The sequence below is a fragment of the Ambystoma mexicanum genome, chromosome 6p, assembly GCF_040938575.1.
Source record: "Ambystoma mexicanum isolate Mex_15411 chromosome 6p, UKY_AmexF1_1, whole genome shotgun sequence".
Lineage (NCBI taxonomy): Eukaryota > Metazoa > Chordata > Amphibia > Caudata > Ambystomatidae > Ambystoma > Ambystoma mexicanum.
In genome coordinates, this window is record NC_090935.1 from 69728470 (window position 1) to 69800558 (window position 72089).

The window sequence follows — 72089 nt, forward strand, 5'->3', positions numbered from 1 at the left end:
ACTCTCCGGAGTGGGGTGCATAGACAAGTAGCACGGGTCGCCACTGGCTGGGCGGTATTTTTTCGGTAGCGACTTATTCACTGCCGGGAGACTCTCCAGAGCAGTCCAAGCCACCACCACCCTTCTTTGTAAGGCCATATGAAATGGCAGCACCGGGTCAGTGGGTGGACCTTGGTCCAATATATCTGTCAGGTCATCCTGCAGAAAATCCACAGGTGGAGCAGACCACCCGAAATACACAGTCACCATCGACACGCACGAGGATTCAGCATGAGTACCAGGCTCAGGCCTGCCAAACTCCACCTCCGGAGAGAGGCTAGGATTGACGCAGGTCTTCCATCTGGCTATGCCCCGACAACAGGTCATCAGGAACCTCAGGAGGTACAAACCCCTCCACATCTGACCCTTCTTCCACCTCTGAGATGTAATCCAAAGGCTGGAATAAATCCCTGGATGAAGGTACAGAAAAAGGCTCAAACACAGGCCTCACTGATTTACTCAGGGCCTTCCTCAGAGGTTCCATGGTCCTCCATGGTCCTCCGGGGCACCTCCGGTACAGCCTCTTCAAAAGGCGTCAAGGGCGTCGAGGGAATCGACGTCGAGCGAGGCGCTGATGGCTTCGACTATGGCTTTGATGGCGGAGCCCCGAGAGTGTCCTTCGAAGGCCTCGGCACCGATGGCGTTGACGGCTTCCTCGGAACCAGAGTCTTGAGAGAGAGTCTGTCGACGGACATGGCGCCGATGGCGTTGATGCCTCTTAGAAGGCCTCACAGGTTCCAACGGTCTCAAGGGCGTTGAGGACCAGGACCTGGACCTGGCAAGGCGATGGCGATCCGATCGTGACCTCGACAGCTCCCGATGATCGTGCCGACTGCCCGAGCCCAAAGGCGTGCAAAAGGTGGCCCTAGCACATTCCTTGCTGGCTTCTCTCGAAGGAGCGGACGGAACGGTGCCCTACGATTCGAAAATCGCCATCCTCTCCTTGTGAAATGCGTCCCATTCCACCGGTGATGAATGCTTGTTGGGACAAGCCACCCACCATCCGGCGGAGTCCTCGGACAAGGATGGGGAAGGCGTCCAGTGACAGCACTTCCAAGAGTGACGAGAAGAGGCAGAGGAATGGCAGGACCCACTCTGTGAACGAGACCCCCTGGACGTACGCTGACACAGAGAGTCGCTCCTCGAATCGTCGGTCGAAAGCCCAGCGGATTTCGACTTACGGGGCTTGGAAACCCTCACTACAGACAACTTCTTCCGCTCCCGAAAGGCCTTTGACATCAAGGACTGGCATTCAGCGCAGTCATCGGTGGCGTGTCTTTCGCCGAGGCACCAAAGGCAGACGTTGTGCGGGTCCATCAGGGACATCTTGGAACCGCAGTCCCGACACTTCTTGAAGCCCGACCGCGGAGTAGAAGAAGAAAAAGACATATTTTCCAATATACCAAGTTAGAAGAACCGATTCAACAGGAGAAGAACCGAGGCGCGCTGAGATGCCGAAGCGAACACGTTCGCAGAAAAAATGGAACTGAGGCTACGGGTGTCATGCGTCCTACATATAACATCCGGTGATGTCGGCGCTAGACGGAGGCACTTGAGGGACAGCGTATAGATGTCATTGATGCAGGACGCAAATGCCAAAATGTTTTCCGAAGCAGCACAGCTGTGGTGATTACTGTGGTGATTACTGTCACAGATGTTGAATACGTCAGAGGACACAATCCCCTCAAAATCAATTTCAGTTAGGCTCAGGCATCCTGGATTTTCCAACTTTATCTCATCTTTAACAATGTCTGGGTGGACTAATAATTTGGGGGCTTCTTTGATTCTGAAACAATGTTGTCTTAAACTCCTTTGTGTGGTTAGGTGATAAAATTAAAGATAATCTGAAAGTACAGATATCTACTGTGAATGCCAGTACTTCTAAATTATCTTTCTTGGAGAAGTTACTATTAACGTATACGAGCAGGAAATCATGTGAATCTGGGTTACTGCCCTCTGCTGAGCTTAAGAAGGCCTTACCATCCAACATGGACATTGCACCCATCTGGCTCAAATCATGAAGTACAATACATCGTTTTCTATCTTGCCAAAACCTGAGATGATGTGTTTGTTCCAAACAAAGAAACCAAAGATGTTATTAAGTCTAAAAGAATCTAAAAACATAAGCATTCTAATAGTAAACATAGTTCTAGTAAATTCTTATGATCATTGTTTAAGTATAAGCCCAAAGAGATAACACAAACTGTTACTTTCACAGATGAAGATATTGAAGCTATTTGTCCCATAAAGAACAAGAGCAACTTGACATGGTCAAGGAGGAAACTGAAATTGTATGTAAAAAAACTGAGCTCTTCTCAACTAGAGTTCTGCACTGGAGGGTGATATTCTCCGTTACCATAGATTTCTTCGAATACCATTTCACCTAATGAGATTTCACTGAATGTATTTCACCGAAAATGGTAGCGGAAATGGTATATACGTAATGCATAATAGGTGGGGTGTGGGGTAAGGGTATGAGTTAGGGTAGAGAGTGGAGAGGGGGGACAGCGTGGGGTCTCCCCCATAATAATAAGTACAAAGCGTAAAAAGTAGATTTTGTTTTTCGGTGAAATGCATTCAGTGAAATATTTTTGAAGAAAATACATACATCTGATATTCTCCCATTATGAAAAACAATTTTCCTAATTTTCTATTCTTCTTGAACAAAGCCAAGACTTGGATGTTGTTTTACTATTTCTTCAAATGCCACTTTAAAGGAATCTCATCTACCTGATGTGGCTACTCCTTCTGTGACTGATGTGGAGTCACCATTAGGAACTGATTCAACTTGGTATCCATTAGCCAGGGAGTCCACCTCAGTACAGATTCTTCCTGAAGTGCTAAATCTTCCTAGTGTATAGGTAATTTATTTTGAAAACTGATCAAGATATTATCCTTACTACATATTACAAATTATAAGATCTGGTTGCAATTTATGGAACCTCTAAAAGTATGCTCCCTATGATGGGTGATGAACTGTTTATACCAGATAATCGGGACACAAGAGATCCTTGTGCTAAAAATGCGTTGCAAAGTTGGTGTCCCAGGGAATTGGACAATCTGCATCACTAATAAACCTATTAATCAGCAACTTGTATTAGATGATTGACATGGTTACCATCAGTACATGCATCTGTGCAAGCTAGAGTTTAACACCTGAGTATTGAAACTTTGTTTTTTGAAATACTAGGGGTTTCTCCACATTTGCTGAGGAATGATAAGCACATTTTTTTTAAAGCTTTATTTACAATTTTCATAAATGCATTACAATCAATCATTAAAATCATTAAAATCAAAGAAGAAATTAGTACAATAAAAATATTCAAACTCAGATTCTTCAAAATATTACAAAACTATAAAGAACAACAAAACAACAAGACAAATCAAAACAAAGATAAGACAGAAAACACACACCCAAATCACCACAAAAAACACACGCACCTTGACAAATAATCATTCACTTCGATAAAATTCATTAAAAGGTCCCCAAACTCCCAAACTTCCTCATAAATTGTTCCTTTTTGATGTTTACAAAATAAGCACTTCTCAAATCTTGAAAGAATCTTCATATCACATAGCCAGTCCTCTAGAACAGGTTTCTTCCTCGTTTTCCACACCTTTAACACCTGTTTAACTTCTACCAATAATCCTTTATTAATCCAACTCCTAACCACATAAGCAATATTATGCCCGCATCTTGGAGACAGCAGAAGCACAGATAATGGGCTCCGTGGGATATGAATTGTCCAAATTGCATCAATCCTATCCAACACATCCTTCCAATAGTCTTTCACTCTATTACAGTACCACAACATATTGTCATGATTCCTGCCCCTTATGTCCTCAGTTCTCCAAAATGTCAGGCTGGAGCCAGGCCACGATCACCAACATGGCCCTCAAGGGCCTCTCCATCCCTCCAAAGACCCACTTGGAGTGAGACTTGGCGCTTGTGGCACCAGACTCACTCACTCCCATAGGATAACATTGGGGATTGGACTTGTAGTGCATTGATGGGGAAAAGATGGATGCCCGACATATTTCGGTTCCCAGAACTGCATGTGCAGTCTAGTCTTTTGGGTGTGGTTCAGCCCAGAGACACCTGGGATACCCATAGACTATTTAAGCCATGCCCAGGCTGAGAAACATGCTTTGTGTTTTCTGCACCTGCAGCGTGACACTCACCGTGTTCGGATCGGTCTCCGGTAGGCCTGCATCTTTCTTTGGTGCTCAGCTCCTGCAAGAACAAGAACACTGTTAGGAACAGCCTTACCTTGCGGCACTTCTGCCCATCATTCATCGCTTCTTCTGTTCTGCGGGCATCTTCGGCGGTGTCATTCCCATCCCGGTGCACCGCTTCCTAAGGAAAAGAACAGAAAAAAGGCATTATTAAGCATTCAGCAAATCTTCGCTTATTTTTAAAGACTGTACGAACTCCAAACGCTTACCTGAATCCCAGCCGCTCTGGGGGAACTCTGTCTCCGGAACTTCTTATCCATCTGCAAGAGGGAAAAGACACTCCAGGTTAGCGTGGAAACATCTAGAGGCGCCGCATACTGCGCTTACTCACTGCATTTCTTCTTCATAACCGCCATCCAAGCTGAAAACGTTGCAGCACCTAAAAGACACAGAAAAAGAACTCCGTTCAATACAAATACAAAAGGGTCGCATCGCGCTCTCGCTCACCTTCAGCGCTGCTCATCTCAGCAGCATGTCGCCATCCCCGGACGCCGGCCATCATCTCAGGAAGGAAAGGAACGAAGTTAGACAACTGTTCAAAAGACTCATTATACTTACCTGTCAGACTCTTGCCAGTGAAGTAACTAGGCAGCAATGAACCCGCATCAATCTACGCACCCCTGCGCTGAAAGCAGGATGGAGAGCACATTTTCCAAGAAAACAAGGTGAGCTGTGGATCAAATGGAAGGGTTGGACCCTGGGGAAGAAGTGGTTCAAGCACACAGAGACAATAGGGAGTTAAACTCTGCCAATCCTGTGTTTCAGGCCCAGTCTCCAGTCGAGTAGACTCCATGGAAGGGTTCGAGGTCGTAAGAGGGCAGAACAGGTTGAGTGACATCCCCATGGATGCCAGGTGAGCATTACACATATGCAACAGAGAGCCCTTCTCCTTCTGACACCCCCAACAAATATCATTGTCCAACAAACCAAGACTATACATACGCAGCAGAATCCAGTAAATATTACCCAATACCCTTTGATGAACATAACGTAAATTTAAGTCGATGTTTGCCCTAACCGGGACCTTCCAGATTAGTTCCCACTCCTCCATTGGAATGTCACATCTCAACTCTTCAGACCATTTCATTCTAAGTTTCTCCCATGAGACTAATGAAGCATTCTCCAAAGGAAGAAAGTTCATAATATTCAACACCTTCTGTTCCATTACATTTTTACAACATACATATCTCTGGCCTCTCTACAAATCCAGAGTTTAACATCTGTCGCTGTTCAGAAAGCACATCTTTCAGTATTCTATACCTTCCCAGTTCCCTCCTACTTAGTCCATATTTAAAACATAGATCATCAATGGAAATCATTTCATCAGTATCATTCCAAACATCCCCAATTTCCAGAACACCTCTATTACACCAACTCTTCCAATGCAACAGCATATTATTAACCTGAAAACCAGGAGCAGACCATAAAGAAGCTTCTCTATACATATGCAATCCCTGGCCATTAGTAGACACCAATGAGGTCAAAGTGTCCTTAGTAACAGCAATTGTGTTTAATTTGAAAGACTATCACATTATTTTATTCCAAATAGTTTGGCTAAGGAAGCATTGGTATTTAGATGGTTATTATTCCTTTCTTTAACCAGTCTAGAAAGGATTAAAAGGTAGACCTTTTGGGTAATTACTGGTAGCAGTCAGTTTCAATCCAAGTTCTTTCTAATAGTTTTCATGGTCTTTAGCATAAGAAATTAAGAGTACTAACATTTGCTGGTTGGATAATCTTCCAATTATAAATACTTATTGGAACCTGAATGCCTCAACAAACGCTAAACTCCTTGGTAAACTTAATGGCATTCTATTTGATTGGTTTTGCCATTAAAAACATGGGAAATGTTATTGAAGCAGAGGATTTGAATTGCTCTTTATTTGTTTAATCAGATGTATCTAACAAATGTAATGATATACATGATAGATATCCTTATGATTTCACTGATGGTGCTAGGGTTTTACAGTTGATGAAAGAATGGCATTGGGTTAGATTTAATGGAGACATTTAGGGTGATATCCCAGCTAGCTGCACTTGGAAGGAGGATGTCTCCTCTTTTATGTTTTCTCTTCGAGTTTAAATTTTGAGGTTCTGGAGACAGTGACACATCAAGGGCATTTGTCCTTTCTACCCAAGGGGGTGCCTTCCCGTGAGGCTATGGCGGTGAGCCAGCTCTGCGACACCCTCCATAGGTAAAGACTCTCCCTTAGTGGACAAGGACTCCCTTCAACTACATCTAACCAGGCCAGATCTGACAATGCAAGGGCATCCAACCCCTAGAGTACCATTGGGCAGAAGCATTGTTTATACCATTATTCCTTCCAAGGAGAGAAACCAGCTGTATCCCTTGCAAACTTCGGTATCACCTGGGTTGACCTTAAGGCTTTGGTCTTCTTTGCCTCCACCACTTGAATATATGATTTGCTGCTACTTATGTTTAAACCGAAGTATGGGTAGGTTGCAACATATTCTAGATTTCCCAGGCATGTGCTGAAAGTAGGTCTCTTGCCTTTTTTGAGGACACCACCAGAACTTTGGTTTTCCCCATATTTTATGCTTAATTTGTTCTCAGTCGCGTAACTACACAATGCTGTAAACATAGCTTTTGCCCCCGAGAAGGTGTAATTTAATAGAATAAGGATCAACCCCCAATCCCCAATCCATCTTTGAACTCGGGATGACGATGGACATTTCCGACGGGTATGACAATTATGACACTTTCGATGTCTATTCTAGTAACAACATGCAGTTTGGAAAGTGCGGAGGCATCTTTTAGTTGTTGAACAGAACACAGTGGTTCTGTTCTTGGAAGCAAGCTGCACACAGGGGAAGAGCCACATTCCATGCTTTGCTATCTATGAGGTACTATTCGTGGCCTGGGAGCCGACACGCTCTAAAGGGTTTTGCGAAGGGGGGGCCGTAGGAAGAGCATAATTCAAGCCTTAAGCTGTTTTATTCTAACATATTCTACCATCGTACGAGACTGGCTGGCAGCTGTGAAGTGATTAAATGCCCTGCAGCTCTCCCTCAAGGCTACAGAGAGGGAGCGTGGGCATTCCTTTCTAGGCTACTCATGAGGAGTTTTCAATGAACTCCTCAGTCCCGCGACCTTGCCCTTTTCATATTCAGACAACAATGTTAACAGTTGAGCAGAGTAAGCAGAAACCGCAAGAATTGCACTCTGCAAAGCAGTTTTAGACAGAAAGCAATGAGCAATGGTTAACAGGCAAAATGGCGATTCTGCCACGTTTAAAATGGCCGCTTGTTGGTCAAGCATAACAGTCTATATTTCTATAATTCGGTGCATAAGACGGTTGGCCTACGGCCATCAAGTTACGTCTGTCATTCAAATGAAGGGTATTCACTTTTCCAGATTGACAGGACAGCACCCCACCTCTGGGTTTAACCATTCTGGTAGGTCCAACATATAAAGGTTATCTAGTGTTGGGGCCAGGGTACAACCCTGTTTCACCCCTTTCTGAATATCTACCATTGCAGAGACCATACCATCTTCTCTAAGCCTAACTCCTGCCTGAGTATACTGGTGAAGGCCATTCAAAATATTTATAAGCTATGATGGGCACCCCCCACTGTTCATCTTCTGCCAAAGTCTTGACCGATCTACACAGTGAAACACTGCCGTAAAATCAACGAATATACCGTAACTCTGACTCCCAGTATCCAGAGTGCCTCGTATTAATGTGTCAAGCACCTTGAGATTATAGCTCGTACTAGAGCCAGCTCTGAAGTGTAATATCTTTGTTTCTTCTACCCAGGGCTGGCTTCCAATCAATGCCCGGCAGAGGTAGCAGGCCTCAGCCCAAAACCTGCCAACAGCACTACAGGGATTCACTTAACTTCAGATAACCCAAATTCCTCACAGGGCCTGCCCCGCAGCTCCACTCATTTAGTCACCAAGCATGAGACTCTACGCAGGCCACAGCTATCAGAAATGTCAACTCCAGGTGAACATCCACACGTGCCCCATGAGATGGCCCTAAACCGGTCAGAAGTGCACCTTTTTAAGGGTTAAAGACATGCAGCTGCCACACCCAACCCCTGCTGTTTCCTGGTCACAGAGGCACAATGCATCTACCCTGTTCCCCAACCCCCCATATTTCCTAACCCCGCTTTTTCCCTGCTTGATTTGCAGAAAAATACCCTCTGGCTTCCTGTGTCACTGTAGCAGAATCTAAAAATAGTCTGGGTCCCCCTGGGTTGCTTTCATATCACCCCATCATCAATCTATCATAAGCAGAAAATAGCCCTGCCATCCCTGCTGAGGTTTGCAGAAATACCCGTATGAATCATTGGAATTCCTGCCATTCCAGAGACCATGAGTCACTGTATTGTGTCAGATGATCCCAGAGATTAGCAGAGCCAAAAACCTCCTCACAGCAACCCCTGTTCCATTCACGCTTTCCCTGATGCAGGATGGGGCTTTCTCCCACCTCGTGGACTGGAGGTCATGGACCCATCTCTGCCACACCACGGATGTAAGGTAGGCCCTCTGGGTGAATGTCTGGCCTATCTGATACGCTTGTGGCGCCAACTTGAATTGTTCTTTATTACCCTGAGCATCTCTGCGTTTCACTTGAAACAATGGGTTTGATTCTTCCGGTGTTTACCTTTGTTGCTGCACACTGCAGCACTGCAGGAATGGTGTTCCGAACAACATCTCATTCACAATTCAGGCTTCCAACATGATGGCCGATGCCGTCTACTGCAGCACTGCTGTGCCAGCCCTGTTGCCTGCTCGCCTGATTGGTCCCTCATTCATTCCTATTGACCAATCAGGCGAGCTGACCGTGAATGCCGGCCCACCTCCAAAGCTCAAGAACTGAGGCCCCTGTCTGTCCCCTGCCGTTGCCTTCCTGGGTCTGGAGGGCCCCTCCTGCACCCCCCACCCCAACATCGCCCACGAGGCTGAGGTGAACTCAACATTTTCTGGTCATGTGATACCAATGGAGCAACTAACATTTTTCCTGGAAGTTAGGTCCCCTCAATCAACTCGACGACCCTCTCCCTTCACACATTGACTGTCTCACCACTCACCCTATTTCATCTGGACTCCTACTAAATTAGCTTTGCCCGGTTGCTGCATGTGTTTTCACCTGTCCAGCCAATAATAGAATTTGGATGCACCCAGTTGCTGTGTTTTTCACTTGTCCAGCCAAAATCGAATTCAGTTGGGCCATCTGCAGCCTTTACTCCCTGCCCCCCACTCACTTTACCCTATTTGTGTAAGGCACTTGGAAAAACGAAGGACTGTCGTCAGACATGAAAGAGTTATCTTCACTGATATACATACTATTTGCACTTATTTACCTACTTAACCTGCTCTGTGTAGGCATGTATCATTCTGAAAGTCAAGGGCTCTGAATGACTGTTGTTTTCTACCACTGTTCCCCTCCCGCCCTCCTTGAGCACTTTGAAACACTTCTCTGTGTATACGCGCTATACAAATAAACAATAAATAAAAAGATAAAATGTGCTTTGAGCTGCTTTGGCCGCATTGAAAAAGTATGGGGCTTCTGGTGGCTGTGGAGGACTGGTGTAGAATCATCAATTTATCCTAAAACAGGTCACTGGCCCTCATTACGACCCTGGCGGAAAGTGACTGACCGGACCGCCACAGCGTAAATAGCGTTTCCGCCATTGCACGATGGAGCAAAGTGCGGCCCATTCCGACCCATCGGGCACGAGCACCACGGCATGGCGGAAGTGCAAAGTCCGCGATGGCGGAAATGACCCCAAAACGGCCCACACCGCCGCCGTACGGCGCCCTAGGTGCAATACCGCCACCCATCCTAGCGGACACCGCAGTGAGCGCCAACCGGAAAGTACGGTGACCGGAAATATACGGAAACGGAAGTAAAAACATGGGCCCGGAACGTGAAACAACACGCCGTACACCTATAAAACCACAAAATCCACACAACCACTAAAAACACTACCCTGAGACACATCCCAACCCGTCATCCACCCTAGCGAAACCAAGAAAAATGGGAAAAGTAGCGAAGAAAGCGTGCGACCGCAAGCGGCAGGTCCACTTCTCCCGTGAGGAACTCACCGTGCTTACAGAGACCCTCCAGGAGAATGCCGCCGCCGTCTTCTCCACGCAAATGACCAGGACGGCACTTGCGAACAAGAAGGCCATATGGGCCCTGGTGGCACAGCGGGTAAGTGCGGTGGGGACCGCACCCCGCAACCCACAGCAATGCAGAAAGCGATGGGACGACCTGCGGATACGCGTCCGTAGCATACTTTCTGCCAAACGCAACATTGCCACAGCCACCGGGGGAGGATCGGAATCACCCATCAAGTTGACCCCCTGGGAAGAAATCTGTGCCTCCACCATTGGAATGGAGAGCATAGAGGGAGTCGGAGGGATGGAGAAAGGAGTGCAGACATCCGGAGAATCAGGTAGGTGGCCCAAATGAAACAATGCTAAATCCACAATGTCCAATCATGTGAAGTACCATGTGTCCACATAGTGCAACAGAAACACATGTCCAGGAGAACGTCCACACACATTGGCCTGATAGCGCACTTTAAAACTCACAATAAATACATAAATAATTAAAAACCCCAAAAACACCCACTACACGTGCAGCAGGCACACCCTAACTGCAGGCTGCCAAACAACTGCACCCTCACTCCACACACAAATGAAAGCACCTCCAAGGCCCCGACCCAAATCACCCTCAGGTACCACCCCAATGCATGTGATACATTGCCATTCCAATTCCCACAGACCCATTAATAACGCTCGCCCTCCTTTACTCCACCACAGGGTCCGATCCAAACGACGAGCTTCAGGACACCCCTACCAGCACACCTGCAAAGAGGGCCAAGACCAACGGCCAAAGACCCTCCACCTCAGCTGCACGCATCAAGACACGGCAGCAGCACAAATCAGGTGGCAGCACAGAGGAGGGAACATCAACAGGCACCCCAGCAGCCAGCATGCCCACAACAGCAGCACCACAGGTCCCCCCAATGGATGCCACAGAAGGCACTGCCTCTGGTGGCAGCAGCACCATAGGTGACACCCCATTAATGGCAGCATGCTCCGACACAGAAGACGGGGATGTCGAAGTCAGATCCATCCATGACCTGTCCCAATCCCCCTGTCTGTCCCATCCCGTACACCATGAGGATACCACGCAGGGGCACCCACAAGACGACGACTGGCCATCCCCCACAAGCCCTGTGGCAGGGCAACATGAGGCGAACAGCCACTCTGTGACACCACCGCAAATGGCCATGGCCCAGCAGAGGCAACAGTCCCTCGACCAGTTAATCGTGCAACAGCAGCAACTGGCCACGCTCCTCAAGGACCATGCCGATGAATGTGGGGGCACTAAGGCAGACATAGAAACATCAACTGAGACACTTAGGCCAGAAATGGAGAGAAGTACAGAGACACTAAGGGCACAAATGGAGAGTAGCACCGAGTGCCTGAGAGTCCAAATGGAGAGTAGCACCGAGAGCCTGAGAGTCCAAATGGAGAGTAGCACCGAGAGCCTGAGAGTCCAAATGGAGAGAAGCACCGAGAGCCTAAGGGGGGAACTGCATGCGACGTCCAAAGACGTATGTGCCGAACTTGCCGCAGTGCGCCGTGTGCTCACTGAGCTCTCACAAACCCTTAGGGACATGCATGGACGTGAGCTGGCAGAGACATCATCCGTTGCAAGTTCCGTCCAGGCAGCCCCCAACGTAGATCTGGGAGGAACCTGCGCTCCACAGGCAGGGGTGCCCCTGATACCCGCAGAGGGGGCTTGCAATAGCGACTGCCCACTGACAATGAGCATCTTTGGACACTGGTGTTCGGGGGGGAGGTAGGAGGGTGGAGGGGGTGTGTTGGGCTCACTTGGGTGGCGGGTCGATAGGGTGTTCAACATGATATCACATATGCCATAAACAATGCACGATCAACCAATGAGATGTGTGGACAATGATCTTTGTGTACTAGGCCATCATAGGCGTACAGTCCATATTGTGCATGTACCAGACACACACAGTGCCACGAGTCCCGTGTCCATGTATCAGCCACCAGGCGTGAGTGCTAGAAGCCTGCATCAATGAGATTCTGACGAATGTCACGGCCCTCCTGTGCCTCGCGGACTCCTTGAGGTGCTGCCACATCCCCACCCTCATCATGACCATCTTCAGGTGCTTGCAGTTCTGCGTCAGGGGGCATGGGCACATTTCTACGTACGCACATGTTGTGTAGCATGACACATGCCATCACCATCTTTGCAACCTTCTCATGGCGGTACAGGAGTGCCCCGCCAGACCTGCTGAGGCACCGGAAACGAGTCTTCAGTAGGCCGAATGCCTGTTCAATGACTACACGGGTACGTGAGTGGGCATGGTTGTAGTCCTCCTCATGCTGGTCCCGTGGGTTCCGGACTGGTGTGAGGAGCCATCTCTTCAGTGGATATCCGGCATCACCTGTATGTGGACGATAAACGTATTATGTGGAATGCCATTGCTACGTACGCACCCCCCCCGCCCCCTTCCTGCCAGGTCATTGCCGCATCACATACCCCACATCATCATGCATGAAATGAGACTCACCGAGTAGCCAGGATCTGTACCCTGCGTGTCGCTCCATGTAGCGTGGTATTGTTGAGTTCCTCAAGACCATAGAATCATGGGTTGATCCAGGGAATCGGGCACAACAATGTGTAATGATCCTGTTGGAGTCACACACCATTTGTACATTCAGAGAATGAAATTGTTTTTGGTTGCGGTACTGGGCCTCCATGGCATGTGGGACGACCAATTCCACATGGGTGCAGTCGATGGCACCAAGGCAACCCGGTATGCCGGCAAGTGCATGGAATCCCACTTTTGTGTTGGTAATTTCCTGCTCCGAGCGTGGTAGAGAGATGTAGTCGTCTGCGTGCTGCAGGAGGGCATCGAGCACTTGCAATAGTGTCCGTGAGAACAGTGGCTGAGAAATGCCATGCAACTGTCCGACTGTGTGCTGGTAGGTGCCTGTGGCCAGGAAGTGGAGTACAGACACCACCTTCAGTAGGGGTGGGATGGCGGTTGGGCTATCTATCATGCTGACAAGGTCAGCCTGTGTCATGTCCACAATGGCGGCTATGGTGTCCTGGTCCAAACGGTAGAGGGTGTGGATCTGCTCATCAGTGAGGTTGAACGGATGTGCTCGGAGGCGTGGGATTGCGGGCTGCCTGCGTGGTGGTAGTGGCTGTGCTGGCGGCCCTTGCTGGCCCTGCCTTGGCCTCCTCCTCCTCCTGCGTCTCCTCCGTGCGGCCGGTTGTAGTTGGTGTTCGTCTTCTTCTTGGAGTTGGAGTACTTGCAGTGCTATCAGGTCCCCCAGGGCCAACATCGCGAGTCCTGCCGGTAGCATTTCGGAGTGGGTGTGGTTGTGGGAGGAGACTGGGTGTGCAATTTATGTGTTTTCAGGCTGTATGGCCTCCACCTGTGGTGATTCATTCCACCTGTGCAAGCTGCTCTCCCCTTTGGCCGAGCACGTCCCGCACACAACGCTGCAATTCGAGGAATGGCATCTTGCTATTGCAATCATGTATTTGTACCCGATGGCCGTGTAACATTGGTTGATATGTTCATTCGGCTATGGTCCCATTGTTTCACATACAATCTTTGCAGTCGCGAACAGACTTGTGAAGGGTCAGTGGAACGTAGTACTCGAGTAACGGTGGACCCTCATGCATCACTGTACCGAGTTGCAACGACGACCGGGGCGTCCCATTTGTGAGTGAAGGCAGTTGCCATTTTCACACACAGCCGCACTAGATGGATTAATTTGTGATTTCAAGCGGCCACAGATGCCTTTTCGACGTGATGTTGCAAATGAGGAATTCGAAGGGCGGCGCTTTCGGTTATCAGCTAGCGGCGAGGAGATGCCCACAGGTCTGACTGCAAATATAACGTTCTATTGTTCAATGTCCTTGGGACAGGGGCCATGGCGAGGATGCATGATTGATTTGAATAGTTTGGGATGCGCAATAGCGAAGTGGACGATGAGGCCGGACGTTCCCAAATACATGTTACTTCACAACACTGGAATTACGGGCTGGGGCACAGTGGATTTTGCAGGCTGCATAACGCACAGACTCAATGGAATTCGCACATGTTATGTGAGTATGGAAACAGGCGTTTTCATTACGGGATGAGGGAATGATGAATGGATGCATGGGCAGATGATTTGATACAGTGTTTGCCATGTACAGGGCTTCTTGGAATCTGTCCGCCTCCCCTGCGCTATGTGATGCAGGGCTGCCATAGTGGGACCATCGTCTATCTGGCCTTGTTGAGCCCTCCCTGTCTCGACGCGCCCTCAGACACTTGTGTCCATGCACGTTACCAATCCCATCTGATGGATTCTGTTTTCACAGACGCATGCACAGGTACACTCGTTTGTGATGGTGTTTACACCTCGATATAGATAGTTATGAGTCACAAGTGGTTTTGGGGTGGTGATGATCCTTTGGAGTGGGCTAGCATGCATATGGCTGTGGATTTAGTGTGATCATTGAAGTGAGTTGTTCGAATGTAGTTCTGATGGCCATTCTGTTCTTTTTCTTTTCTTTTGGTTGACAGGTATCTCCTCCCCTTTTGCCACTGCCATCTGTATGCCACTCCTGCAGATGGCTTTTACTCCCGACACCTGCTGCTTCGTGTTAATCAGTGGAGCAGCATTACGATCTTATGGGACGATCGCCAATGGGCCACATGCCCTTACGCAGTACTAGTGGCTCGGAGCAACATTTCGGCCTTTCAGCTGGACTAGTGCCTCCCCATTGGGACGGCCCTGCGGTTCTGTGCGCCTCCATGTTGCCTTTTCGTACGAGAATGTGGCTCTGTGTACCATGAAGGAACAGGGCGTCACACAAGAAGTAGCTGGTCATTTCTTGCGGATGCAGCCCACAATGGTGAAATGTGTTTTGGAGTTCATGGCCTAATGGCTGTATGGGCTTGGTGAATTTGTTGTGCATTAAATTTCCATTCTGATATGGGCCGTGTAGCGTTCTTCTTTCCAAGTGATGTGGCATATTCCTATTTGGGGAGCGATGTATTGTGAGGAGATCTGCATTGGGTTCCAGCTTCGGAGTATAGTTGCGTGGTACTGTGCTGGGCGCGTTTGCCTACGAAGCCCAGTGAGGTCAGGGATGAGGGCTGCCAATATGACTGTTTGAATGATGTCATGCTCAGGGGCGGGGGATCAGGTTTTGTGTAACAGATGCCGGTCAGCCAGGTGGACTGGTGGAATGATGTGATTTTCGGAATATTGCTGGTCACAGGTGCCTGTGTTTGCGTGCGTTTCTTGGTGGGGGACTGTGGTCATGTCCATTGGAATGGCTTCTGTATTCGTGCCATCTGTGCCCTGCGGCTCCCATTGGCCCCTCTTGAGATTCTTTTGTTCGTTGGCATGCATGGGTGACTTGTACATTTCACTGGTTGCATTGTGACTTCATTGCACCTACGGGGAGTTGTACTATGTGGCCAGGGAGCGGTGTACAGGCACTCAGTGGGGCCGTTTACGGTTGATTCGCGATGCCGTACTTCTCACCATGGCGGAATGGTACTTTCCGCCGTGCTTGATGGCGTTAGGTACATGTCCGCTAGGGTCGGAATTCGCGTACCCTTGCGCCATGGTGGTATTTACGGTTTGGCATGGCGCGCGCGCGCGTACTTGGTGCAGTTAGCGTTGGCGTTCACTACGGTGTCGCTAATGGCATCGTACTTTGCGGTGACGGGTCATAGTCGCACCGAGCGCTATTCGATGGCGGTATTGCATTTCCGCCATCGTTTTTCGATTTCCGCCAGGGTCGTAATGAGGCCCACTGTCTCTACAACAGCCCTTTCCGACAAGGCTATGCATCGTGCTAATTTAAAAGAAAGAAGCATTGCCCAAGGCAGTAGTTTTGGTCTTTTGTAATGACACTGGGAAAACACACTTTGCCTATAAAGAAAATTCGAATAGGGTTATTTTGCCCGCCATCAAAAGGTTGTGGGTTGCATGCCGACACCTACTTATACTCTATATAAAAAGTATATCAAAGTTTGATGTTACTAGGTGAGGCAGCCAACAACACACTATTGGGTTATTTTTAGAGGCAGTCAGCAGTCTGGAAGGCCATGACATCATCTATGCAATATATAGATTTTATATCCAGTTAATATAGCATGTATACACATTTTATATAAAAATTATATAACAATGTTGGGGGTTGATTAACATTTTTGGGGGTCATTACATTGATATCGCAATTATATTGAATTTTATATCAAAATGTATATTCATTTTATATCAAAATGTATATAAAAATAGTATATTAAAATCTGATATATAAAAATCTATAAATAATGTATATCAAAATATATTTAACTTTTATATACAAAAAATATATTAAAATGTATATACATTTTATATGAAAGCATCAACAATTTTGGGGGCAATGAAAAATGTTGGGTTCTTATCATTTTGATATCAAATGTATATCACCTTACAGCTTGATATCAAAGGGGCAGGGTGCGGGAAAAGGGGTGGGGCTAAGACCGGAATTGGGTTGTGTGGCCACCTGTCCAAATGTAACATTAAAAGAACGGGTAGCCCCTAGTACTACTCATGAGGATCCATCTGACACAACCTTTTTTGCCATAGTCGTATTTCACGTCATTGAACTTCCCGTCAGACTCCATGGTGCTCTGGCTAACTTAAGAGAGTGTTCCACTCCATCAGGTGTTTAGTGTACTTTTTACATTATCAGCACATGTGAAATACCTATGTCCAGTGGTTTGAAGTATCTGCAAAGCCAGGCTCACAGCCAATCCCACTAAATGCCATGTCATCTCGTCGTTGGTTAGGTGGCTAGACTTGCAAGTCAGAAAAGGAAATATGCAGCCACCAGAGACCATGGTAAAGAGCAATGCTGGCATTCCTATTCCCAAGACTAACAGAGAGTTGCAAGCTTTTCAGCACTTGATGGCTACTATCCATGATTTGTACAAAACCTTTTGACCATTGCTGGCACGTTAACAGTTGCACTCAATGGATTAAAATTCAACAGGAACCAATCGTCTGAAAGTACTTAAGAATGCTTTAAGTCTGTTGAAGCACTCTTTTTCACCCACCCCTCCTAATTATGCCGTATTTCAGAGAACTGTTTATCCTTCAATCAGTTCCCGCAGGAGTCAGACTTGGTGCTGCACTTTCACAAGTGAGGGATGAGTTCAAACAACCAATAATGTGCCGAAATGCCAACCAAGATAGACAAGTTATGTGTCATTAATTCGGAAAGACAATTTACAATTTATCCTGGTAACTGACCCTGCCCACTTCCAAGTGTAAGCAGAAGCGCTAGGTGATGTTAACGTTCACAACGACCGGAGAAGGGGAGAGGATCAGTAACGCGGAAGTATTATAAAGTCACTATATGATGTGCAGCTTGATATGTGGGTAAATTATGTTGTTTTTAGGGAGAGGTCTTGTTCGTTTGTGGTATATGGCGCCAAACGATGAATGCCTGAATCATCTATAACCATCATGAGCCCAAGTGTTTATAATTTGTTCTTTAAATCGCAGCAGACAGCGTTAGGGTAATCCACACCTATGGACTATGTACAATGCTTGCACTCAAGGGCTCTCTGATGAGCATGCACTGTTGGACTGCTGAGGCAGTGCTTTCAGAGGCTCTTGAGAGCACTCTGTGAAGTCAACCCACCTGCCATCTTTGGATTCATCTGGTCCAAACTGGTTGACACAATGGAGCTTTATTCCCCAGCTGGCTAGCATCAGAAGGTGGTGGCTTGCTGCCCCTCACCTGAGGAAGTGGAACCCAGATGTCGTCAGACTGAGGCCGTTGATCGGGAAGAAGAACATCATGTGACTGCCCGTAATTAACTAATGATAGTGGAAAGACTTCTGTGTTATACAAAGATACCTATTGTTGCATTATGGAAGTGACCTGTCTGACTACGGGGGTGATCTAAGGCCAGGTGAACCTGAGGGCAGTTTGGGTTGGCTCGGGTGGTTGGGCTTGGGTAAATGCTGTCCATTTGTTGAAATACAAGCCTGACTGTTGGACAATGCTGCAAACCCCCAGATCCTGAAGACCTCCTCCTGGACAGCCCCATGAGCATTCAATACATAAAGTTAGAGGTCCTATGATGAAAAATCTACAAGGGGGGTTTCAGGAGGTATATACCTGGGCCGCTGAGCATGCATGCGAGGCAATTAAAGGAACCAAGTGTCCCATGTGGGACAAGGGGAAGGACAACTCAGTGTGGGATGTTATTAGGGGGGTACACTGACATGTGATGGATTTTTTGGGCTGGGTATCTGCCATGCGGTGTAACAGTTGCCTGTTTCATAACAGTGATTCCTTTAGTTTTGTCTTTCTTTTACCCTGGAGGCAGAAGGCACTAAGATATCAGCAATGCAGTGGGGAGCATTTGGCACATGGTTGGAGGAAGCAACGGCTAGGAGGAATGATGGTAAAATTAGATTATTGAGGGAGGTTAATGACTGACTCGGGATGGATAAAATGTCTGAGAAACAGAAGGAGAATGGGTAAGGCGGTTTGCGTGTGCACCCAGATAACTCACGAAGGGGTGGTGGACATAGAGAAGGAGGAAGTGGAATGAGAGGGTCAGGCTAGTGAAACACCAGTAGATATACCCACATTTGTCACTAGTATGAGACCACTCACGGGAGCGAGGCCGGATAGAGGACAAGCATAGGCACCCCTGATAGAGATGCAGTCTCTGGTTCCCTTTGTGCCTAGGACACCAGGACTGAGTGTCCAGGGATCTACCACAGCATAAGTACATATGGGGCTGCCTCCCTCATTTGCTCCCTCTACAACCAGTGGCAGTACAGTGTGCGGGTGGGATCATCAACATTTTCAGGCTCATCTCAGGTAGGAGCCATCTGGCCATGAGGACAGAGAGCAAAAACAGCTGAGCTTTGTCACTGTGCAGATCCCCTGGACACCTGTGGAACATAGGACATTAGCAAAGGAGTTCAGTAATTTCAGGAACGAGTCCCAATGATTTGTGGAGGAACCGCAGACATTCACACAATGTTATAACCTACTGTGGCAGATATTAACTAACTTATGGGAATTGTGATGCCACCGGAGGTGAGGCAGCTGTTGACAGAACAAGTGACGTGGCCAGTCGCTGACCAGGCACAGGCAAGGCTCTGGTGCAGGCAAGGGAGGGACTATTGATGGCAGTTGTATGGGTATGTCCTAGAAAGACGGAATGGGCCAATATATCAAATTATGAGCAGAATATGGGTGAATCTCCCGCTGATTATGTAGACAGGATGAATGTAGTATTTATGCAGCACTCTGGTATCACAAACCAGATTGGACCTCTCAGGAGGGCATAGCAAACTCGTTTGATTTTGGCCTCTTACCAAAGGTCCAGCCACAGCTTCAAAGTGTGTGCATAGGCTGGAAGACCAAGCCATTAGCTGAGCTGGTGGCAGTAGCGAATCATCGAGTCACTTGCCAGGAACAAAAGAAGGACACGTTTGAGAACAAACTTATATTATTACAAATGCATAGCCTTCAGGGACAGGTGTATGCTCCAGGGGATGGTACAATACACTGCCAACCATGCTCAAAGGGGGGAGGGGACAACCAAGGAGCATGGGCAGGGTTGGGGGACATATGGGGCAACAGGTACAGCAGAACCAGCAAGGAGGCTAAATGTGACAGCAGCAGCAACAACAACAGTTTGATCAGCAGCAGCTGTGGGGAGCACAGAATCAGCAAGGATAGGTGCAGTGTCAGAAACAGCTGGCCCCTAGAGCTGTGGCGCCAAATGTCTTAACTTGCAATCATTTCAACCAGGAGGGTCACTGGAAGAATGAGTGTCCATTCAGCCCACAAGGACCATATCAGCCAGTAAATGTGGCTCTCAATAATGTTCAGATACCACAACAATGGGGTCAAATTCAGATCCAGGATTCCCCTCCTCTGTTCCCGAAGGCTATTTCTTTCATTCCCAGGACCAAAGTTGGTCAAGCGGGACTCAAATTGGTTCTGACAACCAAAGCTGGAATGGATATTGGAGGCTCTTATGGTCCCAATTGATAAGGAAGGTCTGTATGTTCAATGTCAGGTGCAGGGGACAACTGTGGCATAATTAGTGGATACTGGGGCAAATATATCTGCTTTGCATATGGATACTTTCCCACATATCACCATATCCAGGAAGATAGCCAGTGCCATTGTTCACCTGGTGACCAAGTCCCACACAGTTACTCTGGGACCCATATGGACCAGCATGCTTTTCTCCTTGGTCCTAGGTCACTGTAAATTTGTTAGGGAGAGATGTGTTATTTAAAATGAGGTGAACCATATATTTCATATGGGGATGGGGAGTTTTTAATTTTTTTAATTTTAATTTACATTTTTAAAGCACACACACAGCCCGCGGGCATCAAGGCACTGTTACAGAAATAGTTTTTTGTTGAGTAATTGTTTTTTTGTGTCTTAGTTGCATATTTATAATGTGCTTAAACAATCAGAGGTTTTTAAGCGCGGACTGGGGATCGAACCTGTGTTGCTTCATGTTGTCTTGTTTCCAAGGCACGCACGTTGCCACTGAGCTATCCTCCCGGACAGTGTACCCTCCGATAATGCTTTAGCTGTAAGGGCAACTCTAAGAAAAGACTAAGAGTGAAAGATGGACAGTGGTCATAGCATTTACATGAGCCGATTGCTTCTATACTGAATTCTTTGTGGGCCACCGACGATAACAAAGCTGAATACATACATGACATTGAGCCAGTGAAAATGAAGATGTACCCATTTAAGAAGCTGCCCTTCTCTGCCTAATATACTTTGAAGCCTGAGGGAGACGCAGGTATCACCCCTGTCATTGAGTCATTGCTGAGCTAAGGGATTATAGTTCCAACCAGCAGCCTTTGTAGCACTCTGTCAGTAAAAAGGACAGGAAAGGGGGTTTATCGTTTTGTTCAAGACTTGAGGGCTGCCCATGCAGTGGTGATACCTTCCTTTCCAGTGGTGCCAAAACCGGCTACCATATTGTCCTTTATTCCGCCAGAAGCCACACATTTCACAGTAGTTGATCTGTGTTCGGCCTCAGAATCTATTTGCATATTCTCATACTCGGGCCCAATACACTGGGAACTGATTGCCCCAGTGGTATACAGAATTCCCCCCTCTTTCACAACAGGTAAATAAAGAGCTAGATGATATAGAATTACCTGGAAAATCAGTGCTGGTACAGTATGTAGACGGCTTACTGATTGCTTCACCGCCTTATGAGGCATGTAAGGAAGACACTAACATTTTGTTAAACACATTGGCAGAAAAAGGGTACAAAGCGCCAAAGGAGAAGCTGCAGTTGTTCGCCCATTGGGTCATGGTATCATGGAAGGATATTGGCTGAGATTCTCCCATGATATGAGACTTTATATAAGATCCCCAAGCCTCAGATCGTCACCCAAATTTTGGCTTTTCTAGGGATGCCAGTTACTGCTCGCAATGGATTATGAGATATGGAGAAATAGTCAAAGCACTACAGCTATGTGCACATCTGAACATGGTAGAACCATTACAATGAACACCAGAGGTTAAGTCACAACTGGCGGAAGAGCCTGCCCTGGGACTACCTAACTATAAGAAGGGATTTACTCTGTATAGCCACAAGAGGAATGGTTTCACCTGCCACGAGAGGAATGTTTTCACCCAGGCTGTCTTTACTCAGAAACACAGTATTCATCATAGAATGATAGCCTACTATAGCAAAGAGTTAGATCCAGTTGCAGCTGGGACACCGCCTTATTTACGTTTGGTGGTGGCTGCTGCATTGCCGGTGGAACATATCAAAACATCGTACTGGGGTCACCCCTGTAAGTGGCTGTTCCACAAGTTGTGGTATCATTATTATTGAAAAAAAAAACACAGCATGTGTCTGTATCACGAACCAGTAAATGCGAAATACTCTTACTAAATTCACCAAACATTACCCTAATTAAATGCTCCACCTTGAACCCAGCATTCTTGATGCCCCACACAGACCTCTCTGAAGTGACACTGCCCGATTCAGATCTTGAGTATTTTGTTGATGGGTGCTGTTTTAGAAATAAAACTGGGCAGGTTGATGCAAGGTACGCGGTCTGTTCCCCAGAAGAGATGGTGGAGAGTTGAAAATGTGCCCATGTGATGTCAGCACATGTAATCAAAATGGTGGCCCTTACCAGGGCGTGTCAGTTGGCAGACCAGCAAGCAGTTATCATTTACACACATTTTCAGTACGTGTTTTGCGTAGCCCATGACTTTGGCCAACTCTGGAAACAGAGAGACTTCATAACGTCAACTGGAACGCCCATAAAAAATACCCTATATGTGATGACACTGGTAGATGCTATAATGTTGCCCGAATGGATTGCAATTGTTAAATGTGCAGCACATCAGGCTTTGGATGATCCTATTAGTTATTGTCATGATTTTGCTGATCGAACAGCCAAGCTAACAGCTGCTCTAGCAGACGGTGATGCCTACATCTTGCCAGTCATAGCAGTACCAGAGCCAACTCCATACAAAATGATAGACGAGTTGCCTTATATACAGGAGAACGCCCCATATAGAGAAAAGGCCAATTGGATTAAAAAGGGCTGCTGGTTACATGAGGACTCTCTATGGCGAGAAGAACAGGGTTGGATATGGGCTCCAGAAATACTAGTATCAAACCTTACTAAAGTGTATCATGGGCTGGACTGGATTTATACTTGGTATTGAATGCATTGGTAACTACTGTGTTATTTACTGTTCCCCTGTCTGCTTATCTGGTCACCACCCATTACCCAAACTGCACATGGGGCGCTGGGATCTGGTTGGAACAACAGCAGAAGGAGTTGTTTGGAAGACGGAAGAAAGGGGAAATAATTGAGAACATGTGGAATGGGGTTAATACTGCAATTGCAAAGTGGGCATATACAAAGGGTCAAAGTTAAGACGGCTGGGTAGACAAACTAGAAGAGGCCACCAGGTTCATTTCTGGGGGAGAGCTTTCCAGCATTGAGGCACACGTTAAGGAATTGCATGTCATTGGCACCCTCAGCAAGTTGACCAAAGAGGCCTTTGTCTGACGAGCCATGTGCTGGAAGGAAGCAGAAAACTAGTGCTAGTGTCAATCAGAGAAGATGTGCTACATGATAGCTGGCCCAGACTGTTGAAAAATGACTCAGAGGTACCAGAGCACCTATGGTCATGGAGAAAGTACTGGAAGTACAGTGGCTGGTATTGTGCAGCAAAAGAGTGTTCTTTCATAGCACAAGGTCCAATGAAAAGATTATGGGTGTTGGCAAGCAGAACACTGCCCAGTCCCTGGGAAGGATGCAACTGGGAATCGGTGACCTACCATGACACTGACGAGGATTTCCCTGCCAAAAAATAAACTAAACTAAACACTCTAATAAAGGATAGCTGTCCTTCACACCTGTACATATAATACACAATGAAATATAATTCAATGCAACAATGATTGTATTTGTAATATAACCACAGTCTCTCCTTATAACTGGGGAGAATTCCCCCTTCCCCAAGTTTTTAAGTGGAATTCTGGTTCACAGTAAAAAAAAAAAAGAAAAAAAAGGAAATCTTGATTTGCAACAAAGTTCCAATACTGTTCTTTGCAACTTCAACTTGTCAAGTGGTTTAGATAGACTGAATTTATTTTTTTACAACAGCTTCACCATTTTCAACAGTTTGCAGTTTCTCAACTTTTCATGGAATAACACTCTTCTGCATGGTACACCCACGTATGTACAAGAAGAAATGTATATTTGTAATATAGCCATAGTCTCTCCTTATAACTGGGGAGAATTCATCCTTCCCCAAGTTTTTAAGTGGAATTCTGTTTCACAGTAAAAAAAAAGAAAAAAAAGGAAATCTTGATTTGCAACAAAGTTCCAATACTGTTCTTTGCAACTTCAACTTGTCAAAAGAAAGTGGTTTAGATCTACTGAAAAATAAAATAACAACAGCTTCACTGTTTTCAACAGTTTGCAGTTTCTCAACTTTTCAGGGAAGACAAGATTCACATTGGTGCCCTTTAATATTCTCGGGTAAATGGTGTTCCTCTCCTTCTGAATATTCTTGTCCTGAAGGGAAGCCTTTTTGCCACTCTTGTTTCCCTGCTGCACCAGCAACCAAATACTGACAGGTCTTAGTCTATTCCTCCCCTGCCTTTGTTAATATGAGTTTACACCAGCTTTTATCATATGTTCTACAAAGTAGGTGTAACAAGTTTCACCACTTATAGAACGTTCATTCGCCATTACATACTTTGGCATTAAGGACGTATCATCCTTAGAGTATGATCAATACTGCTTCTCATCCCACGGAGTCCTCTCATTCCCCTGGGCCTTTCCTCCTCCCAGGTGATCCTCCCGCAGAACACCTCCCCCCCCCCCATGGTCAGGATCAGGAAGTGTCTGCCTTTCCCAGGCCACCTGAGAGGAGACTTTAGGCAGGGATGTATTGAGGAGTTCATAGGATGCATCACAATCCCTAATCTCTGCCCTGGTCATGACCCCTGATTTGAGGGTTAGATTGGTTCAAATTGGTAACTATGGCCTTTGCAGCCCCCACAGTTGCAATGAGTTAGATTAAGGACAGATTGTGATTGTAGGAAGCAGTGTTTGTTGGGGAGGAGAAGGTGCTGGATATAGTTTGGTGGAAAGATGGCTTTTAAGGAAAAAGGATCAGTGTGTGGAAATGTTAGCTCAACTAGAATCAGATATTCATTACATGGTCCACACAGGAAGTAAGCAGTTTACAATGTTATGGACAGCTACAAAGAGACAAATGGTAAAGGGATATGTTAACTTTTTGAAAGAATGGCCTAAGTTGGTGCCACATAGGTTTGAGGGTTTGGAGGAGTATAGGTAGTGATTAGATAAGTGAGAGATATTTTAAAGAGTCTTCAGGTTTTAGAACTAGTGTATAATGAGGAGAAGTCTGCATTTGAAGTAGCCCATCATACTGTTACATTATGCACTCCACTTATTTGTTGTGAATCCAGAAGTGTCTGAACAACCTTACATTACCATTAATCACATAAGAGGGCCAAGACAAAACTGCTGCAACCTAACCTAGACTTAGACTCATTTTAAAAAACTCACGGACAGGTAACCCATGACTGTACCATATTTGACAGATGTCTAGCACACCATGGCTACCTCACAAAGGAGACAGGGAGAACTAACTTTCACCCTGGAAGAGGGTACGAATTGTGAGCCCCATATATACAAACTATTTTGTACAGTAGGGAATTACTTACTTTGCCTATATGTTCCAGATGAATCTGACTCATAATAAGTAGATTTGGCTGAAACCAGTCCACCTAAAGTAGCGGATATCTAAAGACCAAAGGATAACCAACCCTTCCATTTTTTCAGGAAAATGAACGACTGTAATTTTATTTTTGTTATTTGTGTTTAATCTAAAAGATTTTTACAAAAAAGCAGCACTGAAAAGTCGTACAAAAGTTTCACATTTCTTGACAGAATGACAGTTTTGTCTCAGTTCTGAATGATAAGCACCGTTTTGTCTGTTAGCAATTTGCCTGGTAAGTCAAATATGCAGACTAGATACACCAAGTTTTGGGAATTTGTGGTTTGTCTTTACATCATAAATAGGCCCGGGTTGATCTTTCTACTGTCCTTAAAATGTTTGTTTATCTCTAGTTACTAACTGAGATGATTCACCATAGGAGAATGTATGAAGGTGTATGGATGTGTTTAGTGTGTTACACACTGCAGTAGTGAAGGAAATAAGAAAATCAGAGAAAGAAAGAGAAAAAACGTAAGGGGTGTTCTGTAATTTCAATGGAATATATGTTTTTCTCTTTCTAACCACCGTCATAGATGAACAAGTTACTTACCAACTGTAACGTTCTTTCGATTGGATGTTACTCCCATGTATTCCTCATTTTATGATATTTGCTTCAGCTGCTTTAGAAACATTTTTTCACCAGGGGGCGCTGTTCAAGACCGCAGAGTCGAAGTCCATCGAGGGCCATCGTCGGGCGTCGACATCATCCGCTGTGTAAAAGGCTTGAGCAGCGCTAGTTACCTCAGTTCTGTTTTTACGGTGTTCATGGTCGCATCAGTTGATCAGGCTTGAAGTCTTCAGGCTCTTAAGGAAGTCAGAGATCAATTAGCGCAAACTGTACGGAGGGGTTGGCTGGGAGGGTCGATGAGGAATACCTGGGAGGAACATCCAATCGAATGAAGTTTACAGTTGGTAAGTAACTAGTTCTTCATATGGATTGTGACCTCCCACGTATTCCTCATTTTATGATAGACTCCCATAGCAGATGGTAATTTTGGAGGTGGGAGTACCAGGAATTTTAATTGTGGACTGAATGAAGGACAGCTTTTGCAAATAGTCCCCCTTGGTAAGAAGTAGAGTCCAAGCAGTAATGCTGGTATGCATTGACGACCAAGTGGAAGCAGCACAAATATCCTGCATCGGGACACCCCTATGGAGGGCCGCAAAAGTTTCCATGCCTCTGGTTGTATGAGCCCTTAATCCATCTGGAGGCTCTTTCCCAGCTACTTTATAGCATTCAGAGATTGCTAAAATTATCCATCTGGATAGAGTTTGTTGAGATACTGCAAGGCCCAATTTGTGCCCAGTATATCCAACGAATAGTTGGTCACATTGTCAGAGATTTGCCAATCTGGAAATATAGAACTTTAGAACCCTTTTTATGTAATCTTTCTTCCTCCTTACTAGCATGAGGTGGAGGATAAAAGGAAGGTAATGCAATCTTTTGTGACAGATGAAAATCAGACACTATTTCAGGCAAGAATGATGGTTTAACTTTTAGGATAACCCTGTCCCTATGGAAAATGGTGTGAGGAGGCTTATAAGACAGTGTCGGCAACTCACTTACCCTGCGGGCTGATGTTACAGCCACTAACAGAGTTGTTTTAAGAGTGAGCAGTCTTAATGGACAAGAATGTAAAGGCTCGAAAGGAGCACACATGAGACATTTTAAGACTAGATTTAAATCCCAGATGGGCACTTGAAAAGGTGTCGGAGGGTATACATTTGTCAATCCTTTCAGGAATTGAACGACTAGAGGCATTTTAAAATAGGACACCTCTCTGAGAAGTGCTTAAAGATAGATAGCGGTACCAAGTAACATTTTATCGTTCCAACTAGGAGCCCCAAATTGGCTAAGTGTAAGAGAAAAAAAAGTACTGTTGGAGTATTACAAAGAAATGGATCCACATTCTTGAAGGCCGGGTGTCGTGACCTCTGGATGGAGAACCCGACCTTCCTCTTGCGAGAGAAGGTCCTCTCTTTGTGGAAGGCGTATTGGCGGGCAGATGGACATGTCCAGAAGGTCTGGGTACCATGTCCTCCTGGCCCAAACCGGGGCAATTAGGATCATGGTTTTCCTGAACTTTCTCAACCTCCTGATTACGTGAGGAATCACAGGGACTGGAGGAAACGCGTAAAGAAGTGGTAATACCCAGTCCACTATGAACGCGTCCCCTAGAGCTCCTCTTGGGGTAAATTCCCTCGAGCAGTACAGTTTGCACTTCCGGTTGGCACCGGTCACAAACAGATCCACTTGAGGGGATCCCCAAAGGGCAAAGATCTCTTGAAGGATTTCCTGAGCTAGTTCGTGGGAGACTGTGCTCTGCATGCTGAAAGCCTCCGCCACCCTGTTTAGCTCTCCGGCTAGGTGAACGGCTGATAGAGTGATTCCTTCTTGCGTTGCCCAGAACCAGAGCTGCATTGCCTCTCTACACAGTGAGAGTGATCCTACGTCTCCACTTTAGTTGAGGAAGTACATGGCCACTGTGTTGTCCGTCATTATTAGGATATTCTTTCCTTGTACAAAGGGCAGAAAGGCCTTCAGCGCTAGTCTGCTTGCCCTCAGCTCCAAAAGGTTGATGTGTAGTTTGGACTCTGATGGAGACCAACGACCGCTGATTGTCAGATTGTTGGTGTGGGCTTCCCACCCTGTGAGTGAGGCGTCCGTCACTACCGTTATCTTCGCCCATGGTTGCCAAAAAGGTTCCCCCTTGAGGATATTCGCCTTGCAAGGCTACCATGGGAGATCGTGAGCCACTTTGGTTGGGACTTGTAGAAGATATGACATCTCCCCTGAAAACTGGGACCATTGAGTCATGAGGGGCCACTGAAGGGATCTCATCCTCAACCTGGCCTCTAGCACCAGAGAAATGCAGGATGCCATGAGGCCTAGCAACCTTATAAAGTCGAATGCCGGTAGATGTTGTGCATTTTGAAACTTCATTACCATCTGCAGAATGTGGTGAGCACTCTCCTCGGGAGGCATGGCTTTCCCTGAGGAAGTGTCCACGATCGCTCTGATAAATTGAAGCTTTTGGTTTGGAATCATTTGTGACTTCTTTTAATTGAGGGAGTAGCCCAGACTGTGTAAGAAGTGGCAGGTGAAGGCCAGATGTTCCTGGGCTCGATCGGATGAACTCGCCCTGATTAGCCAATCGTCCAGATAAGGGTAGACGTGAATCCCCCTTCTTCTGATACTCGCTGCCACCACCGCCATCAGCTTGGTGAAAACCCTCAGGCGGAGCTTAGCCCAAATGGTAGAACCAGAAACTGATAATGAGAACCACCAATTGCGAACCTCGGGTACTTTCTGTGTTTAAGATGGATTGGCACATGAAAGTAAGCATCCTGGAGGTCCAATGAAACCAGCCAGTCCTGAAGCTGAAGAGCCTGAAGGATCTGAGAAAGGGTCACCATCTTGAACTTGTCCTTCCTGAGGAATTTGTTCAAATTTCTCAAGTCCAAGATGGGTCTCAATCCTCTGTCCTTTTTGGGGATGAGAAAATAGGGGGAGTATCAACCCTTGTTCCTTTCCGCTACAGGTACATGTTCTATTGCACCTTTCTCTAGCAGGGTTAAAATATCCTGCACAAGGAGCGGGTATGGAGTTTTGACAGAGTTGACTCCCGGTGGATGATCTTGAGGTCTTTGATGAAAAGGAAGGCAGTAACCATGGGTCACTATCTCTAGTGCCCAGATATCTGACGTAATGCCCCACCATTCATCCAGATACTGAGTGATTCTGCCTCCCACCGGGGTCTTGTGGGTTAAGACCTCAAAGTGGCTTTGCAGCGGCTGCAGCAGTGTCTGAGGAGGTAGTAGTCGCTGCTGTGGCTGATCTAGCACCTCTCCCTTATCCACCACGAAAGGGTTTTCTCTGTTGGCCTCTATCACTAGCCTGCCCTCTCCCTTTTCCAAAAGAGGAATAGAAGCGAAAAGGGCAACTCTTCCAGGAAGATGAGCCTGCTTAAGAGTGTTGCTGAGGTTGTTTTATAGCGGCACTGAGTGATTTCGCTGCCACTTTCGATGTCTGCAGCTTCTCCAAGCTCTCGTCCGCCTTGCTGCCAAACAACCTCAAGCCGTCAAAAGGCATATTAAGTAATCTAGACTGCACATCAGGTGCAAAGCCTGATTTCCTTAGCCATGCCAATCTGCACAAGACTGTGCTAGATACCATGGACCCGCTTATCCTATCCGCAGTGTCCAATCCTGACTGAAGGCATTCCTCCATAGCCTCTTTACCATCCTTCAATAGAGCCAGGAAACCATCCCGTTCTTCACCTTCTGGGATGCGTTCAGCCGCTGATGACATGCAGTCCCACAGGGTATAAGTAAATCTTGCTAACGTACAAGTGACATTAGTTGATTTCAGGGCCATGCTGCCCGAAGAAAAAGCTTTCCGGGCCCAAGCATCAACTTTTTTATCGTCCCTGTCTGGTGGAATTGATGGGTAAGCTGATTGCCTAGTGGAGGTTGCAGCTTGCACCACTAGACGTTCAGGAGATGGGTGTTTGGATAAATATTCTGTATCTGACAAGGCTGGTCTATATTTTGGTGCTAGTTTCTTATTTACTGCTGCAATTGAATCTGGAGTATTCCAATTTGTCATTACTCTTTTTTGTAGAGCCTTGTGGAATGGGAGAACAGGATCTTTCAAAGGACCCTCACTAAGGATATCAGTCTTGTCATCCTGGTCAAAATCCAGGTAAGCTGCATTCCAATACATAAAATCAATGACCCTTCCCATAAGATTTCTATAACTGGGATCAGCATGATCTGTGGGGTCCCGGTCTTTCAAAATCCACTTCAGGTGATGTGTTTAAGCCATTTGGATTTTGAAGTGATTCATAAAGGTCTGTTATTTTAGAATGTGGGTCCACTAGTTCTTCGGGAACTTCCCTGGTTCCAAATGTAACTCCAGCCGGAGTGACATCGTCTTCAGAGGAATGTTCTTCATATATAGAAGAGATGGACCTAAAAAATGAGGTTCTTGGTTGTGGCTGGAAAGTGTTTTCAGGCAAGGAAGGTGGAAATTGCCTAGGTATGGATAATGGCATTGACTTGGGTCTTGGTATCAACAAAGGCCTCGATAAAGGCGCCAAAGGCGTTGATAGGGTAGATGCTGCGCTTATGTGTCGCCAAGAGGCTGTCCCGCACCCTTGGCCAGAGGTGTGTGAACAGTTGCGGGGCGAGCATAGAGTGCATACGGGAAAGGAAATGAAGGGGAGGGGGGCAATTGTTGTTATATATGGCTGTCATCCTGTATTTTGGTTCTGAGTCATCCCCTATTTGTACTCGTGCCTCGTGTGTCACCTGTACCACTCCTCTTGCACGACCCATTGTCACCATCATCATTGCACTGTTAGGTACTGCATTTGCGTAGCACCTAAGGCCTAATTGGCACACACAACAAAAATTAAAAGAAGAAAAACGATGGTAGCTATTAATAGCTTGACAGTCATTCCGAACCAGGACGGTACCCACAAAAACATGTTGTCGAACCAAGTGCTGGGCTGCACCCCTCCTTCTTCTTTCATGCACTCACCAAGGTTATGCACGACTGCTATGACATGCGAAAAAGTTCCATTGTCCGCTTCTGCAGAAGGTATGAAAGTGTAACATGCGCTCCCGATTTTTTGGCAAACACCTCAATCCAACCTCCATCCAATCATCAATGACATTTGTGATGTCATCTTTGAAGTCCTCGGTGTTAGTGGTAGAAGTGCACAATGGTGCGGGCAGTTATGGTTGCTTAGCCTACCATAACTGGCGAATTTCAGGGGTTTTTTCGGCTTTACTTTGAACCATAATGGCACGTTTGAATAGGTTTTTAGTGAATTGTACTGGTTTTTAGTAGTGCAACTTAACCATAATGTCCCTTTAACAAAATGTTTATTGTAACTGAATTTAAAAGATTTCCTGAAGGGGAACCTAATCATCACATTGCGGTAATACATTTTTATGCTTTACAAACATATAACGTAGACCATACAGAACCTCCTGGCCATTGATATTGTGAAGGCAAGGACTGAGCGCCTTTCTGCACACGGACGCAGACAAGGTCATCACTACCAAAACAGCCAGGGGCCATCTGAAATTGTACTAATGTGTCACACAAAAAATATTCAACTTTGAGAAAGGACACATAAAGACATTATAATTACTAGTAAATAAAAAGAGAAACCTAAACGTCTGAAACAGAAATCATGCATTTAATGACCATGTAGAATGAAATGGATTGTACCATAAAAAAAAAAAGATAACTCCAATGTAAGTACCTCACAGAAACTCTGTAGGCAGGACTGACAGTAGAAGCACGCACTTCAAGGAAGACAAATTACAGCAAAAATGTATGTTAACTTCATTTTTGTTATATCAGTGTGTATTTTTTTTTGGTATAAGGGGCAGAAGAAATAATTTTTCTGTTCTTTTCGTACAGTACTTGGAGTGGCAGGAGGAGAATTTTCCACAGTAATGGTACACAGTGCTCTGCATAAGCAAAATAATGTTCAGTATTTTATGGCTATTTAACATATATATATTTATTTGTAGCAGACCAGGAAAAAAAGAAGAGAAGCCATCAAAGGACACAGAGAAAGACTGGCTGAAAAGGATAGAACGTAAAATGGAGACACTGAATGACAATTTTAATAGTTTAAGGGAATTTGTGGAAGAATTTGTTAGAGGAAAAGTACGTTACCACTGTCCCACCTGTACCTGCCCCCCCCTTCTCCATTCCCCAGTGAACCGTCCCCAAACCTTCAAGAAGAAAGTAGACGTTTTGATGACACATCCATCCCTTCTTCCCCACACAAATCATCTCCTCAAAATCAGCCCGTGTTGAACACTAATTCCCCTGTATTCATGTCAGTGTCTGCATCCCCCTGTGTTTTTGTTGATTAAAGTGGGTGTAATTTTTTAGAAACTTTTTGTATAGTTGTTGTTGAGTAGGGGTTAGAGATTTTTTATTATTTTAAAAGACTCCAAATATTTGCAAACAGCGCGCCTGTTCGAGCTAGCAGTACAATGTGGATGTTCTAACGGCAATACTCCTACCCGTACCAATGGCAACCAAGATGGAACTGATCTTAGAAGGCACCATTTGTGCAAGTTGTGTGTAAAGGAACAGAATGGGGCATGCTAAGGACATTATACCTCTTCGTATGGCTCACAAACGAGATAAAACATGTTCCTAGAACATAGTAGATAGGCAGAATGTATATAAATGAGGCAAATTGGAAGTGTTCTAAGGACACTATATCTGTCCGTATCATCCGCAGCAAGATGCAACCGTCCGTAGAACAGGCGCGATGGCCGGCATGTTCGTTATCAAACAAAATGGAGGTGTCCTAAGGAGACTGTCCTGTCTTTACAGTCGTCAGATCAGGTATGCACATGCGCAGTACACCCAAAAGTACTGCGAACATCCCGCCTGTCCCTAACTGTCCATATCACTTGTGTTGCACTTTTAATTAGTTGCAGGACCCAAACAGTGTCCGTAGAACAGTGGTGCGCATGCGTACGTGTGTTAGTCTGCATTTTCTGTTGTTCGGGCATGCTTTTCCCTCGCGGATGTATACGGGACCACACCCACGCTGAGCATCTGGACTAATTTGCGCACTTTGTCTGCTTCTGCAACACTGCAAAATAACTGACACATAAATGGGAAAGTATATTTTAGTATAACATAACCATTTGACATTTCCGATACAATAGCTGCACCTGTGAATGTGTTGTTTACAATTTTTGCAGCGTTTTACAGCGAGCAATGTGGTCACGACCCACATATTTCGACCCCTATAATTGGCCACACCCCCAAACTCATCTTCATTGTGCTTGTGGCTATAGCAGTTAGAGTTGTGCTGCCTTTAGTACTGTAGCAAGCATTTGGCAAAAAATACTCATGGCATCCATGACTGCTACTGCTGCATTACCCTCAGCACCACCCCCAAACCCTCCACCGCCACCACCTCCCCAAGGGCCTGCAGAGGGATATACAGGTGAGGATGTAGAGATCGAGGAAGAAGAGAATGAGGTGGAGGAACTCTGCACTACAAACACTCGGCAGGAGTTGTGGGTGTGGTGGTTGTTTTCCGTTTATGAGAACGTACCGAAAGCACGTGCAAATCTGGTCAAGTGCAAGTTGGTGCTGAGTCGCGGCAGACCTAGTGCATACAGCTTTGGTACGACAACCATGAAGTGACACCTAACATTGTTCCACAGTGCGAACATTTACAAGGTGGTGCCATGTGAAGAACGTAGTAGATTGAGGTCCTCCGCAGCATCCTCCATGTTCGATCCTCTCACCACAAGAGACACACCTGTGGGGGAGCGCATTCCTCCAGCTGCGTCACAAGCCATTTGTGATGCTGTTGACCCTTACCTTTCGAGGGTCACAATATTGTGTATATATTGTGACGCAGTACTCTGCAGGGGGGAGAGTCTTTGAAGTGCTTTTGAGGCTACGGTCACTGAGCACGAGAAGAACTGCACCCTACCTAAGTGAAGGCCACCCTATATATTTCTCTCTCCACCTGGCCCTTCTTATCCCCGTGGTTGGTGTCCCTTCCTTACCCTCCTGTGCCCTCCTCTCCTAGTGTATCATGTCCATAAAAGCAGTGAAAAGAAAAGTTACACAAATTTACAAAAAGGCTCTTTTCAGAGCTGCCTTTCTCAGTTTAACAATAGAGCTTTGAAGTGACCGTCTTCGTTTTTTTTTAACGTCCGCGGACAGTCATGGGTCTCACAGAAATGGAGGGTGCTAGCAAAGCAAAACCAATGTACTTTTCGCTGGGAGGAAGTGGTGGCTCTGAAAAGAGCCTTTCGGTGGTGATGAGTATGCTTCAAAAACTGTAGGGTGGAAAAAATGGTTTGCTAAATAGGTGACTATGATTCCAAAAAAAGTTGCAATGCATGTTGTACATTGCCAGCATATGTGAGATGGATTCCTTCCTTCATTGCAAATTGCAAAGAAATGCCAGAAACATGACCTAAACTATTGCCTCCTCCAATTAATGTTAAGTATGTAAGGATGACGCTCTGTCTGTAAAGTAATGCAGAGAGGTATCAAGTCCAACCACCTCATTCCGCGCACGCCATGCCAGTGCACTTCCACTTGAGGAAATCCAAGATCTGCAGATAGACTGCAACTTTCCTCATGCACCTTCAGCCAATGTATCCATGAGTCTCCCAGAATCCAGATAATCTGTTTTCGAGCACACAGAGCCATGGCTCTCTGGTCTCCTGTCAGTGAAAAGACGTTCTGACTAAATATCTCTAGTCTCCTGTCAGGGAAAAGACGTTCTGACTAAATATCTCCGTACAGAACACACCCACTGACCTTTACTGGCCAATCCCTACCTTCGCACATTCTCATTTGCATGCGTCTCCACCCCAAAATCCCCGTTGATAAAAGGTGCGCCTGCACACTACCACCATGTTCGCGGACTGTACAGGAGAAGAGCGTGACGACTGTACATTTAAATATGATTCCCCTTTTCCCCTTGAACGTGGGCACTGAAAAGAGACGTTTTTTTTTTTGGTTTTTTTTGGGCAGATGCCTTACATACACCTGTTATTTTTCATTTTTTTTTGATATTTTTTGTTCTTAATTTACTCCTAAAACCATTACAGAACCTTCTCCAAAGCAAGCCTCACATTCCAAAAGAACATGGCAATGCCCAAAGAAGATAACGCAACACCATCTGCTTCGAAATAAGCTGCATTACTGGGAAGAATGTTCTCGTGGCTGCAGAAAAACATACCAGCACGTAACATAAAAGCACACATGCTGCGATTAATGTTACACCTCCCAATACGTTGATCAGGAAAGAAAACAGAACTATTGTCCCATTTTCCTCTAGGCAGTAACCCAGAAAAAATTATGACTGCTTCAACCAACTGTTCCAAATCTTTCAACAAAGTACGTGAACTCATGTAGCCCAAATGGCAAGCACCGTAGTGCAAAAGTATCACATGAGGAGTGGTCATCATTCGCATCTCGGTGCAAACTTGAAGAAGTGCCAGAACATTGCGATCAGTCTCAGTGCTCCACACCACCTCCACTCCACCACATCAAAATGACGTGCCACAATGTCTACTTTCGGCATACAGCTGTAAACCTTGGACAAAAATGTCTCCAAGGACCAAAACCCTGACCCTCTGCGCCTCTGCCATCTTCAGTATACGCCCTGTCTTTCGCCACAAAGGAACAATGTAAACATCTGATTGGCTGATGCCCACAGTCCCCTTTCCATTCTCGATTTGCTGTAGATACCTGTATGTGACACACCCTACCCGCGGACAAGCGGTGCCTACATACAGCACATAACTCTTAGCCAGTCCTGCTACCCTTTCCACATCACTCGCTATTCCATTTCCTCATTGGACACAGCTAAGCAGTCACACAACCATCCACCAATCACATTAACCATCCCTACATCTAACTCCGTCACCAAATTTCGCACTTCAAATGTACTATTGATCACTGTGAATGCAAGTCGCATATCATTCCAAAGCACCTACTTCAAAAAGTACTGTGCAAGTGTCCCGGATTTCTATGTACAGCTCCATCCATGTGCATATGCATGCGTATAAACCACATGTATGTATATTTTACTCAGAGAACATGTGCAGCCCTTATTATTTCATTTTCAAGAAATTATTACCACTATCGCTTGCAGACCTCTCTGCCATAGATAACACAGCTTAAAAGAAACAAGACATTTTCGCAACCTAAAAAGTGTACGCATTTCTGAAGCACGTGCAACTGACATACTGCAAGTAACATAGAAAGGCAGCACATAGTGCAGTGAAAAGCACACATGCACTGTGTTCAAAAGGCAGAGAAGAATACTGCGATGGAAAATACAACATTAACGTGTACTGTAACATCACAGATTTAAACACACAAAATTACTAACTTCTTCTTTTTACAATCGCAGTGAAGACTACTCTCCTGAAAATCAACAGCATCTACACTGCAAACGACATATCTGAAGAAACCTGGTCATTCTGCAAAAAAAAGTAAATACAGTATGACCTTAATATTCTTACTATTCCTCAAACAGACTGTGTGGGGTATGTATTTAATTTGTGCACCAAAGCAAACAGTGATTTCTGAACCATTCTACCCACACATCGCCATTTGCTGAACAAAGAATAACAAGCAGAATGACTCACAAATCTGCGTATGTTTGGAAATCAAATAACATACAAATCCCTTGAAAAAGCTGTTTCAATTTGATGCCAGTACGTTCACTATTAATGCTTGTCCTCACCACTAGCCCACTTTCTACTCTCATCTGAAGCACATTGTAGTAGTATGCAAACAGAAAAGTAGACTTCCCAAATCATTGTAAGAGGCCAATGCACATTCACACACCACCACAAAGTGCTTTCCCATCAAACTCATGCATGCAAGCACACAGCACACATACATTGTACAACAGACCAAACCATGCCTTTTTTTTTCAACAGACCCCAAAAAATGCCTACCAAAAAGCAAGTTTGTAGAAAGGAACGCAGAAGTAGAGCAAATAAACATAAAAGTTTCCAACCTAAGCACCCACCTGTACCAGAGTTTGTAGAGAACGTTGGAACAAAACAGCTAATACATTCGTTTTTCAAAACAAAGCAAGCCTCAACTACCGAAACTTTACCTCCTCCAACTAAATCTGGCATGAAGCACAACACTCTTCATAAAAAATCGGCTACCAGTACCGCTAACAATGCTCCTATTAATCCTGATATAGTAACAAGAACCTATATTAAAAGAAATATTTTAGCAAAAATGTTTCGCCACAGAGTCCTTCAGAATCTAATAAGAAGAGGACCGAAATCATCCTCACCCCTTAAAACCTACCGCAGAAAAATAATCCTACAAGCTCTCATGGACAGTGCAATCATTCTCAAAAGGAAGTTGTTTATATTGGTATTTAATAGAATGAAACCACTAACAAAACTAAGTACCATACTGCAAAAGAAACTTATCAATAAACGGAATGTGAACAAAAATAACTTCTGACATATTTGTGGAGGTGAATGGAGTCACACTACAACCACAAAACCATATTTTAATGAAGAAGCATACAAACAAAATCAAACAAACACAATTGCCATCCATAGCAGTGGAAGAGGATATGAAAACATCAATAATACCATCATGGAACTAGAAACACTGCTTAGAAAAGCATCCCCTGAAAACTCAGAATTTCCTCTCGATTCAACTGAATCAGACCGTCCAGTGTACAAATGGCCGTGCACGTCAATGTGTGCCATTCCGAACAAATCTTTCAAATCTTTACGTCAGTTCCTCAATCAGTATGTGAAAGGTAAAGACAAAAATGAAATGAAAGTGCTGCAAAATATGGATACCTGTCCAGTGCGCAAATACACAGGACTGCAAGGACATTAATTAGCCTGCATTTCTGGACCTATTTGCCAAAGCACCTTCCATGATATCAAAAGGATATCAATACATCATTCAAATGTAAGAAATCTAGTGTATAAAATATACCATGCGAAAGCCAATTTAAATAACACTCTTCTGCATGGTACACCCACGTATGTACAAGAAGAAATGTATATTTGTAATATAGCCACAGTCTCTCCTTATAACTGGGGAGAATTCCCCCTTCCCCAAGTTTTTAAGTGGAATTCTGTTTCACAGTAAAAAAAAAGAAAAAAAAGGAAATCTTGATTTGCAACAAAGTTCCAATACTGTTCTTTGCAACTTCAACTTGTCAAAAGAAAGTGGTTTAGATCTACTGAAAAAAAAAATAACAACAGCTTCACTGTTTTCAACAGTTTGCAGTTTCTCAACTTTTCAGGGAAGACAAGATTCACATTGGTGCCCTTTAATATTCTCAGGTAAATGATGCTCCTCTCCTTCTGAATATTCTTGTCCTGAAGGGCAGCCTTTTTGCCACTCTTGTTTCCCTGCTGCACCAGCAACCAAATACTCACAGGTCTTAGTCTATTCCTCCCCTGCCTTTGTTAATATGAGTTTACACCAGCTTTTATCATATGTTCTACAAAGTAGGTGTAACAAGTTTCATCACTTATAGAACTTTCATTAGCTATTACAGACTTTGGCATTAAGGACGTACCATCCTTAGAGTATGATCAATACTGCTTCTCATCCCACTGAGTCCTCTCATTCCCCTGGGCCTTTCCTCCTCCCAGGTGATCCTCCCGCAGAACACCCTCTCCCCCATGGTCAGGATCAGGAAGTGTCTGCCTTTCCCAGGCCACCTGAGAGGAGACTTTAGGCAGGGATGTATTGAGGAGTCCATAGGAGGCATCACAATCCCTAATCTCTGCCCTGGTCATGACCCCTGATTTGAGGGTTAGATTAGTTCAAATTGGTAAGTATGTCCTTTGCAGCCCCTATAGTTGCAATAAGTTAGATTGCGGTGTGCGAGCAGTGTGTCTGGTGAGGACGTGACGACAGACCGCTGTTTAAACTGCTCTTCAAGAATCTTTAAAGACTGCCTGAGAGACGTATTGATTCATCAGTCCGCTTTCTGTTTCTCCAAGAGGATCTACTCGCTTCTACATAAACACTGCGCATGCGCGGAGCGCTGCGTGGTGTGCGAGCAGTGTGTCTGGTGTCAGGCATCGGGCAGAGCGGAGCGGTAAGCAGGCCCTTTTTCCCTTTTTCTCATCTTTCCGTCTCTCCTCCTCGTTTGTGGCGCTTTCCTATCAGCAATTCCCAGCAATTCTCAGGCTATTGACAACATGGTGCTGCCCAATCCTACGGAGGCGGATACCGGGAAGCGATGCCTGCGAAGCAGTATATTAACAAATGAGGCAGGGGGGGTGGTGGAAGGAAGGGTGACAAACCTTCAACGATCTGTGGAGCTTCAGACGGAGACGGAGCAACCTAGTCGTCGGGAATCATTGAAAGAGCCCAGACACTTAGGAAAGACTCCTATGATTCATGAAATATTGCACAAAATGGCACCTTCTCAATTCAAGACTAGAACACCGAATCGAGAGCATTGGTCCCCGTCTGGCAGTACGGCCGAGAACGGGACAGATAACCAAGAACAAACAGAGAGCTTCTTGAGCGTCTTGAAGACCAACGAGGGACAGTCTGCTACGGAGAAGCGGGCGCCGGATACTGAAGCTACCAGAGTTCCGGCCCCGGATGAGCAAATGAAGGCTTCTGCCAGCACGACACTTACAACATCAATAATGTCAATACGAACCCCTGCCTGTTCCACCGTCTTGACGAGCGACTCTCAGCCTGAGACGGTCGGAGGACGGTCGAGACGGGAGTTTGAAGGGCTGGGGGTTCGGACTCATTCTGAACAATTGGACATGGTCGACATCACACAAGTTGAACAAAGGCTCAGTTCCCCTGTGGCTCCCAACGGGGGGTCGAAATGTCAAAATGGAGGCGAAGAAGCACAGGCCCAGGTGCCTTTCAGTCAGAAGATTTTAATTTTAGCTCAGGTTCCCAAAAGCACGAATGCAGCTACGGTAAACGAGCGTCAGCCAACCTTTAATGCTCAACCTATTAGAATTGACTTGAGCAACTCTTTGATCTTGGACCAAGCTGATCAAGCAGACCAATCAATAATTGGCGAATCAGGGTCCTCCGCTGACGAGGATCCGGAAACAATCCAAAGCGAAATATCTAAGCATCCCAGGTCCCCTCAGTCATCAGGAGAACTTGAAAACCACGCCCAGAACATGGAAAAACATCTCCATGTCAACTCAACGGAGGATCTAAATAAAAAGTCAAAGGCTGATTCATCGAATGGTCAAAAGGACCCCTGTTTGAATGAACCTAAGGCCACTAAACCTGTGAGAAAAAAACCAAACACATCTAGCATCTAAAGAGAAAGGGCCTAGGGAAATGGAAAAAACTAAAACTGGGCCAAACAAAATTATTTTTAAAAAAACTCTGGAAACCTGGCCCTAAAATTCAGGGGGGAAAAAAATGTTTTCTAACCCCACTGATATCGTCCTTGTTGCAAAAATATTTCCTGTAACAGCATAAAAGGAAATTGGAACAAGACCTGGAGCTTTCCGACGCTGAGATCCTAGAAGCTATACAAGACTCGTCCCCAGCTAATAAATCTCGCAAAACTCACCAAAGCAACCCTAGGCTGGAGAGAATTCCTAACCTTGTACCACTAAGGATGTAAACTGACAAATCTATCACAAAAACATTAGCTCAGACTCAATCTTTACAAATACCTACGGATCGAATTGTCATCCCAAGGGCATCAGAATTTATACGATCGCCGAATACTGAATATTCGCAAAAAAGGTCACCCCCTAGGCCAAATGCAGAGAGCTTAAACCAAATGCCAACAGGTGATCAGGCCGGACTAAAAACATTGGCTGTACCCTCAAAAGAGGCGCTCGCTTGGACTAAACCTCATATACAAGGTCATTCTTGCAATCAAGCAGCCCCCAAATTTGTGGTTCAAGAAGCGCTGCAAGAGAAAACGACTCTTACAGAGGAAAGAGCTCAAGACAGACTCCCACAATATGCGGGGGGACAGAAGTGTATTTACCCCTGCCAAAAGCAGACGCCTAAGCGAAATTTCATCCTCCGCTCAGAAGGAGTCCCCTAGCAAAAAAGCCAACCTACTATCAATAATGTCATTTATAACAATAGCAACTGAACCCTCTTGGAAAGTTATATGAGTCAATAAATGAAGCACTAAAAGACAACACCGTAATGTCACACACAATGCTGGCTAAACTGACATTTATTGAAGGTTTCATAACAGCATTGGAAACAAAGCGGACAAAACAGAGGCTCGCCTGGAGCTGAGAATTACCAAGCTCGAAGATCAGCTAAAGGAAAGGCACCAAAGGGGACAGAGTAATGCCCCAAAATCCTCAAAGATGACACAAACCCCTGAAGGGCCTAAAAACGTGGCCCCCATCTTTGCAAAATCCATATCACGGATCCCGGAGACGATACTGAACATTGAGACCGAAAGAGGACAAACAGCATCGGATAGCCATCGAAACGACTCAAGGAAGAACCATAAGCAGGGAACAACCCAATAGTGATTGCATCGCCCACTCAAACAAGGGAAAAGCCCCCCCAAGTCCTCTTGGTCCAATGCAACGGCAAAAAGGAAGGCGAAAGACAAAGACCGATTGAACCAATAATACTACCATCTATATCGGATATATGTCCATATAGGATTGGGCCACTCTCCAAAAACGATCGAGGATTTTGTGAATAACAGTGAATTAATGAACCTCTCGCAGCACATTGACACTCACAATGTTCGAGCGGTTGACCTTAAAACACCCTCACCTCCGAAGAAATGATCACCTACATTTATAGCTAAGAATCCAGTGGTAATTAATCTCGAGAAAGCAGAAGGTGGTGAGAAGAGCATTAACCGGAGTCCCGGCCCAATCAGGGGAGAAGAAACCCCCAAAGATAGAAGAAGGTATCAGCATTCGAGCCCGCCTTCAGTAAGAACTAGTTCGGGCCAACATAAATAGAACAATAAGAGAGCATAGACAAACTTCAAATGCAGAAACAACACACACTGACTGCCGGAAAACAAACCACGGCGTAAAGAAATTGGAGGAAAAACTGATAGAAACATCTATCTATAAATTGGAGCAAATTTCAGCAAATGAAGGCTATATGGTATTAAATAGAAGAATGGTTCTGAAAATGATTGCAAAAACCACTAAGCTCTGCCAATTGACAACTGATGATTTCGTCTTAGTGGAGCCATACCATCGAGAACACAGAGCTAAGGCCTACATTCACATAAGAAATAAAGCTGTATTGGACATTACCACAGATGCAACAAAAGAACTGTATAAGCTAGGATTTAACCTGCTTAGTCAATCAAGATCTAAATCCAGAAAACTGGACTTGGAAACCGACAAAAGAGGTATACAAACTAAAACAAATCGAACATCAAGGAGTAAAGGCCGAATTGAGCAAAAGCGAGGGCAAGATTTGCCGAAACCCAGACGACTGGCTCCAGAACACTATAGAAGGGATTTATCTATAAAAAGTCATCAGTGACCCTCACAACAGTCCATAAAGAACAATTCGGAAGACTACTATAGAAGGAAAGAAGATGAAAAGCAAGAGCGATTGGAAGGATACAGTAGTCCCCGTAAGAGTGGACAACAGCACATACAATACAAAACCCCCAGGAGTACTATACAAAGAAATAAAAATTGCGACCCTCATAATAGGAGGACGGAAAACGATCACCAAAATTCTACCTACAAGAACTCAAAAATATCAGATGGGCCATGGAAAAGGCTGGCAGACACCTTTGGACGAAGTCAAAAGAAATAGCAGTCAACAGGGAAGTCCCAGGAGTCAACAAAGTCGGCCGGCTCAATAGTTACAGAGGTTTCAAAGAAAGAGCTTAAAATGGCATCATGGAATACAAGAGGGTATAAACATCTAACTCGCCTCAGTGTAGTGAATCTGGGTCACTTCGACCTCATATGCCTGCAGGAAACCTGGTAACGGACAAGCCGCCCCTAGACGGGTTCGTAATTGAACTTTCACCAGCCACCAAGTCACTACTGGGGAGACCATCTGCGGGTCTTAAAACGGCAGTTCGTATAGGATCAAGCTTTAAAATTATGGAAGCCTATGGTATGCATGGCAACACCCGGAGCTAGAACTAGGTTCATGGGCCGTTTCGGACCTTGCGATAATTAACCTCTACTGGAACCCGGAGAGAACGTCCACAAAAGATTTTTGTAAGCTGGTTTCTAACGCTATCGACACCCTTAACGTGGATCTAGAAGTGGACAATATTATAGTTTGTGGAGATCTAAATGCGAAGTGCAAAAATTCGACTGTTTTAAAAACTCAACAACTATCACACTGCCTAGCCAATGAACGAGGGGTGGCGTGGCAAAAATGGATGAAATCTAGAAATTTCCACAACGTAATGACCTTAAAAGATTCAGAACCACAAATTCCTACGTGGGAAAGACAAGAATGTGCCGCCACTCTAGACTGCATCTTCATAACCCAAGGTCTGATACCATACATCATCTCCTCTAGAGTACAGAAAACATCTGAGAGTGATCACAATTTACTTCAAATGGTCTTGGGTGGCAGGGCCACTGAAAAGCAAAAATATACATCGAACATCGAATCAAATAAGCGACAAACTCGACTCCGCCTGACTTCCGAAAATATAAGATCAATAAAAGAAAGACTAAGAATGGATGAAAGGCCGGCTCTGATAGGTGCGGTGGCTAAAAGACCAGATTACGTGCCCCTACTGTCACCTCATAAGGTGAGCTTCTCAAAAACAAACGGCAAACATCAGAAACACAACCACTCCTACGACAGTATGGTTGTGATAAAACATTGAGAGATGAGAAACTTGAAAAATGTTGCACTTCGCCATAAAACAGAAGAGGCATGGAAAGCATACCAGAAGGGAGCGGCCCATTATAAATCTTGGATTAAACATCACGCAGCAACTCTGTATCAAAATGATGCAGAAGTAATGTTAAAGACCTGGGATTCAAGAAAGACAAAAGAGTTCTGGAACCTTTTAAAGAGGGCAAAAGGCTACTCAGCTTGTGAACGCCGTATCGGAAAAAAATTGGGTCTTACATTTCACCAATTTATTTCGACGTCCGTTACAGTCTGAAGAAACGGACGTCCAGTCATCCCAAGAAGCATGGATCCCACTAACAGTCGAGGAAGATATTATCACAGTAATTAAAAAACTGAAGTCCTCGAGAGCCCCGGGTCCTAACGGTCTTACCAACTTAGACATCAAAAAATACCCAGAAGAATGGACGGCAGTGATAAGTGAAATTTTTAACATCTGCCAAAAGGCAAAACAAATTCCAGAGTCTTGGACGAAAGCAATCTTGGTCCCAATCTTTAAAAAAGTTTGTAGAGAAATCCCGAACAACTATAGGCCGATCGCACTATTGGACATTATAGGAAAAATGTTCGCTTCTTTGCTGCTCTTACATTTCCAAAAATGGTTCAAAAGTTCCCCTGGTAAGTCAAATATGCAGACTAGATACACCAAGTTTTGGGAATTTGTAGTTTGTCTTTACATCATGAATAGGCCCGGGTAGGTGTTTCTACTGTCCTTAAAATGTGTGTTTATCTCTAGTTACTAACTGAGATGATTCACCATAGGAGAATTTATGAAGGTGTATCGATGTTTCTAGTGTGTTGCACACTGCAGTAGTGAAGGAAATAAGAAAATCAGAGAAAAAAAGAGAAAAAACCTAAGAGGTGTTCTGTAATTTCAATGGAATATATGTTTTTCTCTTTCTAACCACCGTCATAGATGAACAAGTTACTTACCAACTGTAACGGTTTTTCGATTGGATGTTCCTCCCACGTATTCCTCATTTTTTGATATTTGTTTCCCAGCTTCAGCTGCTTCAGAAACATTTTTTCACCGGGGGGCGCTGTTCAAGACCACAGAGTCGAAGTCCTTCGAGGGCCATCGTCCGGCGTCGACATCATCCGCTGTATAAAGGGCTTGAGCAGCACCAGTTACCTCAGTTCTTTTTTTACGGTGTTCATGGTCGCATTAGTTGATCAGGCTTTAAGTCTTCAGGCTCTTAAGGAAGTCAGAGAGCAATTAGCGCAAACTGTCGGAGGGGTTGACAGGGAAGTCGATGAGGAATACCTGGGAGGAACATCCAATCGAATGAAGGTTACAGTTGGTAAGTAACTTTTTCTTCGTATGGATTGTGACCTCCAACGTATTCCTCATTTTATGATAGACTTCCATAGCAGATGGTAATTTTGGAGGTGGGAGTACCAGGAATTTTAATTGTGGACTGAATGAAGGACAGCTTTTGCAAATAGTCCCCATTGGTAAGAAGTTGAGTCCAAGCAGTAATGCTGGTACGCATTGACGACCAAGTGGCCGCAGCACAAATATCCTGCACCGGGACACCCCTCTGAAGGGCCGTGAAAGTTTCCATGCCTCTGGTTGTATGAGCCCTTAATCCATCTGGAGGCTCTTTCCCAGCTACTTTATAGCATTCAGAGATTGCTAAAATTATCCATCTGGATAGAGTTTGTTGAGATACTGCAAGGCCCAATTTGTGCCCAGTATATCCAACGAATGTCTTCCTCCTTACTAGCATGAGGTGGAGGATAAAAGGAAGGTAAGGCAATCTTTTGTGACAGATGAAAATCAGACACTATTTACGGCAAGAATGATGGTTTAACTTTTAGGATAACCCTGTCCCTATGGAAAATGGTGTGAGAAGGCTTACCAGACAGTGTCGGCAACTCACTTACCCTGCGGGCTGACATTATAGCCACTAACAGAGTTGTTTTAAGAGTGAGCAGTCTTAATGGACAAGAATGTAAAGGCTCGAAAGGAGCACACATGAGACATTTTAAGAATAGATTTAAATCCCAGATGGGCACTTGAAAAGGTGTCGGAGGGTATATATTTGTCAATCCTTTCAGGAATTGAATAACTAGAGGCATTTTAAAATAGGACACCTCTCCGGGGTATGCTTAAAGATAGATAGCGGTGCCAAGTAACCTTTTATCGTTCCAACTAGGAGCCCCAAATTGGCTAAGTGTAAGAGAAAAAAAAGTACTGTTGGAGTATTACAAAGAAATGGATCCACATTCTTATCCCTGCACCAGTTACTGAACTTGTTCCAACGACACCGGTACAGGGATTTTGTTGGTGGTCTTCTGGCCGAAAGCAAAATATCCATTACATCATCTGGGAGGTCTGATTCCTTATAGCTCAGCCTCTCAGAAACCATGCGTGAAGGCCGAGTGTCGTGACCTCTGGATGGAGAACCCGACCTTCCTCTTGCGAGAGAAGGTCCTCTCTTTGTGGAAGGCGTATTGGCGGGCAGATTGACATGTCCAGAAGGTCTGGGTATCATGTCCTCCTGGCCCAAACCGGGGCAATTAGGATCATGGTTTTCCTGAACTATCTCAACCTCCTGATTACGTGAGGAATCACAGGGACTGGAGGAAATGCGTAAAGAAGTGGAAATACCCAGTCCACTATGAACGCATCACCTAGAGCTCCTCTTGGGGTAAATTCCCTTGAGCAGTACAGTTTGCACTTCCGGTTGGCACCGGTCGCGAACAGATCCACTTGAGGGGATCCCCAAAGGGCGAAGATCTCTTGAAGGACTTCCTGAGCTAGTTCGTGGGAGACTGTGCCCTGCATGCTGAAAGCCTCCGCCACCCTGTTTAGCTCTCCGGCTAGGTGAACTGCCGATAGAGTGATTCCTTCTTGCATTGCCCAGAACCAGAGCTGCATTGCCTCTCTGCACAGTGAGAGTGATCCTACGTCTCCTCTTTAGTTGAGGTAGTACATGGCCACTGTGTTGTCCGTCATTATTAGGACATTCTTTCCCTGTACAGAGGGCAGAAAGGCCTTCAGCTCTAGTCTGATTGCGCTCAGCTCCAAAAGGTTGATGTGTAGTTTGGACTCTGATGGAGACCAACGACCGCTGATTGTCAGATCGTTGGTGTGGGCATCCCACCCTGTGAGTGAGGCATCCGCCACTACCGTTATCTTCGGCCATGGTTGCCAAAAAGGTTCCCCCTTGAGGATATTCGCCTTGCAAGGCTACCATAGGAGATCGTGAGCCACTTTGGTTGGGACTTGTAGAAGATCTGACATCTCCCCTGAAAACTGGGACCATTGAGTCATGAGGGGCCACTGAAGGGATCTCATCCCCAACTTGGCCTCTGGCACCAGAGAAATGCAGGATGCCATGAGGCCTAGCAACCTTAGAAAGTCGAATGCCGGTAGATGTTGGGCATTTTGAAACTTCATTACCATCTGCAGAATGTGGCGAGCTCTCACCTCGCGAGGCGTGGCTTTCCCTGAGGAAGTGTCCAGGATCGCTCTGATAAATTGAAGTTTTTGGTTTGTAATCATTTGTGACTGTGTAAGAAGTGGCAGGTCAAGGCCAGATGTTTCTGGGCTCGATCGGATGAACTCGCCCTGATTAGCCAATCGTCCAGATAAGGGTAGACGTGAATCCCCCTTCTTCTGATACTCGCTGCCACCACCGCCATCAGCTTGGTGAAAACCCTCAGGCGGAGCTTAGCCCAAATGGTAGAACCAGAAACTGATAATGAGAACCACCAATTGCGAACCTCGGGTACTTTCTGTGTTTAAGATGGATTGGCACATGAAAGTCAGCATCCTGGAGGTCCAATGAAACCAGCCAGTCCTGAAGCTGAAGAGCCTGAAGGATCTGAGAAAGGGTCACCATCTTGAACTTGTCCTTCCTGAGGAATTTGTTCAAATTTCTCAAGTCCAAGATGGGTCTCAATCCTCCCTCCTTTTTGGGGATGAGAAAACAGGGGGAGTATCAACCCTTGTTCCTTTCCGCTACAGGTACATGTTCTATTGCACCTTTCTCTAGCAGGGTTAAAATATCCTGCACAAGGAGCGGGTATGGAGTTTTGTCAGAGTTGACTCCCGGTGGATGATCTTGAGGTCTTTGATGAAAAGGAAGGCAGTAACCATGGGTCACTATCTCTAGTGCCCAGACATCTGACGTAATGCCCCACCATTCATGCAGATACTGAGAGATTCTGCCTCCCACCGGGGTCTTGTAAGACCTCAAAGTGGCTTTGCAGCGGCTGCAGCAGTATCTGAGGAGGTAGTAGCCACTGCTGTGGCTGATCTAGCACCTCTCACTTATCCATCACGAAAGGGTTTTCTCTGTTGGCCTCTCTTAATGCCCTGCCCTCTCCCTTTTCCAAAAGAGGAATAGAAGTGAAAAGGGCGACTCTTCCAGGAAGATGAGCCTGCTTAAGAGTGTTGCTGAGGTTGTCTTATAGCGGCACTGAGTGATTTCGCTGCCGCTTTCGATGTCTGCAACTTCTCCAAGCTCTCGTGCGCCTTGCTGCCAAACAACCACAAGTCATCAAAAGGCATATTAAGTAATCTAGACTGCACATCAGGTGCAAAGCCCGATTTCCTTAGCCATGCCAATCTGCACAAGACTGCGCTAGATACCATGGACCTGCTTATACTATCCGCAGTGTCCAATCCTGACTGAAGGCATTCCTCCATAGCCTCTACCATCCTTCACTAGAGCCAGGAAACCATCCCGTTCTTCACCTTCTGGGATGCGTTCAACCGCTGATGACATGCAGTTCCACAGGGTATAAGTAAATCTTGCTAATGTGCAAGTGGCATTAGTTGATTTCAGGGCCATGCTGCCCGAAGAAAAAACTTTCCGGGCCCAAGCATCAATTTTTTTATCGTCCCTGTCAGGTGGTATTGATGGGTAAGCTGATTTCCGAGTGGAGGTTGCAGCTTGCACCACTAGACTTTCAGGAGATGGGTGTTTGGATAAATATTCTGGATTTGACAAGGCTGGTCTATATTGTGGTACCAGTTTCTTATTTACTGCAGCAATTGAATCTGGAGTATTCCAATTTTGCATTACTCTTTTTTGTAGAGCCTTGTGGAATGGGAGAACAGGATCTTTCAAAGGACCCTCACTGAGGATGTCAGTCTTGTCATCCTGGTCAAAATCCAGGGAAGCTGCATTCCAATCCATAAAATCAATGACCCTTCCCATAAGATTTCTATAGCTGGGATCAGCATGATCTGTGGGGTCTGGTCTTTCAAAATCCACTTCAAGTGACCTGTCTAAGCCATTTGCATTTTGAAGAGAATCATAAAGGTCTGTTATTTTAGAATGTGGGTCCACTAGTTCTTCAGGGACTACCCTGGTTCCAAATCTAACTCCAGCCGGAATGACATCCTCTTAAGAGGAATGTTTTTCATATATAGAAGACTTGGACCTAAAAAATTAGTTTCTTGGTTGTGGGTGGAAAGTCTTTTTCACGCAAGGAAGGTGGAAATTGCCTAGGTATGGATAATGACGTTGACTTGGGTCTTGGTATCAACAAAGGCCTCGATAAAGGCGTCGAAGGCGTTGATAGGGTAGACGCTGCGCTTATGTGCCGACCAGAGGCTGTCCCGCACCCTTGGCCAGAGGTGTGTGACCAGTCGCGGGGCGAGCATATAGTGCATACGGGGAAGGAAATGAAGGGGAGGGGGGCAATTGTTGTTAATTGTTGTGTGATACAATCTATCTACAATATACATTGTGTTATATATGGCTGTCATCCTGTATTTTGGTTCTGAGTCCTCCCCTTTTTGTACTCGTGCCTCGTGTGTCACCTGTACCACTCCTCTTGCACGGCCCAATGTCACCATCATCATTGCCCTGTTTGGTACTTCATTTGTGCAGCACCTAAGGCCTAATTTGCACACACAACAAAAATTAAAAGAAGAAAAACGATGGTAGCTATTAATAACTTGACAGTCATTCCGAGCCAGGACGGTACCCACAAAAACATGTTGTCGAACCAAGTGCTGGGCTGCACCCCCCCTCGCTAAGGTTATACACTACTGCTATGACATGCAAAAAAGTTCCATTGTCCGCTTCTGCAGAAGGTATGAAAGTGTAACATGCGCTCCCGATTCTTTGGCAAACACCTCAATCCAACCTCCATCCAATCATCAATGACATTTGTGATGTCATCTTTGATGTCCTGGGTGTTAGTGGTAGCAGTGCACAATGGTGCGGGCAGTTAAGGTTGCTTAGCCTACCATAACTGGCGAATTTCAGGGGTTTTTATGCTTTACTTTGAACCATAATGGCACGTTTGAATAGGTTTTTTAGTGAAGTGCACAGGTTTTTGGTAGGGCAACTTAACAATAACGTCCCCTTAACAAAGTTTTTTTTTGTGAATTGTACAGGTTTTTAGTAGTGCAACTTAACTATAATGTCCCTTTAACAACATTTTTATTGTAACTGAATTTCACAGATTTCCTGAAGGGGAACCTAATCATCACATTGCGGTAATACATTTTTATGCTGAATATACACTATCATCATGTGATGTTGGTAGATATGTAGTTTAATTTGATTACTTTACAAACATATAATGTAGACCATACAGAACCTCCTGGCTATTAATATTGTGAAGGCATGGACTGAGGGCCTGTCTGCGGACGGACGCAGAAAGGGTCATCACTACCAAAACAGTCAGGGGCCATCTGAAATTGTACTAATGTGTCACACAAAAAATGTTCAACTTTGAGAAAGGACACATAAAGACTAGTAAATAAATAGAGAAACCTAAAGGTCTGAAACAAAAACCACGCATTTAATGACCATGTAGAATGAAATGGATTCTACCATTAAAAAAAAGATGACTCCAACGTAAGTACCTCACAGAAACTCTGTAGGCAGGACTGACAGTAGACACACGCACTTCAAGGAAGACAAATTACAGCAAAAAAGTATGTTAACTCCATTTTTCTTATATCAGTATGTATTTTTTTTGGTATAAGGGGCAGAAGAAATAATTTCTTTCTGTTCTTTTCGTACAGAAATGTGCAGTACTTTGGAGTGGCTGGAGGAGAATTTTTCACATGGGGAGATGCCCGAAGATACCAACAGTAATGGTACACAGTGCACTGCATAAGCAAAATAATGTTCAGTATTTTATGGCCATTTAACATATATATATTTATTTGTAGCAGACCAGGAAAAAAAAAGAAGAGAAGCCATCAAAGGACACAGAGGAAGACAGGCTGAAAAGGATAGAACGTAAAATGGAGACACTGAATGACAATTTTAATAGTTTAAGGGAATTTGTGGAAGATTTTGTTAGAGGAAAAGTACGTTACCACTGTCCCACCTGTACCTGCCCCCCCTTCTCCATTCCCCAGTGAACCGTCCCCAAACATTCAAGAAGAAAGTAGACGTTTTGATTAAACATCTATCCCTTCTTCCCCACACAACTCATCTCCTCAAAATCAGCCCGTGTTGAACCCTAATTCCCCTATATTCATGTCAGGGTTAGAGAATTTTTTTTTTTTTTAAAGACAAAATATTTGCAAACAGCGCGCCTGTTCGAGCTAGCCGTAAGCAGTACAATGTGGATGTTCTAACGGCAATACACCTACCCGTACCAATGGCAACCAAGATGGAACTGATCTTAGAAGGCACCATTTGTGCAAGTTGTGTGTAAAGGAACAGAATGGGGGGTGCTAAGGACATTATACCTCTTCGTATGGCTCACAAACGAGATAAAGCATGTTCATAGAACATAGTAGATAGGCAGGATGTATATAAATGAGGCAAATTGGAAGTGTTCTAAGGACACTATATCTGCCCGTATCATCCGCAGCAAGATGCACCCGTCCGTAGAACAGGCGCGATGGCCGGCATGTTGGTTATAAAACAAAATGGAGGTGTCCTAAGGAGACTGTCCTGTCCTTACAGTCATCAGATCAGGTATGCACATGCGCAGTACACCCATAAGTACTGCGAACATCCCGCATGTCCCTAACTGTCCATCTCACTTGTGTCGCACTTTTAATTAGTTGCAGGACCCGAACAGTGTCCGTAGAACAGTTGTGCGCATGCGCACATGTGTTAGTCTGCATTTGCTGTTGTTCGGGCATGCTTTTCCCTTGCGGATGTACATGGGACGTCATCATGTGACCACACCCACGCTGAGCATCTGGACTAATTTGTGCACTTTGTCTGCTTCCGCAACACTGCAAAATAACTGACACATAAATGGGAAAGTATTTTTTAGTATAACATAACCATTTGACATTTCCCATACAATATCTGCACCTGTGAATGTGTTGTTTACAATTTTTGCAGCGTTTTACAGCGAGCAATGTGGTCACGACCCGCATATTTCGACCCCTATAATTGGCCACACCCCCGAACTCATCTTCATTGTGCCTTTAGTACTGTAGCGAGCATCTGGCAAAAAATCCTCATGACATCCATGGCTGTTACTGCTGCATTACCCTCAGCACCACCCCCAAACCCTCCACCGCCACCACCTCCCCAAGGGCCTGGAGAGGGATATACAGGTGAGGATGTAGTGATCGAGGAAGAAGAGAATGAGGTGGAGGAACTCTGCACTACAAACACTCAGCAGGAGTCGTGGGTGTGGTGGTTGTTTTCCATTTATGGGAACGTACCGAAAGCACGTGCGAACCCGGTCAAGTGCAACCAGTGCAAGTTGGTGCTGAGTCGCGGCAGACCTAGTGCGTACAGCTTTGGTACGACAACCATGAAGCGACACCTAACATCGTTCCACAATGCCAGAAACATGGCCTAAACTATTGCCTCTGCAATAAATGTTAAGTATATCTGGATGACGCTCTGTCTGTAAAGTAATGCAGAGAGGTACCAAGTCCAACCACCTCATTCCGCGCACGCCATGCCAGTGCACTTCCACATGAGGAAATCCAAGATCTGCAGATAGACCGCAACTTTCCTCATGCACCTTCAGCCAATGTATCCACGAGTCTCCCAAAATCCAGATAATATGTTTTCGAGCACACAGAGCCATGACTCTCTGTCTCATGTCAGGGAAAAGATGTTCTGATTAAATATCTCTGTACAGAACACACCCAGTGACCTTTACTGGCCAATCCCTACCTTCGCACATTCTCATTTGCATGCGTCTCCACCCCAAAATCCCCGTTGGTAAAAGACGCGCCTGCACACTACCACCATGTTCGCGGACACGTACAGGAGCGGAGCGTGACGACTGTACATTTAAATATGATTCCCCTTTTCCCCTTGAAGGTGGGCACTGAAATGAGCTGTTTTGTTTTGGGCATATGCCTTACAGAGACATGACATTTTTTGTTCTTAATTTACTCCTACAACCATTACAGAACCTTCTCCAAAGCAAGCCTCACATTCCAAAAGAACCTGGCATTGCCCAAAGAAGATAACGCAACACCATCTGCTTTGAAATAAGCTGCATTACTGGGAAGAATGTTCTCGTGGCTGCAGAAAAACATACCAGCACGCAACATAAAAGCACACATGCCGTGATTAATGTTACACCTCCCAATACGTTGATCAGGAAAGAAAACAGAACTATTGTATCATTTTCCTCTAGGCAGTAACCCAGAAAAAATTATTTTCGCAGTTGGAAAGATGTTCATTACTGCTTCAACCAACTGTTCCAAATCTTTCAACAAAGTACGTGAACTCATGTAGCCCAAATGGCAAGCACCGTAGTACAAAAGTATCACATGAGGAGTGGTCATCGTTCGTATCTCGGTGCAAACTTGAAGAAGTGCCAGAACACTGCGATCATTCTCAGTGCTCCACACCACCTCCACTCCTCTCACATCAAAATGATGTGCCACATGCCTACATCGCCATTCACTGAACAAAGAATAACAAGCAGTATGACTCACAAATCTCTGTATGTTTGGAACTCAAATAACATACAAATCCCTTAGAATGTTAGTACTAGAAAAGAAATAGCTGTTTCAATGTGATGCCAGTACGTTCACTATTAATGCTTGTCCTCACCACTAGCCCACTTTCTACTGATATGATATGATATGATAAGGCATTTGTAACGCGCCTATACACAAGTGTTTCAACTCATCTGAAGCACATTGTAGTAGTATGCAAACAGAAAAGTAGATTTCCCAAATCATTGTAAGAGGCCAATGCACATTCACACACCACCACAAAGTGCTTTCCCATCAAACTCATGCACGCAAGCACACAGCACACATACATTGTACAACAGACCAAACCATGCCTTTTTTTTTTCAACAGACCCCAAAAAATGCCTACCAAAAAGCAAGTTTGTAGAAAGGAACGCAGAAGTAGAGCAAATAAAAATTAAAGTTTCCAACCTAAGCATCCAACTGTACCAGAGTTTGTAGAGAACGTTGGAACAAAACAGCTAATACATTCGTTTTTCAAAACAAAGCAAGCCTCAACTACCGAAACTTTACCCCCTCCAACTAAATGAGGCATGAAGCACAAAACTCTTCATAAAAAATCGGCTACCAGTACCGCTAACAATGATCCTATTAATCCTGATATAGTAACAAGAACCTACAGTAAAAGAAATATTTTAGCAAAAATGTTTCGCCACAGAGTCCTTCAGAATCTAATAAGAAGAGGACCGAAATCATCCTCACCCCTTAAAACCTACCGCAGAAAAATAATCCTACAAGCTCTCGTGGACAGTGCAATCATTCTCAAAAGGAAGTTGTTTATATTGGTGTTTAATAGAATGAAACCACTAACAAAACTAAGTACCATACTGCAAAAGAAACTTATCAATAAACGGAATGTGAACAAAAATAACTTCTTACATATTTGTGGAGGTGAATGGAGTCACACTACAACCACAGAACCATATTTTAATGAAGAAGCATACAAACAAAATCAAACAAACACAATTGCCATCCATAGCAGTGGAAGAGGATATGAAAACATCAATAATACCATCATGGAACTAGAAACACTGCTTAGAAAAGTATCCCCAGAAAACTCAGAATTTCCTCTCGATTCAACTGAATCAGACCGCCCAGTGTACAAATGGCCGTGCACGTCAATGTGTGTCATTCCGAACAAATCTTTCAAATCTTTACGTCAGTTCCTCAATCAGTATGTGAAAGGTAAAGACAAAATTAAAATGAACGTTCTGCAAAATATGGATACCTGTCCACTGCGCAAATACACAGGACTGCAAGGACATTAATTAGCCTGCATTTCTGGACCTATTTGCAAAAGCACCTTCCATGATATCAAAAGGATATCAATACATCATTCAAATGTAAGAAATCTAGTGTATAAAATATACTATGCGAAAGGTCCAGCTTCAGAATTAGCCAATTTAAATAACACTCTTCTGCATGGTACACCCAAGTATGTACAAGAAGAAATTGACAGTATCCAGAGAAAATATATTGGAAGTGAAAGTCATTTACAAAATGCAATACTTTTAGAACAGAATACCAACATTTCAGCACATAGCAACCTTCTATTACACACATACAAAAAAGAAATACTAAAATATATAAGTTCATTGGCTGAAATACCAAACCATGTGTGTGTGTGTTGCCGCAGAACATTTTACAAAAGGAACACAAAACATGTAGACATAGCATGCAAATGAAGATTCCAAGTGGTTTGAATTAGCTCTGTACCTTTTAGCCGAAAACAAATATGAAATAAGTGAATCCCTTAGACTCTGGGCCAGCACCCAAGACTCTGGGTCCTGGCCACAACCACTGCAGCATGTCACACCCATAGCGGCGTACTAATCAATAGCACACCCATAGGAAAAAATAATGTAAGAAGGACATGTACACAATTTCAATGTTTGCTAACACCACGCATGTCCTTATAACAGTTTCAAGGTGCCTGTGCACAGCATGGACAGAAATAGTACCCCTATTAAAACCCTCATTTTCTGTGAGTGATGTGCAATGCTATAGGCTATGTGTAGCTGTGATATGCAGCAATTGTTGTGGCCAGGGCCTAAAGACTTAGATGAATGTCCAGACATATTTCAATATATGGGTGAGAAGTGGCTTATAGCTCCAGTGCGTATAACTTTGTTCTTGGGTGCATGGCCTTTGGCCATGCATCCAAGTCTCTACACACTCTCCACAACCATTTAACCCACATTCAATACTACAGTTCTATCAATGTCTGTACTATGCTGCAGTGGTTGTGGCCAGGGCCTAGAGTTTTGGAAGTTTTGCAGCCTATAGCCATGCTCCCAAGACTCTAGGCCCTGGTAACAACCACTGCAGCATATTACACCCATGGTCGCTTATAAATGAGTGACACACGCATGCAATGAAAGATTATAACCATAGCATGCACTGATTTTGCACCCAGGACTCTAGGCCCTGGCCACTCCTACCAGATGCATAAAGAAATATGTGGGTGTGATGTATGAATGATATATCCTACACTGCTTGTCAGAAGGGTCAGCACTCTTCCATGTATGGCCTACAGCCTGCAGCCATGCACCCAAAACTGTATGTCCTGGCCACAACTTGGCTTAGAACTTTAGTGTTGACAAATGTGTTCTCAGGTGCATAGCCTTTGGCCATGCACTAAAGACTGTAGATCTTCCCCACAACCACCTGAGTGATGTGTGGTAGTAGTGGTGCAGCGATAGTTGAGGTATGCTTCAGTGGTTCTGGCCAGAGGCTAGAGTCCAACTGAATGCCCATAGATATTACAATATATGGGTGGGTAGTGGCTTATACCTCCAGTGCTTATAATGTTGTTCTTAGGTTCATGGCCTGTGGACATGCCCCCAAGACTCTACACACTCCCCACAACCATCTAATCGGTAATCAATACTACAGGTGTATCCATGGGTGTGACATGCAGTGGTGGTTGTGGCCAGGGCCTATAGTCTTGGAAGTATGGCATTCGGCCTATGGCCATGCATCCAAGACACTAGGCCCTGGCCACAACTACCGCTGCATGTCACACCCATGGAGACGTACTAATCAATAGCGCACCCATTGTAAAAAATAATGTAATAACGGCATATACTCAATTTGACTGTTCGCTAACACCACCACGTGTGTCATTAGAACAGTTTCAAGGTACCTGTGCGCACCACGGACTGAAATAGTACCTCTATTAAAACCCTCATTTACTGTATGCAGTAACATTCCGAACAAGGCATTCATAGTGAATACAATAGTAACATCTACCGCCTGAACAAATAAATTTTTTCACCCATCTCTTACTGTGTGAACCACCCCAAGCACTATGACACAGCAAAATAGGTTTCGAAATAGCATGTTGCCGCTGAGCTGTCGGCAGATCCAAGATGTTGGGCGCATCCAAACAATCTGACGCACAACACGTCCCACTGCAGCCAATTGACAGAGACGTCGCGTGTCTGCGGTCATGACAGCAGCCCCTTAGCCAATCGGTATCTTGTCAGCTGAGCGAACAGGGAAGTGTGACCGCGGGGCGGACATAGATATCACTAATTTTTTGAGACCTACTTTTTGGTCGTTTTAAAGAAAAGTAGTTGACGCATTGGCACCAAATTGACAAAGGCATGCTTTCTGGACCAAGCCCCTGTCGCAAATTTGGTGAAAAACCGTCCAACGGTTTGGCCTTTAGCCGTGCACAAAGTTTTTATCCCATTCAGTCTATGGGAAAAAAAGCCGTTTTGGGACCCCCCCTATAACTTTTCTCCCCCCTGGACCAAACATCACCAAACTTTGCAAAGAAATTAGGAGTGGCCCATATACTTTTTTGGTGAGGATTGGTCCAGGGAGAGCGGAGTTATAAGCCGCTCAAAAAGTGTTCTTCCTATGGAAACAGCAATTTAACCATAACTACACGGCCACTACCGTGCCCGTGTAGTATATCTTATCTCATTTAATATCCTTTTCAATACACATAAAACTATATTCTTCTGCTGTTTTCGAAAAAACACTGTGTGAGAGACAGTGAAGAAGATAGAGAGAGAGAGAGAGAGAGAGAGAGAGAGAGAGAGAGAGAGAGAGATTGAGAAAGAGATTCAACCAGCACTATCATTTTAATGCGTCATTTTCTGCTTCTTACTTATATCTGTATGATCACTTATTTACACACCATTTCATCATTTTCATCAATCAATATATCTATATATTCACTTTTTAATCGTCTGACATTTTTTCCAATTCTCACAGTTGTATTTCCCTGCAAATAACGCCTGTCTGTTATGTTTGTGTTGCTCCATCTGGCCTGTTGTCTTCTTCATTTTGCCATACACTGTCATATGCCTTGCGTATGTCGGACAAATTAATCCAATATGTCAGGCCCTTCACTTTTACTGCAGTAGGCGTGCAATACACTACCTCATATGGGCTGTGAAATCTTGGTGCATTCCAACGACGGACGAAGCTTCGCACATATATCATCTTCCCTGGCATCAAACGGCAGCTTGGGCTATCTGTGACTGGTGTTACTGTGTCTCTCGCGTTTTCTTGTGTGAAGGGGGAGCTAGTTGCCTTGCAATCATACGTGCTGCTTTTGTTAGTTTTCTGAAATAGTCTTGGAATTCTTCCCCTAATACTTTTGCACTCCTGTGTGCGTCTGACTGCCTTTGTAAGGGGGACAGCGCAGTGTGCATGCGTCTACTTGTCACTATTTCATGTGGGGACAAGTGGTGGTCTTTGCTGGGCAAAATTGCCAACGGTAAGCAGTATACCCAATTTTTCTTTAATGTGTGACACAATTTGGACAGTCTACTTTTCAGAAGTCTGTTTATTTTTTCAACAACGCTGTTTGATTGTGGGTGATAAATCGTACACAACTTGTGGGTAATGCCAAATGTTGTTGTTACTGCTTTGAACAGGTAATTGGTGAAATGCGTTCCGTTGTCGGAGCGTATTACATCACATATTCCTGAGCGGGGAAAGACCTCCCTCACTATGAATTTTGCTGCATATTTCGTGTCTGGGTGTGCGCAGGGACCTGCTTCCACCCACCTCGAAAAGGGGCAGACCACCACCATTAGGTATCATGATCCATTACACCTCTCTCCCATGTCTGCGTAGTGTGCAGCTCTCGAAAGGGTCCAACTGGCCTGGGCAGTGTTCCTCACAGTGTTCTTAGTGTCATTCCTGAATTATATGTTTGGCACGTGGTACACTCTATTATCATTTTTGATATCTGCTCTTGTAGCCCAGGTACAAACCAGTTTTCCTGAATATCTGCGGCAGTATGTTGTTTTGCGTTGTGGGCTGGAAAGTGAAGCCGCTGGAATGCTATCTCTAGTAGTTTAATTGGCATTACTACTTTACCTGTGTTGTTCTGTCGCCAGAGAAGATCAGTGGGTGATTGGCTACAACCTCTCTTTTCCCATAGTTCCTTTTCCCCTGCTGGTGCATCCTGCTGTAACTCTAGTATTTGTGAAACTGGCATGGAGTTATATCCCTCCCCTTTTTCTTCCTCCACATGTCTTTGTAATACGTACTCACCTGTTGCTTCCTTTGTTAGATATGGTGCTTCTTTTGTGGCTGCGTCCGCTGCCGCATTACATAATGAGATGGCATCATTCTTATTTGTGTGGGCCTGGCATTTTACCAATGCTACAACTGTTGCCTCTTTTAATGCCTCGATCAATCCAGCGAGTAGTTCTGCATGCTGCACAGGGGACCCATCTGCCCTTCTGAATCCTCTCCTTACCCATTGTGCTAGTGCCCTGTGTACTGTGGTAGTCATGTATGCCGAGTCAGGGTATATTGTTACTGCGCTTCCCTCAGTAGTATGAAGAGCTTCAATTAGCGCCACTCGTTCAGCTGCTTGTGCTGAGAAGTGGGCAGGCAATCTTTTTTGTACAATCACTTCATACTCTCCCTCCTCCAACCGCACCACTGCCACCTCCACGTGTTTGTCTCCCGTTTCACAGTTTATTGATGCTGATCCATCTACAAAATATACCTCTCCTTCAGTTAGTGCATCTTCATTTGCTGTGGGTGTACCATCATCATCTTCCCACCTATATGTGGCACAATCATGACTGCATATCCTCCACTGTGCATGCTTCTGTGAAAAACATGGCTGGGTTCACTGTTTTGCAATGCACAATGTGTATGTTGGCACTTGATAGTATTATTTCATATGCTGTGGCTCTCTGAGGTTTTTAATGTGCTTTTTGATCTTTCGAGTATGGCAAATAATGAGTGTTCCACGTATAGTGTTGCACAGCATCCCATCACAATTGTTGCATTTTTTTCAATGTGGAACACTGCGGCTGCGAGAGCTTGTTCGCACGCAGAGTGTCCCTGCGTTACTGCGTCTAGTGTGCCACTGTAATATGCTATGGGTTTGTGGCCCAATTATGTCTTTTGTGTCAATACTGCTGTCATGGGTGTCCCATCATAATGTGAAAATAAATAAAATTTGTGCTGATAATCTGGTGTTGCTAGGACGGGTGCTGTAGATATCAGTTCTTTCAATGTGTTAAAGGCTGTGTGCATTTCTTGCGTCCATTGTACTGCTGTATTCTCCCTTTGTGCTCCCTTCAGTGTTTGCAGGAGGGGTTTTGTGTATGCTGCATATTCTGATATTCAGGCACTGCAATAATTACACATGTCCAGAAATTTCTGCATCTCTTTCACTCTTCTAGGTTCGTTTACTGCTCGTACAGCTGCTGCTCTGTCTGGTATTATTCGTTTGCCATCTTTTGATATCAGCTGGGCCAAATACAATACTTCTGTCAAACAATATTGCAATTTCTGTCTGTCCACCTTGCAGCCCTTGAGTGCCAGCAATGTCAATAGTGTTACTGAATCCTGTCTGCACGCATCTTCATTTTTTTCACAAATGAATAGGTCATCCACGTACTGAATGATCGTACTCTTTGTGTCAATATTTCTTCATGTAATATTCTGTTAAATATACAAGGGCTTTTACAGCATCCCTAGGGCAATCTGCAATGTTTGTATCTTTCCCCCCCAGGGTAAAGGCTGTCAGGTATTGCGATTCTTGGTCCAGCGGTACTGAGAAAAATGCATTTTTCAAATCCACCACTGTAAAACATGTTGCGCTTTTGGGGATGCTGCATAATATCGATGCAGAGTTCAGGACGAGTGGGCATTCTTTTTGTATGACATCATTGAGGTGGCGTAGATCCTGTATCATCATCCAAGCCCCTCCCTTTGCCTTTTTGATTGGGTAGATACAAATATTGCAGGGAGAATTTGAAGGTACTATGATCCCTTGCTGTAATAGAGTTTGCATTGTTTCTTTTATCCCTTACTCTGCTTCTCGTGACAAGGGGTACTGTCTTACCCGGGGCAACAATGCCCCTGGTTTGAGTTTAATTTACACAGGTGTTACCTCGCGCTACAACCCCACGTCATGTGGGCCCGTTGTCCACAATTCTGGTGGTACATGTTGCATGTCTTCATTGAAAAATGCTGGTGGAACTCTCACTATTGCCATGAGGAGAAGTGGCACTTGTCTGTTCTGGATCATTATGTCACAGGGAATTGCTATCTCCATTATTATTTCCCCATCACTGTCTGAATCAGTGGAAAGGCCCTCGTCAGACAGATCTTGCAAGGCTGTGTTGGCATTTATGCACAGCACTGTTTGCCATTTAAACTCACGTATGTCTAGTCCAATCACTGCTATTCTTTGTGATGACATCTGTACCTCATGTAAGTCTAGAGACACCACTGACCCTGCTACTATTTCTGGGCATGCTGTGGGGTGGAACACAAATTCAGATGGTACTCGCCATTCTTGGCGTTTTAACTCTGTCACAACTCGTGCCAAGGCCTTTAATCCTTGGATGAACATGTCTGGGTCTACAGGGACACCACGCACCTGCTGTGCCATGGCTTGTGTGTGCATGACTAACATGGAGTGCATCGCACATATTCCAGGAGTTGAACATACTATCCCTCTGTCGGTAAATGAGATGGTCATGTTAAGCTTGCTAAGGAGATCCCTCCCCGGGCAATTTATGGGTGAGTCTTCATAATACAGTAGGGGTGCACGTTTTTCCTCCCACTGTTACATCTAGTTCTTCTGTGTATCGAACCTCGACCACCGCCCCAGAAAACCGCTGCAGCCCCATTTTATTTTTTGACAATGGAATCCTGCCTTCTCTTAGGCACGATTCTTCTGCTCCCGAATCTACCATAAAAATGAACTGTTTGTTCCTTTTCTCCGCCCCCACCAGTGGTTCTTCAGCTGCATCAAGGATCGTTGATAGTACTGGACACGCAAGTGCTTTTTGTGGGCTGTCCTATACTGAGTATGTTGTGTTCTCTCCAAAGTCGATAACATTACCTTCTACCACTGCTGTTCCTCTGAAAGGTGCTGGTGCTGTGATAACAAAGGGATTTCCACGGGCCTGGGGCAGTGTTCTCGCAACTGTGGATTTTGTACGTTTTGTGGATGTGCCCTGTGTTTGTCTGTGTATCTGGGATTGGGTTGCTCTTCTCTCCTATAACCACCCATAGGCAACCCATGTGGGCTCCCTGGGTAAGGGTGGCCATACCGTTGTTCCTTTTGATAGAGACCTGTGGGCCGACTTTGACACTCTCTTGAAAAATGTCCCTACCTCCCACAGTTCCAGCATGTCCCTTGCCCTCCCCCTCTGGGGCCTTGTCCTCCATACCCTCCATACCCGTACCCACCTCCTCTAGACCCTCTGTACCCACTTCTTCCTCCACGGGCACTACTCACTTGCCATTGTGGCCCTACATATTGCTCCTCACCCTTTCACTGTTCCTGCCCATTTCCTGCCCAGTTTGCTGCCATCCTTGCTTATATGGCTATTGGCCCTTCCTCCTCTTCGCTTTCTCTCTCTGTGGGGAGGGCGCCTACTGCTGCTGTAACCTTCACTAGTTTTGTCTGTATTAATGTGGGCCTCATCTGCCAGTCTCCTTTGGGCTATATCCTTTTCTCTTTCTTTGATCCTTTTGCAATGGTGCAATATAATGCTCTGTATCTCTGGCCAACCCTTGGCTTCTATCCAAGCTATTTTATCAAGAGGCTTCTGCACTTCCTTTGGGAGCCCTCTTTTGATATCAAAAAAGAACAGGGAGGTGGATTGATCTCAAGCCGTGCCTGTCTCCACTCTACACATCTCCTGCACCCGAAGAATGTAAGCCATCGCATCTTCCTCCTCCCCCATTGTGCATTCCATCATGGACTGTAAATCTGACATATCTGGAAAAGTCTCTCTTAATGCGTCCCATACTCTTGCGCCTATTGTATTGAAGGATGCCCCATCAAGGCGATCGCAGTCTATTGTTATTCTGGGGAATCCTGCCTTTGCCCACACCCTGTTGGCTTGGTCACCTACCGCAGACACTAACAGGCTTTTGACGTCACCTATTGCTAGGGGAACCCAGCTGTGTTTTTCTCGAATGCATATATCCATTTACTTGCTCCTCCCGAGAGCGGGGTTAACATTTTTAGCTGATTCGCTTGTTCCATCTGGGCCCAAGGGATCTAATTGGGCCTTCCTGCCCCTCTGTGTATCAATGGTAGCTGCAATTTGTTCCTCGTCTTCCCCGTACTTAACTTCTCTCCCTTTTTCCCTACCACTGCCACTGCCATCCGTCCAGTCCTATTCCTTAACCTTCCGTGCCATTCTTCTTCCATCACACTCCCCGGGGGGGGGGCTGTTCTATTCCTACTGGCCCCCACCTGTTGTAGACCCTAACCTTTTCTCTTCTTCTGCTTGCTCTTCTATGTCACACCAATATTCTTCCTCCCTGTCCGATGCCATATCCCCTCCTTCTGCACCCATCTCACTGGCCACTTGATCTATTTCTATTATTCTTGTAAGCATATCATTGATTCGGAACAGTATTTCTCCCTTATTCCACCCCTCCTCGTTGACCTTTCGGGTGTTTGGAATGGTACGTCTGGCGGGTGAACCGCTTTGTTCACATGTATCTCTTAATCTTGACAATTCTGTCTGGGCCAATGCTAATTGTAAGTCTAAATCCTGCATGAACTTCTCTACATCTATTACTGGTGTACTTACCTGCCCTCCTGCTCCTCGAGGATCATATGGGGGTGGTGCTGGGGCTGTTGGTAGGGGCGCAGAGGGTGATGTGGGTTTTGACACATACACATGATCACTGTATCCATCTGTTGGCACTGGCTTTGATAAGAGTGGGTACAGCCGTGCTACATCTACCCCTCTCTCCTTCTCTTCCCCTTCCCTCTCACGGCTACTTGCTGCCAGGGGAGATGCACCCAGCCCTTTTGCCTTGCTCTGAGGTATTTCTTCAAATAGCCTCCACAAATCTAATATTTCTGGTCTGTTCTGGAGCTGTTTACCTCTGTATTTTACAAACAAACATGTCGCTAACATGTCTACACAACTTTTATCAAATGACCCCATCTTGGGCCATCTTGGGGCCATACCTGGGGTAAACCTTCCCCTTTCAATTCTGTAATCCATTGGTCGTGATACTTAGTGATCTTGTCTGCGTATCCTGCAGACTTTGACAAATGTGTGACAGTGGTCTTTCCGCACCCATGGTAATTCTATCAATACCATCCTCCTCTTCGTGTGTCAGGGCTAGGCAATATAATCAACACAACACACTACTTTATCACCTCTTATGTCACCTCCTGTGGCGATACCTTTTATCACGAGAAAAAAAAAGCAACATATTTTCTAAATCATCTTTACAATGGCACTTTTCGTTGTCATTATTTAGTCATGAAACATAGCTCGCAGCAAACATAAACAACATATATTCACACCACAAGACTTTTAGACATACCACGTTTAACATTTAACACAAATCCTCCCTACTTGTCCCTCCCTACTCTTACAATATTCTCCCCCAATATCCCTGCCCGTCCCACTATCTTAGTCCCTTATGCACTACCTCCTTCCCGTCTATGAGTGTCTCCTTACCAAAGAAAGAAGAAAAAGATGAAGCATTTCTAAATCCTATTCTGAGTCTTCTTCTTATATAAGACTCCTACTTTATCCGCTTATTTTCCTCGTTATATCCTGTAATAGTCGAGTACTATGCAGCGCCGCCTTCCACCCCCTTGCGGAGCTAGGTTCCTGTATCCCTTTTTCACCTTGTAATCTCTTTAACTGTCCTAATGGCCATATGCAAAAAGAAAAGAATAGAATAAACCCAAGAATTCTCCCTCTATTTTCCCTTTGTTCAATCCCAATATCCTTTTATCTGACTACTTGAACTACTTTTTTTTTCCCCCTTACTGTTTTTTAATGTCGCTCGCACTTGATACTCACATGTCCGTCTTGATCTGAGACCTTCCGGACCCTGTCTGTCAAGGCGCCACCCTGAACTCAATGGCCGCGCCCGGGGAGCGGTCAGGTTTTTTTTGCAAAGCCGGGACCCATACACCCTCTCGTCCTACTGCGTGCGCACGTCTAGGTGTACTGGTTGCTGTAGGCGGGCAGCTCTTGTGGGGGGGCGCACCTTGAGTCTCCGCTGTGGCCGGGGACATCTCGTGTCAGAAGTAACAGAAGGACACAATCACGTCCAGGGGTCACCAAATGAAAGTGAGCAGTCCTCCAAAATACAATTCAAACTCCCCAGTGAGAGTCAATAATAACCCACACACCCCAGGAGGGAATGAGACCAAGACCAAGTGCGGGTGAAGTCAAAGGTAAAGTTTATCTAAACCAAAATATGGCAAGCAGAGGACACTGCATACTCCGAGAGCACTCTGCCCAACACTATTCTGGCATTGCATTAAAAAGGGTTACATCATCATGAGTGGCGAAATTGTATAAGATAGAAAAGTTACATTGCATTGGAGGAGTCGCAGGTCCAGTATAGCTTCATAGGTGCTGCCTCGAGATGATTGGATAGTTGCTTGGCGGGAAGGCGGACACCACGTGTATGAGCCGGGCTGGGCCGTGCAAGGTGAAGGTTATGTGGCTCCAGATAAGGTGATTGATACTATCTAATCTAAACACCACTTCAAGGTACACAATAAAAGACACCCATTCAAAATAAGCATTTACATCATGACAGTTGGGGGGAGAGTCATATACGTCACTTGTATATACATACATTTATCTTACATCACTGATCAGGAGAAAGGTATGGGGGTCATCTGTGTCAGGAGGCATGGGGGGCCAGGAGGCGGGCCCAGTGGAAGGATCAGGTGATACATTTGTTGCATAAAGGCATCAGTGAGAAATGGCCTTTTTGGTGGCTGTACTATCATGAGACATGAAAAACGGTGGGGGCCTGGAGTGAGAAAGAAGGCCCTGTGACTCTCTTAAGTGTGGCCTATTTTGATTAATAGAGTTATAAGTAAACCATTGGAATGAGGTTCGAACATGTTTTCCGTGACTTCATTTATAACAGGTAATAACAGGTAAAAAGGAGCTTCTGTGTATATGTGGGCTTTATCTTCATATATACAAAGATCACCATGCTACAGGATTGTTCTATGTACATTGGCTCCGTAGGCCACACCTTTCACATTACAACACATGAGTCTCCTAGCATCTTAGCACAATTGCAAGTGTACACGGTACTAAAATACAATTAACCTACATCATAGAACAAGAGCATGTGGGTTCTAGATATCTTATTCATTACAATGTGTTTGGTGTTTTATTTATCGGTTGTTCTGTTACATCTCATAGGGACTGTTTCATCATACATTAACACAGGAGAGAATTTATGTTCACAGATGAGATTAGTATTGTGGGTGAAATAGGGTGGCACACAATCGCAGGGCATACATCTGCCACATCAAAAAGGTGCAAGGTTAGGGGTTGTGTAGGTCGTATGTCTTAAGGGTCTGCGAGTGTGGAGGCAGGTTTGTGGTGACAAATGTTTTTTTCCAGGACCAGGCTCTAGCCCGGTCTTTCGCAGGGCAGTGATGTAAGGAGGAAGGCGAGAGATGGAACAAGTTACTTACCTGTAACTGTTGTTCTCCTGCATAGGTCTGGCATGGATTCACATGCTCATGAATATTCCCCGTCGTCAGGCTGGGAATCCTCGGTAAAGAAAAAATCAGGTTCAGTTTCGTTTCTGAACTGTCTTTCTCCTAATAACCAATCACTGGTCTCTGGGTCATACCGCCCCCAGCCAATGACTGCTGTCTACCTAAGCCCCTCCTCAGGCAGCCATATTCAGATTTGGTAGCACGTAAAGTGGCAGTAGGACCAAGAGAAGAGCGGCAGATGGATAGGAGGGAGGGTACACATTTGAATCCATGCCAGACCCATGCTGGAGAAGAACAGTTACAGGTAAGTAACTTTTTCCTTCTCCAGCATGGGGTCTGGCATGCATTCACATGCTCATCAATACACGAATACATAGCAGTACACACATTTACAACCACGGGAGGTGGCAAGGCTCAACATTAAGCATTTCATGAACTTAACATTAAGCATCTCTTACCTCCACACCAGGCCACCTTCAGCCGAACAGGTTGCGCAGCACTGCCTGGCTGACTCTGGACTTCTCCCTAGAATCTCAGTTGATGCAGTAGAATATCGTGAAGGTGTGCGTTGACCTCCACGTAGCAGCTCTGCAGATGTCCAGCAGGTGCACACCAGATAGGAACGCCATGGTAGCAGCGATCGCTCTGGTCGAATGGGCTCTCGGACGGCCGGTCAAGGGTCAGTTTGCCAACCGGTGACAGTGCATAATGCAGCCCGAGAGCCATCTGGAAATGGAAGCCTTTGAGAGGGCCTTCCCTTGATTCACAGGTCCAAAGTTCACAAACAGCTGTGATGTCTTTCGCAGGCACTTCGTGCGGTCCACGTAGAACTTCAGCGCTCTAGGCACATCTAGCGAGTGCAAAGTCCTCTCGGCCGGCAATGAAGGTGACGGGAAAAAAACAGGTTACACCAAGGGCTCATTGAGATTGAAGTCCAACGGCACCTTGGGCATGTAGGAGGGATGCATCCTCAGCACCACCCTCGTCTCGTGGAATGTCAGGTATGGAGGTTTACAGGAAAGGGCCTGGATCTCTCCCACTCATCGTGCGGCGGTGATGGCCACAAGAAACGCTGTCTTGCATGACAAGAACTTCAACGGTGCCGAATGCAGCGGCTCGAATGGCGGCCCCATGAGCCTGGTCAGTACCACATTGAATTCCCACGCCGGGGCCACGTCCTTCACCGGTGGGAACGATCGGAACAGTCCTTTCATGAACTCCTTCACCAGGCGATGGGACCACAGAGATGATCGCCCCAGAGTTCTGGTATAGCGGGAGATAGCCGCCAGATGGATCTTGATGGAGGCATTAGCCAGCCCCACTATGGCCAGCGATAGAAAGGACAGCAGCACTTGAGGGGCTGTAATCCGCAGAGGGATAATCTTCTGTGGGCGGCACCAGACAGAGAACCTCTTCCATTTGTGTCCATAGCACTTGAGAGTCGATAATGCCCTGCCTTTGCAAGCACCGCCTTGCAGTCCATCGGGATATCGTACCCTCCGAACTCTAGTAGTGCAGGAGCCAGGCCTGCAGGTTCAGCAACCCCGGGTCTTGGTGGAGGATGGCGCCTCCTTCTCTGGCAAGAAGATCTGCATCCATCGGCAGTTTGACTGGGGGGACGCTGACATGTCCAGAAGGTCCAGGAATCAAATCTGTCTTGGCCACGCCGGTGCAACGAGGATAATCCTGCACCGGGACCGTCTGCGTTGACTGATGAGTTGCTGTAGCAACGGCAACGGTGGGAACACATACAGGAACAGGCCGTCCCAGGGAAATGAGAAGGCATCGCCCATGCTCCCTGGCTGGGGAAACCTGCTGGCGAACCTCCAGCACTTGGCGTTCATCGCCATCGCGAATATGTCGATCTGGGAATTGCCCCATCATCGGAATAGGTCCCACTCGTGGCACGAGCGCAGCTCCCTTCTGAGTGAGTCGGTGATGGTATTCTTTATTCCTGCCAAATGGAAGGGTTCCAGAAACATCCCTTGGGCAAGATCCTGCGCTTCCTTGGATAGGGCTGGGGCTCTGGTGCCCCCCTGCTTCCAGATGTAGAACATCGTGGTGGTGTTGTTGGTGAAGACCCTCACCACCTTGCCCTTGAGGGATGGAAGGAATGACCTGAGGGCCCAGAACACGGCTCGGAACTCCAGGACATTTATCTGTAGTGACCTCTCCTTCAGGAGCAAAAGGCCTCTTGCGTGTACTCCCTATCCCTCCAGGGAGGCATCCGTCATCACCGTTTCCTAATGTGCCAGGGTCTGGAAGTCCATGCCCACCACAAGATGCGTGCGGGTGTCACACCACCGGATCGCTTGGCGGAAAGTCTCATTGAGTGAGATTCTGTCTTCGAAGCTGCCCGCTGCTTGCATCCAATGGGCGTTGAGGAACTCTTGCAGTGGTCGCATCCGCAGCTTGCATAGGTGCACGAGGTAGATACATGAGGACATTATGCCGAGTAGGGACTTGATGGACCTCACCCTGGCCGCCTTCATGGTCAACAGCCACTGTACCTTGTCCAGGATCGCCTTCGTCCTTTCCTCCGACGGTGAAGCCAATCGTGCCACTGTGTGGTGTCTGGCTCCCAGGAACAGGGCGACTTGCGACGGAACCAATGGGACTCCGCGAAGTTGATCGAGAATCCCAGATCCGTGAGCAGTTGGACGGTCTTCACTCTGTGATCGAAAGCAAGATCCCTTGACTTTGCTCGGATGAGCCAATCGTCCAGGTAGGGGTAGACGTGGATCCCCTGCAGGAGCTGTCGCGCTGCCACTGGTGCCAGGCACTTGGTGAACACCCTGGGCACCGACTTCAATCTGAAGGGAAAGGCCTTGAACTGATAGTGCCGCCCCTGGACCACGAATCGTAGGAATTTGTGATGTCCCTTTAGAATGGGGATGTGGAAGTAGGCATCCTCCAAGTCCAGCGAAGATAGGAAATCACCTTCCTCCAGCTGTCCCAGCATGTGCTTGAGGGTGACCATCTGGAATTTCTTAGACTTGATGTAGTTGTTTAGACAACGAAGGTCCAAGATGGGTCGCCAACCGCCAGTCTTCTTCAGGACTAGGAAGTACCGCGAGTACACTTCAGACAGCCCCGGAGCCTTTTTGGGATGAGTTCTATGGCTCCCTTTCTTAGCATCGCTCATACCTCCAGAAGTAGTTGTGGGACGTCAGCGATGTCCATGGCCACCGTAATGGCATGGTCCGAAGCCACCTCGCCTTCCTGTAGGATTTCCAGGGCCTCAGCCCTCTTGTGGTCCAGGAGGAAATCCAGCAGGGGAGCGATCTTGAACCACAGCTCCCTGTTGTAGCGTCCCACGATCGCGAGGGTGTTGGCCGCCTTAATAATTATTGCCGCCGCCGAGATGACCCGTTGTCCCATGGTATCCAGCTTCTTCCCCTCGCCGACCGCTGGGGACGTTGAAGCCATCGCCCCCGCTGCTTTCTTCTTGGCTGCCACGGAGACCACTCAATCCGGGTACGGTTGTGCCCTGAGGCACATAGGTGCGGAGTCCGAGACCGGTACTTCTTCTCGTACCGGTCTCTCTTAGCCAGAGCCATGGACGGGTTCTTCAGGAGTGCCAGCCCCTCGTCCCAGATGTCGTCCAGTAACGGGACTGCAAGGACAGTCTTCCTCTTGGCCTCTCGCCGTTGGTATAGGAAACCCTCCTTCTTCTGTTCTTTGGTACAGAGCTGGAAGAGCTTGGATGCCCTGGCGATCATGGCGTGGAAGTAGCCAATTTCGTCAGGTAGAGAGGCCCGAGCAGGAGGTAATGGGAGGTCCATTCCGTCGTCACCACCGTCGTCGTCCGTCCCCATCGTCGCCGTCTCCGTTCCCGTCTCATCCCTCGGTGGAGGGGAAGGAGGTGAAGGAGGTGAAGGCTGAGAAGGCTGTGAAGGCTGGAAAGGAGGAGGGGGATGGATTCACCTCTGCTTGCTCGGTGGGATTCCCGACGGTCCAGGCTCTGCTGGATCGTCGGTTGGGGGTAAGGGCAACCTTATCCTTATCTCCGTAGACAAGGCCTAATAGCCATCAAGAACGCTCCTGAGTTGTCTTGTGGCAAAGGCACCGGTTGCGATGGGAGCGACGGTTGGGGAGTAGGATCCTCTGTCTCCTCCACGGCCTGCGGCTCCTCATCGGCACAACCGTTGCTTTCTTCATCCGCCTCGTCGGGATCCCTCCCGTAGGACCGGACCTCCTCGAACTTCTTGTCCAGGATCTTTGCAACGCCAGCCAACTCATCTTCAGAGGTGGTATCTGTGTCCGTAATGGCTACCGAGCCCCCCCCCTATTTCTCCGCCCGGGGTTTCATAGGGATCTTATCGATAGGCTGAAAAGAGGATTCCTTCCGTGGTGGCAGAGAAACTCTAGGCCCGGAGGTCGTCTCCACTGGGATAGCCTACGCAGGCTCTGCCAGGGCCGCCGCGACTCCCGCGATCGAGGACTTAGCCGGGTGAATCAAAGTCTTTGTGACGTTGAGCGGGCCTGAGGCCTTCACCTTGGGGGGATCGACCGGGGATTATCCTGAAGCTTACCCGTGTTCTACGACTTCCTTTTCCCCGAGCCAGAGCGTTGGCTCGTGGTTGATGGCGTCAATGACATTGCGCCCTGCCTGGCAGCCAAAGAGCCCGACCCATTGGCGCTCCCGGTGCCCGCGGACTTGCATTGCTTTGCCTTCTATTGGGCCCCCCTTGCCGGAGCGCCCTCAAAGGTCTTAGAAGACCACTCAGACTTCTTCTTCTCACCTGCTGCTGGGCTCTTCCCCTCCAGCCAGTTGGCGAGTCGAGTATGACGATCCTTCATTGTGCGTTCGGACATATTCCTGCAAAATGTACAGTCCTTCTCCACGTGCGATTTGTCATTTTGAAGGAGTAGAAGACATTTTGTAATCCACATCCAGGGCAGCTCCTGAAAAGCTTGGATTTCCTTGGATCGTGTTTCCTTTGTCCTGGGCCATGTTCACGCGGGGTAGGCCTCAAAGATCTTCCGAAATCCTCCAAAAAGCGAAACTCGATAAAAATTTGCCCTTGAGGGTCGTAGAAAATTCTGAAATGGGTTCCCGTTGATCGGAAGTAGAATCAGTGGAGCTTGAGGCTCGATTGATGGAAAAATCAGAGTAAACTTTTTGAAAAAATCGCAAAACGCAGTAAAAGCTCGAGAGCTATAGCACGAGGA